Source organism: Sciurus vulgaris (assembly GCF_902686455.1).
Source record: "Sciurus vulgaris genome assembly, chromosome: 1".
In the NCBI taxonomy this organism is placed as follows: Eukaryota; Metazoa; Chordata; class Mammalia; order Rodentia; family Sciuridae; genus Sciurus; species Sciurus vulgaris.
Genome location: NC_136461.1, coordinates 161,383,856 through 161,455,944, shown reverse-complemented (window position 1 = coordinate 161,455,944; position 72,089 = coordinate 161,383,856).

The following is a 72,089-nucleotide window of genomic DNA, read 5'->3' as shown; positions in this document are numbered from 1 at the left end:
TCAACTTAAGTTTTTATAGGTGTCCCACATCTGGACCAATAGGACCAGAGGTATCAAAGAGTTAAATAAAATTGAAAAACTGTTAAAGAGTCAGGAGGTAATCTTGGGGAATGTATTTTTCAATCTAAAATGAGGGGAATCTTTTTTAAAAAGTACAAAATGCAAATACTGTAAAGAAAAATATTAATGATTGAACTGCATAAATTTCAAAGTTCCGTGCTGTAACAATTTATGGTCAAGAAATAGAGGAGAAAATATTTGTAATACATAAAACAGATGGAGGAGTCATATTTAGAATATACAGCGAATTCTTACAAAGCAATAAGAAAAAAGCAACAACTAAATGGTTCAGTGGGCCTTGGAAAGGATAGGAAAAGGGAAACAGAAATGTGAAAAGTTTATTTTTCAGTCATGAGGAAATGCAAATTAAGACAAATATGAGCTATTCTTTTTATCCCTACTTTAAAAAGCAAAATAGAGATTAATTATTGCGTAAGGACATGGAGAAATGAAGAGTGTGCAAATGCAAGTTGTTCAGAGAAATTTGGCAGTTTTTATTAAAATAATTACCAGTGCTAGAAAAACACTCCCACAGATGTACAAAGTGTTATTTAGAAGAATATTCACTTTAGCATTATTGGGAAAAGTGAAAATTGCTAAGTACCTAAAGGAATTTATGGATAAATTATGGTGTATTCATATGATATCACTATGCAGCAGTTAAAAGAATGAGGAAGATTTATATTTGGAGACGGGAAAATATTTCCAAGACCTAATAACTTAAAAAGTTACTGAACTAAATAAATAGTGTGATCTCATTTTTATAAAAGATAAACTAAATGAAATCTCACAAAACAAAACTATATTTTAAAGTGGGAAACTATTAAGTATGAAAATACATAGAGAATAGCCTGAAAAGATAGAATTGCCAATGGTGGGAATGAACAATGACGTTCCTCATAGAAATAGAGAAAGCAATCATGAGATTCATTTGGAAGAATAAGAGACCCAGAATAGTCAAAGTTATCCTAAGCAGGAAGAGTGAAGCAGGAGGTATCACAATATCAGACCTTACACTATTCTACAGAGCAATAGTAACAAAAAATGGCATGGTATTGGCATCAAAATAGACAGGCATACTAATGGTACAGAATAGAAGACACAGAGACAAACCCACATAAATTCAGTTACCTCATACTAGACAAAGGTGCCAAAAACATACAATGGAGAACAGACAGTCTCTTTAACAAATGGTTCTGGAAAAACAGGAAATCCATATGCAGCAAAATGAAATTAAGCCCCTATTTCTTACCCTGCACAAAACTCAACTCAAAATGGATCAAGGACCTAGGAATTAGACCAGAGACCATGCACCAAATAGAAGAAAATGTAGGCTCAAATCTTCATTATGTCGACTTAGGACCAGACTTCCTTAACAAGATTCCCAGAAGGGCTGGGGTTGTGGCTCTGTGGTAGAGAGCTTGCCTGGAATGTTTGAGGCACTGTGTTTGATCCTCAGCACCACATAAAAATGAATAATAATAAAAAAAAAGATATTATGTCCATCTACAATGAAAACAAACAAAATTTTTTTAAAAAGACCCCCAGAGCACAAATATGAAAGCAGGAATCAATAAATGGGATGGATTAAAACTAAAAAGCTTGGGCTAGGGTTGTGGCTCTGTGGTAGAGCACTTGCCCAGCATGTGTGAGGCACTGGGTTCGAGTATCAGCACCACATAAAAATAAATGAATAAAATAAAGGTCCATCAACAGATAAAATATATATATATATATATATATATCATGTATCTACATTATTATATATGTATATATTATATATTTAAAAACTAAAAAGTTTTTTTCTCAGCAAAGGAAACAATCAACAATGTGAAAAGAGAGCCTACAGATTGGGAGAAAATCTTTACTACACACACTTCACATAGAGCACTAATCTCCAGAATTTATAAAGAACTCAAAAGACTTGACACCAAAAATACAAAAAACCCAACCAACAAATGGGCTAGGGAACTGAGCAGACACTTGACAGAAGAAGATATATAAGTGATCAATAGATAACTGAAAAAAATGTTCAATATCTCTAGTAATAAGAGAAATGCAAATCGAAACTACACTAAGATTTCATCTCACCCCAATCGGAATGGCTATTATCAAGAATATAAGCAACATTAGGTGTTGGTGAGGATGTGAGGAGAAAGGTACACTCATACATTGCTGGTGGGATTGCAAATTTGGTGCAGCTACTCTGGAAAGCAGTATGGAGATTCCTTAGAAAACTTGGAATGGAATCACCATTTGACCCAGTTATCTTACTCCTTGGCTTATACCCAAAGAACTTAAAATCAGCATACTACAGTGGCACAGCTATATCAGTGTTTATAGCAACCCAATTCACAATTGCTAGATTGTGGAACCAACCTGGATGCGCTTCAATAGATGAATGGATAAAGAAATTGTTGTATATATACGCGATGGAATATTACTCAGTCATAAAGAAGAATAAAATTATGGCATTTGCAGGTAAATGGATGGAGTTGGAGAATATCATGCCAAGTGAAATAAGCCAATCCCCAAAGACCAAAGGTCAAATGTTTTCTCTGATAAGTGGATGATGATACATAATAGGGAGGGGATAAGGGAAGAATGGAAGAGGGTCGAATGTGTAGAGGGAAATGAGGGTGGGAAGGGGTGGGGGGTAGGAAAAATAATGGAATGAGACAAACATCATTATCCTATGTATATGTATGATTACACAAAAAGTGTACAATCAGAGAAATGAAAAGTTGTACCCTATTAGTGTACAATGAATCAAAAAAATGAATGAAACTTTTTTTTTTTTTTTAAGGGATTGGACTTAATGAGAGTGACAGACCTGGGTGTACCTGTATTTTTACAGTAAGATTGTTTTCATGCACAGTCTGTGAATTAAACAAATATATTTTTCAAATGTAAGGAAAAAAAAAAGAAAATAAAGAAAAAATAGGTAATTTATTTTACTCTGGATGAGGAGTGTTTGGATACTATCTGACAGAGGAGGTAAGGCATGAACTGAGTCAAAGATGTACAGCGAGGTAATTTTACTTTTCTCTAGTAACTCCAGGGTCTGCTATCTGTTGAAAACCAAAGATTACATCTTGTAGTTTCCTTAGGTTTGATAAAGGGCTTTGTCTATACTATCCAATTTAACAAAGAAGTTGATAGAATCCTTAGATAGGAAGGGTAAACTAGTAAGTCAAATAAAGAGAACCCACGTCTTTGTGAATGGAAAGGGAAGCAAGAGGCTTGAAGACAAAAGAGGAGAAGAATAAAATGGGTAGAAAGTGCAAGAATAAAAAAGCAAGGTAATTAAGATGGTGGCCTCCCGGGTGGGAGCATGGTGGCTTGGATTTTGGTTTAAGATTCTAGTGCTTGAAGCCCTAGACGTGAAAAGTAACCTTACCATAGGTATTCTGTCCAGTGAGAACATGCCTCTTAAAATTAGAATGGACCAGTTCCAGAACAGTGGAAATAACGTGTGTTTGTTTGTTGATATCATCTTGGCCTAAAATGTCAGTTCAACGTTAAATATTTGTCCTCTGTTTTTGTAACTGTGGCTTTGGGGGAAGGGCCTGAAATTGTATCTGCTGTGGTAACAGCAGGAGTGTTTCGTTTCAGGTGATGGGAATGAGTTCTCAGTTCTCACGTGATTTTGGCCATCAGAGTTTCTTTGTCTCCTAAACAGAGTTGTTTCTATCCTTGAAAGAAGAGCGTTAGACTGGGCTAAACTAGGTCATGAATTCCATGTAGGAAGCTTATGGGGAAAAGTAGAACTACATAAGGAGTATAGGAGGCCTGGGATCCCAGTCATGTCTCCCTTTTTCTCTATCTCATAGAGATTCTAGTAAACAAGAACACAATTTGTGCTTCAAAGACCTTCGGGGTCTCTTTCTTCACATGTAGGATCTAAGCCAACTCATCCACACTTTTTATCTGAGATCCATCTGGATTAATTAGTTAATACTGCTAGGAACCAATTTGAATTTAACAGCTGGCTGAGAACAGATCCATGGAGAAAATTATGATGACTGATAAGTTTAAGAAGACAAAGGTCCACACGGACAGCTTCATGGTATATTCAGGGAGACTTCTCCAGAAATCCTGTTTATCAGCACCTCCTAATTAAAAGGACTCTGTAGAGTCAGTTTTGTTTAGTGAAGCTATTCTCAACAATGCAATAATAGTTCTAGAATCTGATTTGACTATTTCTCCAGAAATTCTTTCAGATTAAATATTGCCTAATAGCCAAGTTTGGCATCAGAAAGACAGTGTGACTCAATCTCAACTGTGGTCTCCTTAGGAACATCTCTAAGCTTATATTTCTTCATTCTAAAGAAGAGGAAAATAGTGTCTATGCTTCAAAAGTTTTTGAGAATCACATAGGTTAAATGAGAATTAAAAACAGTCGGGCACAGTGGCACACACCTGAAATCCCAGCAGCTTGGGAGACTGAGGCAGGAGGATCAGGAGTTCAAAGTCAGCCTCAGCAATTTAGCAAGGGGTTAAGCAACTCAGTGAGACCCTGTCTCTACATAAAATACAAAAAAGGGGTGGGGATGTGACTCAGTGGTTAAGTGCCCATGAGTTCAATCCCTGGTACCAATAAATACATACATACATACATACATACACACATACAAATAAGTGAACCTATTATAAGCTCAGCAAAATGCCTGACCCTTAACCAATTTTCAAAATAAAAATACTATTATCTTTAAAAACAAAGAAGAAGAAGAAGAAGAAGAAGAAGAAGAAGAAGAAGAAGAAGAGGATAAAACTATGTTACAAACCACTCCTTGAGAGCAGAGCCAGTGGCCAGAGCAGCTTTTGTTACAGAGTAAGCATTAAATAAGTGCATGAATGAATAAGTGAGTGTGTGAACAAAGAGTTCTGAGGTTCAAAGTATGGTTTTGGTGATCCATGAAATATTTCAGGGTAGAAGACAATATTGACTTCTGGAGATTCTGGAAAAGTGAGGAACAGGTTATTCGGAGGTCTTGACTGATCCTGCTTAAGAAACTTTCCCTCCTCATACTTTTCTGTTTTTCCTCTGCTGCCATGGAAATGCTTTCCAGGACCAGAGGGAGGCTTTTCAGTTTTTGCTCTGCATCTAATTAATGAAGGCTTGGTATGCTTGCAAGAACTCATCATGATAGTTCTTCTCCTCCCTTTGTCCTGTGAAGTTGGTCTAGGAGAAAAAGAAAACTGGCTTAAAATTATTTCAGTATAAGCAGCAGAGATGTTTGAATATTTAAGATCAAAGAAAAGGGTTAAAGCAAGGATCTATTTTTATTTCTGTTTAAGTCTTTCAAACACCATTAGTAGTGTTAAGCATTGCCTCTTGTTAGATCATCTAGGATGCAAAGCACTTGACATGTTGTCAAATCATTAACAGTGATGGACATGCTCTGGAAGATGAGATATCATAATAAGGGGGTACAGAAGAAGATCTGGAAAGTTGGGGTACTAAATTCCAAGGGTGGCATTTGAGAGGATGCAGTGAGGATAGAAAAGCAGTTGGGTGACTTGTAGGTATAGGGACAGAAAGAAGAAAAGTCTGAAAAACAGACATAGGGCTTAAGTATCCATTTGATCAATGGATCGAAAAGGAGGTAGTTGAGTAAGAAGTTAGGAAAGGTAGACCTGAGAAAGGAGAGCTAGTTGATAAAGAAAATAAGGAAAGAATCAGATGAGGAGCCTTCCACAAACACTAGCCGTGACATTATCACCTGCTCTACCGGGTCAGTGGTAGGGTTCTTACCTCTCACCCAGGTTTGATATATATATATATATATATATATTTTTTTTTTTTTTTTTTTTTTAGGTATTAGGGATTGAACCCAGAGGCACGCTACCTCTGTGCTACATTCCCAGCACTCTTCATTTTTTATTTTGAAACAGGGTCTTTCTAAATTTCCCAGACTGGCCTTGAGCTTGTAATATCTTTCCTCAGCCTTCCCTGTAGCTGCGTATACAGGTGTGCCCCAAACTGCCCAGCCTAGATTTTAATCTTAACAGCATATTTTATCTTATTCACTCATTGACTACTTTGACCACCTCAGTGGAGACAATTTTGTCATTTTCATTTCTTTCTTTCTTTCTTTTTTTTTTTTGCATGTGTATGTGTGTATGAATTCTCAACATTCTGATTGGTTCAGGGACATATATCCATATACACATTTCTTTTTTTTCATTTTTAGCAGTTTTTAATGTAATTATTTTTCCTTTGTCTTTTAAGGGTTAGGGTTTTCTTGATTCGTATATTTTGTGTGTTTTTTTTTTTTTTTAATGTTGTTTTCATTTGTTTGTTTCTTTTTCTTTATTTTCTTTTTTTGCTAATAGCCAAATTCTATCATTTTGTCTTTCTCTCTCCCTTTACTTTGTTTCTCCTATTTTTAATCTCCCTTCCTCATAACTATCACTTGCTACATCTCTTATATATTCTCTGTTCAATTTTTCAAATTGTAAACTCTCACTTTCCTAGTACATTTTCTTTTTTCTTAGTTAACTGTATTTTTGCCATCTATTAGAATTGGTTCACGTAACTCCTGTCCCACTATTAATGCTGATGAAATTATTACTTCTGTGAATGACATAATTGGAACCTGCTATTTTCTCTTTAAAGCCAGATCTGGTCCATGGTTATTGTTTTTACTGCTGGCAATTGCTGAGCTCACCATTCCTGATTTTTGTGGTAATTAATGTTGGAGGTGTCATAGTAGGAACTGAGTACTTATTTTAGTGTTATATATTGTTTGCATTGATTGTTGCTGTTGTTTGTTTTTCTCTATCCTGTGAGGTGCTGGGAAACTACAGGGACACTACAAGTACACAGGGTAGAGAATCTGATGTTCAGCTAAACTCAACCAATGACAGTGTACCTTTCTTCACAAACAATGACACTCAGTCTTCAGCTAGACTTTAATACAAATACTAGAAGAGACAAAAACTCAAACTCATGATCAGGACTCAAATAGAAACAGATAGGTGTGGGCCCCCTGGTCCCACTGATGGATATTCACTGCTACAGCAAAAACAGAATTAACACAAAGGCTGTGGATGCCACACCCTTGAGGGCGGGGTCTCAATCTAGATCACTCTAGGACCCTGTGGCAAGTGAGGACTGCCCCCAAAAGGCCCACCCATTAGAGTGGAAGATAAATCCCTCCCAATACAGAAATACAAAATATATATATATATATATATATATATATATATATATATATAAAAACAACAACAAGGTAACACACATCTCCTAAAGTTCATAATTCACCAGCAGTTGACTCCAAAGATATGGAAGTGAAAGAAATGTAAGATAAAGAAGTCAAAAGGATCATTATAAAAATTATCAATGAATTCCAAGGGAACACAGCAAAACAAGTGAAGGAAAGAAAGAAGTGTGTACAAGATATGAAAAATAAGGAGATAGAAATATTGAAAAAAGAACTAAACATAAATCTTGGAAATGAAGGACACAATAAATCAAATAACATGTTCAGTTGAACATCTCCCTATTGGAGTGCACCATTCTGAAGACAGAATTTCATAGCTGGAAGATCAAGTGACCAGTCTTGAACATTCAGACAGCATTAAACAAAAGAAAAAAATAACCATGATTAGACTATACAAGAACTCTGGGACAACATGAAGAGACCAAATGTAAGAAAAATTGGACTTGAGGAGGGTTGTGAGATGCAGAGCTAATAAATAAATTTGGCAAAGTAGCAGGTTACAAAATCAACATACAAAAAACTCAATAGCATTCCTATATACCAACAACAAATCTGCTAAGAAAGAAATTAGGAAAATAATTCCATTTACAATAGCCACATACCCAAAAAATACCTAAGAATAAATCTAACCAAGGAGTTGAAAGACCTTTATAATGAAAACTATAGGACATTGAAGAAAGAAATTGAAGAACTTAGAAGATGAAAATACTGCCTATATTCATGGATAGGTAGAATTAATATTATTAAAATAGCAATACCATCAAAAGCAATATACAGATTTAATGCAATCCCCTAAAAAATATCAATTATATTCTTCACAGAACTAGAAAAAACAGTCCTAATACTCATTTGGAAGAATGAAAGACCCAGAATAGCAATTGCCACAACAATTCTAAACCAAAAAAGCAATGCTGGAGTCATCATAATATCTGACATCAAATTATACTACAGAGCTATGGGAACAAAAACTGCATGGTACTGACATAAAGACAAACGCATAGACCAATGGTACAGAATAGAAGATGAAGAGACAAACACATACAGATATAGTCATCCAATCTTTGACAAAAGTGCCAAAGACATACACTGGAGAAAAGACAGCTTTTTAAACAAAAAGTGTTGGGGAAACTGGCTATTCATATGTAAAAGAATGAAACTAAATTCTTATCCCTCACTCTGAACAAAAAAATCAACTCAAAATGGATCAAAGACCTAGGAATTAGACCAGAAACTATGCAAATCCTAGAAGAAAATGTAGGGTCAACCCTACAGCATATAGGCATAGGCAACAACTTTCTCAATAGAACCCCTAAAGCTCAGAAAGTAATGGCAAGAGCTAATAAATAGGATGACACCAAATTAAAAAGCTTCTATACCTTTTGGTAAAGGAATGGTAAAGGAAACATTAGGAATGTGAAGAAGGAACCTACAGAATGGGAGAAAAATTTTGCTAGCTAGTCTTCTGACAGAGGATTAATATTTAGAATATATAAGAAACTCAAAAAACTTTACACCAAAAATCAAATAACCCAATTAGTAAATGAGCAAAGGAATTAAACAGACAATTCTCAAAAGAAGAAATACAAATTTTCAACAAATATATGAGAAAATATTCAATATCAGTAGAAATTAGAGAAATGCAAATCGGAACTACAATGGAATTTCATTTCATACCAGTCAGATGGCAGTCACCAAGAATAAAAATGATAATAAATGCTGGAGAAGATGTGGAGAATAAGGAACACTCTTACACTGTTGGTGGGATGGTAAATTAGTACAGCCACTATGGAAATCAGTATGGAGATTCCTCAAAAGGTTAGGCATGGAACCACCACATGACCCAGCTATACCACTGCTCAGAATTTATCCTAAAGAATTAAAATCATTTTACTAAAGTGATACATGCATGCCCATGTTTAAGGCAGCACAATTCACAATAGCCAAACTATGGAACCAGCCTCTCTGTCTACCAAATGATGAAGGGATAAAGAAAATGTGGCATGTATGCACAATAGAGTTTTTTTCAACCAGAAAGAAAAGAAATTATGTCATTTGCAGGAAAATGGATGGAACTACAGCCCATTATGTTAAGCAAAATAAGTCAATTGCAGAAGTTTAATGGTCATATTTTTTTTCTCATATTTAGAAGACAGAAGGAAAAAGGAAAAGAAAGATGGGGTAGATCTCATGAAAATCAAAGGGAGATCAGTAGAGAAAAGGGACCTGGGGTGGGAGGAGGAAATGGAGGGGGGGAGTGCTGGGAAGTGATATTGGCCAATTATATTGTTATATTATGTATTGTGTGCTGGTACAAATAGGTAACAACAAATCCCATCGGTATGCACAACTATAATGCACCAATAAAAATGTGGGGAAAAGTATCATATAATCTATTATTTTCTTTATGTTATAAGAAAATAAATTCTGCAGAAACCAAAGCATGACTATTTTTTTACAAGCAATAAACTTAAATGCATTTTCCTTGTTTCTTGAAATTTGAAATGCAGAGTTTATGCAAAAATAATTTTCATTTGGCTGCTGACTTAGATAATATTTGAAACATAAATGCAAAATATGGATAGATACAAAGGCTTTTTAACACACTCTGCTTACTGTAATCCTTAAATTCTCTGCATTGTCTGACTTCTACTGCTTAATAACAATTCCAAATTCACCCAAAGCATTTATTTAGGTGACTTTGCCTTGAAAGACTTCAGCAAAACTAAATTCATTTGGTTTTTCATAAATTTATTTCAGAAAGAATCCTAATCTAGCTGGGTACATGCCTGCAATCCTAGCTACTTACAAGACTGAGGCAAAAGAATTGCAAGTTTGAAACCAGGCTCAGAAACTTTGCAAGACCTTATCTCAAATTAAAAAAATGCTGTGGCTGTCGCTCTGTGGTAGAGCACCCTGGATTGAATCCCTAGTACCCCCCTCAAAATCATCTAATGTAGAAATGAATAAAGGAAATGTAGCTTAGTATGCAAATTAAGCAATGATTTGAGGACTCAATTGTTCTATTTATACTTTTTTTTTCTTTTTGGATGAAAATGTTAATCTCTTATGTCTTTTGACTATTTTTACATGGAACAATGGAACCAAATAGAAATCAAAAGTTCTTTTGCATTGTCTGTATGAGGTTGTTTATAAGCCTGGAATCAACAGTTATAAACAATAGGTCATACATTTTTTTTTTTTTTTTGTAGATTTCCTAGTTTGTATATTTCTTGCTAATTAAAAAGCACCCTTCTGCATACATTTAGTCAGTTCTGGTCATCCTAGATGCTAAGACAGAATTAAAAGTGTAAGAGATTTATTAGGGGAAGTATTACGAAAAATAGAGGAGAAAGGGGCAAAAAAAAAAAAAAAAAAAAAAAAAAACTCAGGCAGAACCTTTGAAGAGCAACGCAGTTCTGACCTGTGGAAAGAGAGGAGCAAATGAAGGGGATGAGTAAATACCTCAGAGCGCAGCACAGTTCCCAGAAGACCTCGGTCACGTCAGTGGTGGGGTCCTGGCATAGCTATTGCCCATTAGAGGAGTCCTATGTTGGGCAGAAAAGACTTAATACTGGTGCTTCGTCAAAGCAGTCTGGGGCGGGTGTCGCCTCTGTGTGAATGCTTCAGTGGATCCCAGCATGTGGCTACTGGAAGTGCTGGTCAACTATGGTCTCTGCAGCACGCTCCCTCTTGAGGGGGGCTCTGAATGGCACGGCGTTCATAACTACCCACTGGAAAGATCCCACAGACCAGAAAGAGGTACCGATAAGGGATCTTTTGGTTCAGATCTTTTTGCCAGTCTCTTATAATTGTAATAATAACATCTCCTGTGAATTTATTCCATGGTGATAACTAATTTGTTGTCCTTGGGGTATACTATTTCATTGAATGAAAGTACAATTTCCTTTTACGTCTTATTCTCAGTGAAAAGTTGAGTTGAGGAGAGTGGAGAACCTTTCCAACAACTATGCCTGGAACAAGACTTACATGTAGAAAAATAAACCTTTGATTTCACACTCTATACATAGGCTAACTTTAAATGATTTATTGATCTAAATATACATTTAAATCTATGAAATATACATTTAAATCTATGAAAATCTAGGAAAAAATATTTGTGCTCATGGATACACAGATTTTTTTTTTTTTTTAATAATAGGCATGACTTTATAAGAAAGAATAGAAAAACAGAAAAGGGAACACTGTCAAAGGAGAGAGTGGGTCCTCTCAGAGAGGAGAGGGATGGTGTGCTCCTCCTGGACTCCAGTTTTACTGTGGGTTTCAGGCAAGTTTCCAAAGAGTCCCACCCAGATCCACATTTTGACTTTTGCCAGACAGCATAGGGACCACATGGACTACCTGTAAGACAGGGTGGTGTTGTGCCCATAGAGTAGAAGTTTTTAAGGAAATCGAGTTCTCCTGTTCTTGTCTCCTGCACCATTAATCAGTTAATTACCCTTTGAATGACCTTCAGCAAGCTTTAAAAATTTTTTTGACAAGAAATAAAGCCATAAAAAATGAAGGAAAAAGTTGATATTGGTAAATTGGACTTCATCAAATAAGCTAAAAACAAAAAACAAACAAACAAAAAAACCCCCCAAATTTGATTTGTTCTTCTTAAAAGAATACCATTAAGAAAATGGAGACATGCCACAAAATAGAACATTTTTGTGAAACATAAATCTGATAAACAGATTTGTATCTATAATTTTTAAGTACCATTACACATTCATTACAGCTAAAATTTAAAAAGATTGATAAAGATACAAAGTTACTAGAAATCTGGCACATTGCCTCTAAGAAAGTAAAATGATATTAGTAGCTTTAAAAAAATTGTTTGGCAATTTCCTAAGAAATCAAACATGTATCTGCTACATGACCTTGCCATTCCATGCATACATATTTACTGAAGAGAAGAAAAAATATGTTCCTATGTTTACAGCAACATTATTCAGAATAACTGGAATACCATGAGAGGAATATACCTCTCAGCAGTGTAAAAGAAGTAACTACTGATATATACAGCAACATAGATGAATCTTAAAATCATTATGCTGAGTGAAAGAAGCAAGACACAAAACAGTATAATTCAATTATATAAAGTTATGGGAATTTCAAACTAAACTACAGTGACAAAAAAAATTGGAAATACTGAGAGGGAATGGCCTCCCCATTTAAAACAACAAAAAATATTCTAAGGTATATTTATCTAGTTCTTTTTTTGTTTCTGTCAATTTTTATTTTTTTAAGGCTAAGTTATTAATTGCTTACAGATGTAAAATTTTGTGAAATACTGAAACTTTTATCATTATGCTAACTTTATTAATGTTTGTAATGATTTTTAAGGTTCTTAAGTAAAAACATTATAATAGACATTAATATAGATCAATATCTGACTTGCCTATAATAATAGCTGTATTAATGTAGGTATAACTGTCTTTTTTGCAGAAGTTACATAGGAGAGTGTTCTATTCTTTTCTTTAAACTTATCTTTATGTGTAGAGCATATCATTCTCTTTTTGGCAGTACTGGGGATCAATCCCATGAGTAGTCTAAACTCTACCAGCTACATCCCCATCCCTTTTTGTTTTATTTCAAGGAGAAAGAGTCTCATTAAGTTGCCCAGGTTGTGATTCTCTTGCCTCAGCTTCTCAGGTAGCTGGGATTATATACATGCACCACCATGTTTGGTGAGTGCGTGATTCTTTAAGAAACAAGTCTAAGAAGTTCTCATAATTTAAGTATTTAGCCCATTCACATTCTCAAAAGATACTTTTTGTGGTTATATAATTCTAGGTTGGCAATTATTTATTTCTGCACATAGAAATAATCATCCTACTGGCTTATATCTTCTATGGTTGCACTTAAAAGACCAACTCTGTCATTCTACTCTGCCTCTCTTCCTGAGACAGCTTTGAGATAGTTGCATTTTCTTTGGTGTTTTGTAGTTTCAATATGACATATCTAAATGTAGTTTAAGTTATTGAATCTGTTTTCTGTGAGTTTGGGAAAATTATAGCTATTATCACTTTACATTTTCACTGTCTTCATCCCTCTTCTGAGTTTTTCCCCTTGGGTAACTTTGATTGACAGTATATTGGCTCTCTTTATCCTCCACGTGCCTGAATTCTCCTCCATATGTTACAACTTTTGGTCTCTGTGTTACATTCTGGTTAATTTTCTGACCTATCTTCTAATTTTCCAAATCTCCTTCAGTTGCATCTGTTTGTCAGCATCTCAACCCAGTTTTTATATTTGGCTCCCATGATTTTGTTTGTTTCTTTTATACTACTTTTTTTCTTTTTCAAATCTTCTATTTTCATAGTTTCCTGTCCTTGCAGATGTTTTGAAGTTGTCTTCGATATTTTTAAACAAAGTAAATATTATCTTTAAACAAAAAACAAAGTTTCTTTTCTTGTTTGAATAATTTTAATCTTTCAAGTATTTTTTTGATTTGTTTGGATAATTTTATTCGATTTTTCTGATGATTGTTTTTAGTGGTTTCTTCCTAGTTTTTGCATGTACTTTGTTATTTTTTATTATGGATGTATTTTGCATGTATTTTGTTATTTTTTTATTACTCAGTGTACTTGAAAATTTATAATTCTTTGAGGCCTAAGATTTAGGTTGGAAATCCTTGCACCAGGAGAAGGCTGTGGTAACCATGGCTTTTCAAAGATGTTTTAGGTCCTCTTTTCCTTCCCCATTTACTACTCTATGCCATGACAACCTTAGCTTTCCCTATAATGTCCTGATGGGTGTGTGTGCGGGGGCAGGGGATGCCAGTGGAGGACTGATTTTCAGTTTATTTTTACTATAAGCTGTAACCCTGTGGCACACAGCTTAATGTGGGGAAGGTTTCATGGTCAATTTCCCACTTTGAGTGGAGTCTGTGCTTTACCTTCTGTTGCCTGATCCCATAAATCCTAATTGACTGGGTTCAGCAAATGCCTTGGAAGCAGAAGCAGATCCAGCATTCCTCTTATTTCTCTGGATTTACACTTTCCTTTAGGATTTGGCTTGGTTTCTTCTTCTTATTTTGTCAAATAGTTTATTCTTTCAAGAATATTCTAAAAATTGTATACAGTATTTTAATTGTTTTCAGTAGGAATTTGGCCTAATTCCAGCTTGTCACTTACCAGAAACAGAAATCCTTGGTTCTTAGTTCCTATCTAAGAATCACAACCTGAAAATTAACTACTGGAAAGGATTGAAGAACATCTCTGTACAAGGAGGTATAATACAGCACAGAAAAGCATCCATACTATGTTGTAGTACATAAGAAAAACAAATTTGCCTTGGGGCATGAAGGGCTTATTTTCTTTTCTAAGACACAACTTGGCAGCACTAAAACTTTGGCTAGACTGAGTATAATGGTTAATTTAAATTGTCAACTTGATTGAATTAAGAGATGCCGATGATTAAGAGGTTTCTGGGCATGTCTAGGGAAGATTGGAATGTGGGATAGGAACTGAATAATGCATGGGCAGCACGGTCCAATAGGATGGAATAAAAACTGGAAGATGCAGATGCAAGTTCGGCTCTTCTTGAAAGAGTTCTTGATCACTGCTTTGATCATATGAGGGTATCAGACTCTTGTTTCTTCACTCTTCCACAGTGGACTCTGCCAGTGATTCTCCAGGTAGTTTCCAGAAGCCTTGGTCTCAGTCTACAGTAGCACTGTTGATCTTTCTTATTCTGGGGCTTCTGCCTCTTGACCTGAACAGCTGCTGGTTCTTCTAGCTCTCCAGCTACAGACGGCCATTGTGAACTATCCAGCTTCTGGTCATGTAAGCCAATCTAATAAATCCCCTTTTATAATCGTACTTCCTGTTGATTCTGTTCCTCTAGAGAACCCTGACTAATACACTGAGTCACCCAGTACAATTGTCTAACTCTTCAACATCATCCTTAGTAAATTCTTCTGAATCTCAGAGCACTTGAAACTCAAGGACATCTGTAGATAATCACTTATACAATTGAGGGTCAGTGTTGAATGGGGAACTAGAAAGTGGTAACTTAATTCTTTTCACTGAATCACTGATATAGTTAAAATATTATTCCTAAATTTTCACTGTCCAGCATACAGAAGACTGCTACAATAGCAATCAATATGTTCAAGTCAGCCAACTCTTCAGGTTTGTTAGTCTTACTAGAGTTGCAATTGCATTTTTTATTAATCACTCCAAAGTTTCCCATTTATTTTAATTTTTAATATGGCAATGCTTTAGAGCTAAAATTTCAACATGTAAAAGTGGTTCTTCAGATCTGATGGTGGAGTCATTTCTAACTCATTGTAACTTTGAGCCTCCATGATTTGCCACAGGTTTGTCCCCCTTGTTGGTCTGTCAATGATGTGCAAGTTCTCATTGTGACTGTCACGTGGCCTAGTAGACATAGATGGTTAAAAAAAATTAAATAAAACAAAAGGAGTCCTTCAGAATCATCTCTCAAAAATTAATTTGATTGATACTAATATGATAGCAATTAAATAATACATTATTAGTTAAGGTATTTCTTTGGTTAGTTATTATCTATAGTCTTTTCTCCTGCTTGTAAAGGGTTGAAAAGACATGGAATTTTATGAGAAAAAGAGACATATTATGATTTGTTTTGAAACTTACTATCAGATATATTATTCCTGGTACATGGTAAGATTGGAGTAGGCTATGAAACTTTTTGATAACTAATAGAGACTGGAATATAGTCTACAGAGAAATGGGATTGGCTTCCTACTTCCATTTTAGGGTTAATTGAAGTAGAAGCGCCTCACTTACTGAGGTTTGTCAACGAGTGGTAGACATTAAAGGGCCTGAGTTTTTACTTGAAATGAAAGTAAAATAAGCAGGAGAAATGTGTTCACTTTCTCATTATGAATAAGCACTAAAACTTATAAAAATTCTATGTGTAAAGCTTAACATTTGTTTCATGGAAAAGAACATTTAAGTCAATGTTCTTGGTGAGAGGAGAGACAATAAATTATGAAAGTCATCAATTTTAAAGATCTTTCTGCTACTTCCAATATTATATTTTAAAGAAAAACCTCTAAGAATGTTAGTGGACAGAATCTTTCCTGTATTTCAGATGCTTTATTTACTAGCATTTGTAGCTCTGCTAAGATACACAAGTAAACTTGCCCACATGGAATTGCGCAACATGAGGTCTTCAGGATGATGAGAAACTGTGCATCTTCCAAAACCAGCCTTTATATTATTAACCTAAAGAATCCCTTATATATGTTATAATTCTAGCTTTAAAGCATTAAAATGTTACAAAATTAAATGGGAAACTGCAGAGTGATTCATAGACAGGAAATTCAATTATGACTGTCTAGAAGACTGCCAAACGTAAAGAGTTGACTGACTTAAACATATTGCTAATGTAGCAAGCAGCTTCTGTGTGTTGATCAATGAAAATTAGTACTGATACATTTAATCCTATTAGATTTTCTTTTCATAGAGATCCTTAAAAGATTAGGTCATAACTTAGAAAGTCCTTATTCAAGAGCTTATAATGTAAGAATAGGTCATAACTTGGTAAACTCTTGGTTAAATCTAAGATCTGCCAATGGGTTTTCTTGTACTGTGTGAATCTGAAATGCTTGGCTAATTATTTTTACTAATCACTAATTCTTTTTTTTTTTTTTTTTTACTAAGCACATTTAGAAGGACTTTTCTTTTTACATATCCATTAGCCAGTGATAGGGCTTGTTGGGGCATCAGGTAATTCTCCAGAGAAGCTGGAATTTCCTGCTCGAACACTGCCTGTGGTTACAGAGGACTGAAGATTTACTGTCTCAAGAGTATCTGGTCATTGTCATACACATATTTTTATAAGCTGTGCAGTTGTGCGTCTAAAAATAGACTTAATTTTTTTCTCTGCATGTTCTTTCACTTTTCTCATATTTTCTTCCTTTCTTTTCTCCCCCTTTTTCTCTTTCCTGATAGATAGATATGAGTAAGGCTGGATTCTTCAGCTGCCAGCCAACATCCTCTCCCTGACCCAGGTGAGCTCACAGTCACAGTACCAGGTGCTGTCGGATGGAGGAGGCCTGGTGTACAGAGAAATCCATGAATTTGTCAGGCTGCCTGAACTACTGCCCACTCGGTTACCGCGGTTACAGCCCACACATTCCATCTCTTCGTACTCATGAGTGTTCATCAATAAAACAAAATTCATTATTACCAAAAGGAAAAAATTTTTTTCTTCTTTCTGGAAAGGAACAAATTATTCTTGCATTGAACTTGCTGCCTACTCACATCCCATTTCCTTTTATGCCTTCTCCTTCTTCAGCTTTCTTTACTCTCTGTGTTTTGATGTATGTAACTGATTCCTGTGTATGGGGCAGGTAAACCGAGGCCACAAGTCTGCCTTGGGAAGGCAGACCATTTCGTCTGACTCCATCCCAGATGCCGGTTGCTTTGCTCATTTTACAACCTCCACAGACTTGACCTATGTGCCTGAAAAATCATGTATATTTTAAGAGGTTATTGATGTAACAATGAAGGCCTTACTAGCTAAGCCAAATTTCTTCTGGCTAAGAGAAAAATTTGATACTGGTCAAAATAAACTATTTGAAGGATTCTACAAACATCAGTATTTCAAAGGGCCAGAGAAGGATGTCAGTGAGTGAAGGAACCAGGAGGTCTATGAAGAATTAAACCTCTTATGCTACCTAAAGGGGTCACAGTCAATTTGAAAGTGGCCCAAACAATTTTTTTTTAAAGACCACAGATTCTGCTGGGTGCTGTGGTGCATGCCTGTAATCCCAGCGACTCAGGAGCCTGAGGCAGGAGGATCACAAGCTCAAAGCCAGCTTCAGCAAAATTATTGAGGCCTTAAGCAACTCAGGGAGACCCTGTCTCAAAATTAAAAAAAAAAAAAAAAATTAAAAGGTCTGGGGATGTGACTCAGTGGTTAAATGCCCCTGGGTTCAATCCCAGGTAACAAAAAAATAAAATAAAGTCCATATTTCAAAAATTAAAAGACTAGATTCTGCCTATGAGGCCATAACATTTACAAATGAATATTTATGTAAAATATATGCAAGATTAAGCTTTACTAATAATATATGCTGAATATTTATGTGCTTTTATAATGAATTTGGTTAGTTGCCCAGGAAACAATGTTTGCCCTGATGTTAGTGATACCGCTGTTTAATGGTGACGAGTTCTGCTCCTTCTAATGTTGAAGACTGAACACTAGAGAAGCACGCCAAGGCAAGCATTTTTTTTTTAAATTGTAAACAAATGGGATACATGTTGTTCCTCTGTTTGAACATGGAGTAAAGGCATACCATTTGTGTAATCATAAATTTACATAGGGTAATGTTGTTTGATTCATTCTGTTATTTTTTCCCTTCCCCCCACCCCTCCCACCGCTCTTTTCCCTCTATACAGTCCTTCCTTCCTCCATTCTTGCCCCACTTCCCTAACCCTAACACTAACCCCTCCCACCCCCCATTGTGTGTCATCATCCACTTATCAGCGAGATCATTCGTCCTTTGGTTTTTTGAGATTGGCTTATCTCACTTAGCATGATATTCTCCAATTTCATCCATTTGCCTGCAAATGCCATAATTTTATCATTCTTTATAGCTGAGTAATATTCCATTGTATATATATACCACAGTTTCTTTATCCATTCATCAATTGAAGGGCATCTAGGTTGGTTCCACAATCTGACTATTGTGAATTGAGCAGCTATGAACATTGATGTGGCTGAATCTCCAAGGCAAGCATATCAAGCAGGTTTTATTTAAAGGTAATAATACAGACTTCTCCCGGCAGGAAGAAGGGGACCATGGCTGATGTTCTAAAGTCCCAAGAAGTGAGCGCACCTACATCTTTTATAGGCTAAGGTTTCTTTTGTTCTCCAGTTCTCTCCCCCTTATCTCTCCTTCCTGACTACATGACTAGTCCTGGTTTTGCATAAAGTGAGAAGCCATGGGCAGGGGGAGGGCCAAGGTGATTCAGGCAGGTAAGGGCCCAGGGGGCATTAATTAGCAGCTCCATGCTTGCAGTCCTTGATAAAAGCAGGTAAACTTGGTAATCCATGGGCTCTGGAGATCCTTGACATTCCATTCTTCCAGGGGCAGTCTCCAACTTCCAAAGGCAGATGACCTCATGGCTTCATTTCCTTGATTTGACCTAATCCCCTATTTCTACACTAACTATCTGCCCTTAATTCTGGCTTCATTAGCTCTACAGTATCTACATTTAAATTAACTCTGCATAAAGAGGTAAACTCCCCAAGGCCCAAGCTGAATTTCTACCTTGGTGTCCCCTCGTCAATCAAAAAAAGCAGACCGTTTGCATCTATTTTCTGGGAGATCTGCGACTTACACATAGAGGCTGCGGCTTTCCCGTGTGGGCCAGCCTCTTCCCAAGGTGATGATCTCTCAGTGTCTGTAGTAGATGGACGCTAAGAACTCAGAGAGGAGAAAAATCAAGGGCTCAGAAATGGTGCCGGAATGAAGGAGAGAAGAGCTTGTTTTTGTTCTACTTCCTTCAGAAAGCACTCAGTGTTCTCAGTCACTAGGGAAGAGAAACAAGCTTAGCTTTTCAGACCCTTAAATTGGAAAAACAATATCTTTGTTCCAGGCCTGTCTTTTGGATTCTGGATAAAAATGACTCTAGCTGTGATGATGCTACAGGAATGGCAAGTCACATCTTCCAGCCTCGAAGTGGCAGAACAGGCAATGGTTTCAGAAAGGACACCCACGTAAGGTCACAAGGAGCACTTTTGGGACTCCTTGTCCCAAAAGAGTCCTTGGAAATAGAAAACAACAACAACAACAAAAACCAGACACACTCCCAACTTTGAAAAGTAGAAAAAAATAGAAATAGTAGAGAAAAAAATATCTATCCTAAATAATTTTGCTGATTTCTGTGTTGTTCCCCTCTCCTCCCCAAATTCATTCAAGGAACTTGACTGGACATCGAAGAAGCTTACTTTCAGAGAAAGAGAGGGCCTGCTGCACTTGGTTTGCATCTTGTCTGCTCCAGTTTGGGGTGGACTGTAGCAGTGGAGGGCGCTGCTTGTCTCTTTCACTGTTCTGGCCAGATTCTGTGAAGGCCCAGTCATCAGAGCTTTTAGTAGGCTTTCTTCTGTTTTGTCCAGCCCAGGGTGCCCTGATAAGCCACAGGAAGGGATGGCTGCTGGTTTTCTCCTCTACATTTTTTTTTTTAACTTTATTTTTTAAATGTGGTGCTGAGGATGGAACCCAGTGCCTCACATGTGCTAGGTAAGTGCTGTACCACAACCCCAGCCCTCGACTCTTATGTAGTTCTGAGGAAGAGTTGTTTGCTGACCTCAAAAGACTATCTTGCATACCAAAGGTTAAATAAAAATAGTAGGATTTTCTTGTGTTTTCTGTTAAAGAAGGAGAAAGAAAAAAGAAAGAAAGAAAGAAAGAGAGAGAGAGAGAGAGAAAGAGTTAACACATGCAAAGTTGTTTAAAAATAACATTCAATGTGGCCAGTTCTGAACATTTAATAGAATAATGAATCCATATTTATTCCACAAGGGCAACAAATTTAGATGATCTAATATCTATTCTCTTATGTGTCTGACCTTGAGTATTAGCTACTATTTATGGAGCACCTACTCTGTGTCAGCATGAAATATATATTATCTTCTTAAGCCTAAACACAACTCAGTAAGGCAGAAATTATTATTTTCTTCATGATGGGGGTGAGGGAATTAAGGTACAGATAGATGGAACAAATTGACCAAAGTCAAAAGAGCCAGCAAGTGCCCAAACTAGGAATGAAACTGAAGCTTCTAATTTTCCACTTGGACATTCCTTACGCTGATGAATGAGGGAAAAGGCTTTGTCTCCTCAGGAGGCCCCAGACCCTCTTTAGTGCATGCAAAGTGGGAGCACTGACCCCAGTAACTACTGTCACCTGACCTTACTGAGTTCACATGCAAGGCTTTCTGAGTTTCCTTTTAGGGACAAATGAATGTCTCAAGTGAAATAAAACTCATGAAAATTTCCTAAACCAGAAATAGCCTCCCAAAATATCTAGTCTCTGCCTTCTCTTAGGAAAGTAATTCATGACTGATATCTACACAGGTAGGGATTTTTTTTTTTTTTTCTTTAGAAAAGCAAGAGAAAAAAAAAAAAAAAAGAATGAGGACATACTTCTCATTAAGAACATCCATCATGGCTGTGTAACAGCAGAGCTGTCCGTGAGAGACAATGTGGAAGTGTTTGGTTCAGTGCTTGTGGATAATAAGTGCTTGGAATTGGCAAATGCTCTCCTGAATGTGGAATGGCTCTGTTCCAGGGGGACGATGGAGAGTTTCAGAGGCATTCAGGACTTGGGTGGGATTGTTCAAATGCACAGGCTCTTACCCCTTTCTTTCCCCCAGTTCCGGAGGAGTACAATAGTGAAAACTTTGCTCTCGATTCTTATTTAATTTCTCAATCTTTTCTCTTATGTTATTCTCATGCACCAAAATGAATGACTAAATATTCTCATTTTATTCACTCTCTGTGGTCCAGTCTATTTGACTTCTGCTCACCATCTCCCAGAGTCTCCCACAAAACACTAGCACCATTTGAATTACCATCCCACCAACCCAGAAAAATTGGGAAAGCCAGCCAAATGGTCTTTAAGAAAGGACAGCTCGTCTTTATTGACATGAGTAGTCATTAAACCCAAGAATGTTAGTTGGAGAACAAATTTGCCAAGCAGATGCATAGGTTCGGGATTAAAAGATAACACGTAAATAAATGTAATAAATTAGCATAGTTCCTGGCCCAGAGAATAAACAAAACAAGTTATCATTCCTTATAAAGTTCTAATTCACAAAATTTATGAAAACATTAAAAGAAATAATGTGTATTTAAATATTTTCTAAACTTAGGATATAAATACACATTATTATTTTAAAGTTTATCTGTGGCCTCTCGTTGTGGCATTCAACCTCTCAGTCCACTTATCAATCCTCAAGGCTCCTGGTCACTCTCATATCCTGTTCATCTCTTTGTGACCTCAATGGTCACATGGATCATCCCTGATCATTTGGTTCCTTGACTTCATCCTTCTAGTAGTCTTGCCCTTTACCCTTCCTCTGTCACTCACTCCTCAGTCTCAATTATGAGCACTCCACTCTCTGTCATCAACATCCCCTTTCTTTTTCTTTTTCTTTTCTTCTTTTTTAAACTTTTTTGGCACCAGGAATTGAACCCAGGGACACTTAGCCACCGAGCCATATCCCCAGCACTTTTTTATATTTTATTAGAGACAGGGTCTCGCTGAGTTGCTTAGGGCCTCTCTAAGTTGCTGAGGCTGGCTTTGAACTCACACTCCTCCTGCCTCAGCCTACTGAGCCGCTGGGATTACAGGCATTCACCACTGGGCCTGGCTCCAACATCCCCTCTTCCAACTCACTTCTTTAAGTGCCCCTAGTCCTGTGTATTGGCTCACTAGGATCCAATGTCTTTCATCCTCATTTATACCCTCATTTAAACAGTCATGGAGAAAAAGGAAGAGGAAGACCACCTAGGCAGGTGTGAGCCACCTGTGGGTGCCAGCATCACAGGCCATGGTCAGGACCATAGACTTGCCATTCACCATGGGAAATCAGTGAAGTGAGTTGACTGAAGTGGACAGGTCTGGCTGCTGTGTAAAGAAAAGATTTATTAGACTAGGAAATGTAAAAGAGCAATGAGGAGGCAATAATAGGAAACCAGGTGGGAAATGGTCGCTTTTGGATTGGGGCAAAGAAGAATGAAATGGAGAAAATAGCAGGCTTGCCTTCTATTTTAGAGGTAGACATGACAGGACTTTGAGATAGCTCATATGGAGGGAGCACGAGGGAAAGAAAGGAACCAGGGACAATTTCCAGTATTTTTTTGTTTGTGTAGCTGCATGGTGTCATTTACAGAGATATGAAGATCGAGAGACAAGCAAATATTAGGGAGGTAGGCGCCAGATCAAGAATGGGTTTAGACATGTTAGGTTGGACATGTAAGTGGTTGTGTCAGCTGGCAGCGGGATGATGACGCGGGAACTCAGATTGGCTGGGAAACATAAAGTTGGCCATTGCTAGGATGTAGAAGGAACTTCAAGTCACAGGAGAAGAGTAGATGACTTTGCAAGGGAGTTACTGACAGAGCAGCTCAGTGTGTAGGACCAAGCGATGACAAACACCAGCTTTGAAAGCTGAAAGGTGGGAGGAGAAACCAATAATGGACACAGAGAAAGAACAACTGGTGAAGACAGACTGCAGAATCTGCTGGAGTTCCCGTAAATAAGACGTAATGTTCAAAGTTCTGTTTATGAAGAACAAGACACAGGCTTACGCAACCCCTAGCCTTCTTCTCCACTGTCCCCACATTCTTCCACCTTCTCTAGGCTTGATGCCAATAAATTGAGAGACACACTTTTAGGCATTTAGGCTGAGGGGAGGGAAAAAAGGCTGAGATGGTGGGTATTGGGGGTGGGGAATAGCAATCTAAATATTGCCCAAAAGATCAAAAGAGATTACGAACGTTTTCTGTTATCTCTCTGTGCCCTAGTTTCCTATTTCATCTTTTAGAAAAAGATGATTTCTAAATCTCTTCTTAAACTTGATTTAATAAGAGAGAGACAGAGAGAGAGAGAAGGGGAGAAGGAAAGAAAAGAAAAACTCAAGCAAAACAGTGGTCTGTTGATTAGATTAAATATGACTGAAGTATAACTCAGAATCAAATTGAGGGGATTGTCTTTGCTATTGTTATTTATTTATTGAATATTTGTGCAATCTCACTGAGAATCATTTCTGGAATATATGGAACTCTTAGATAAAATTAGGAAAACTACCAGCCCCTGGAAAATGTTTGTAAGTGCTGGAAGAAAAGATCTATCTCAGCCACAGAAACAAACCCAATATAACGAGGAACACTGCTGGTCTCAACAAATAGGCAAGTATCTCCCTGTCCCTTGATACCCTTCTTTCTGTTTTACCCTTCTTGGAGTAATATCTGATAAAATGAGGACCTGGAGATTTCTCTGGTCCTGGGGATTGAGCCAGTAGTTTTCTATTCAAGATTGCCATTGACATAGTGTGGAATCTAAGAATGAAGAGAAAGGTAAGAGAAAGAAAGTGGAGAATCAATGACCTGGTAGCTCCTGCGAATTGTCTAATAGCCACTGTTCTTAGTTTGCTTGTGTGCAGCTTTTGTGGAGCTTCAGTACAGTAATCAAACATAAAGGAGTCAGGGACAGACAACAAGAAAATTTTCTGTGTGCTTTGTTTTTGTTTTTGTTGTTTGTTACAGAACGTTGTTTCCATTCAAGTCTTACAGTGATCCATCATAATCCTCACCTGGTATTCACCCCATTGTGCAGTCCTACCCCACAATACACTGTATTAGGGTTGCTCTGTGTGACCATTAGAATATAGCACAATGTTGGCATGTGACTTCCAAAGTTAGATCACAAAAGGCATTAGACGTCCACCTTGCTCTGTCTTTTGTATTGCTCACTGTTGGCTGCCATGCTGCGAAGGTTCTCAAACAACCCTATCCCAAGATCTATGTGGAGATGGGCAAAGAGCTCCAGGCAGTGACTCCGTGAGTGAGCCCTCTGGGAAGTCCACCCTCCAGTCCCTTCAATCATAGCCGCAGCCACCAACTTAACTTCTCAGAAAGATTCTGAGTCTTACCAGCCTAAGCTTTTCTGGTATTCCTGACCCACAGGAACTACGTGTTAAATGTTTGTTTCTTTTTTAAAGTTGTTAAGTTTTAAGGTATCTTATACCTTACAGGCATTTTCTTCTCTCAAAGCTGGAAAGAGTGTAACATCATTTGGCCTTAGAGGCTTGGCCCTTAAGAAGCATGTAGCAAATGTTGAAAATGTAAGGTGACAATTTCTGGAGTTAAATAGACACGTAGAGATAGACCGACTTTAGATACTAAGAAAAATTTCATCTCAACAGGCAGTTTCAAAAATGGAGAAAATTGAACAATCATAGGTGTTATTTTTGCAGCAGGCAGCAGGGAGGACTGTCAGGGCATTTTGATGTCAGGAGCACCCTGACAGCGGGCTGAGTGACAACCAGGAATCCACCAGATGTAAGCGGACTCTCATCTCCACCCAGGCAGCACTAGCAGAGGCTCAGAAAGTAAAGCAGAGGCTTCAGCTTTTTTGAGAGAAGATGGACACAAGGAAAGACACTGAGGACATTGCCAAGATGAGGTTCAGGTGCAGGAAACAGTACAAGGACCCAGGGATAATAACCAATCTAAAAAAGTAGGGTAAGAACTTGGGGTAGAGCTGTTAGAAAATATCCTGAGCTCAGAGCTAGATTAGTAGAGAAGTTGACTTAAGGCTGAATCTGAATTCCTCAGCAGTTAACTGGAGAGAGATGTGTTGAATCCATTTGTCAAATGGCAGCAGTAGTCACTAAGCCCAAGATGTACAACAGTGGTTCAGATCTGAATGCAAGACCGGGTTAGAGGAACAGAACTTTAGGAAGACCCTATGAATTTGAATTTTTTTTTTTAAATTCACACATATTGGTGACAAGAGTTGAGACTCCTCTCCTATTTTTTCCATAGCACCTAAGAATAGAAGTTTAGATTTGTTGTTTTACCCAAAAGTGGAATTGCTCCCAGCTCATTATTTGCTGGATACATTTATGTATAGTTGTTGTCCTACATATATGGGAGAAATGGAATGGGATCATGAGACCCATGGAAATAAGAAGCACCTTCAAGAAATAAGTCTAATCAATATGAAATGTGTAGCCCACGCTGATTGTAATACCGGCTGATGTATGATACTGTTATGTAATCTACTGATCATCTCTCATGAGCATCTAGTTACCCACTGATACCATTGATATTTTTCCCAGAGGAAATTGAGGACAGTCTCAATAACTTTTACATAGCCTTACTCAAAGTAATACCCATACCAGATTCCATAGCACAATTTATTATATTTTTAGCAGTCTATATAATAAAGTAATACAACAGTTGTTTGCAGAAAATAGAAATTGTTTTCCAGGCTTCATATAATTATCTAGGTTTACATTTTAAAAATTTTTGGTAAGATATACATAACTAAAGTCACTCTTTTAATGAGTCTTAAGTGCACAGGTAAGTGGCATTAGTTTGTTCACATTTTTGCACGATCATCACCCAACATCCATCTCCATACTTTTTCATCATCCCATACTGAAACTCTGTGCCAGTTAATGCCTCATTCTTCCCTCCCAGTAACCCACAGCAACTACTGTTCTGTTTTCATAAGCTTGACTGCTCTAGATACCTTATATAAGTGAAATTGTAGAACATGTGTCCTTTGTGTCTGGCTGATCTTACTTAGTATAATGTTTCTGTGATTCTTACACATTATAACTTGCATTAGGATTTCATTCATTTTGAGGTTCTTTTAAGGTTGAATAATATAACATTGTATGTATATACCCATTTTGTTTGTTCATCTACTGATGAACAGTTTACCTTGTTTCCACCTTTTAAATATTGTAAGTAATGCTCCTATGTACATGAATCCAAAAATATCTGTTCTAGTCTCTGCTTTAAATTCCTTTGGGTATTTATAGAGAAGGGGAGTAGCTGCATCAAATGGTATGTCCATGTTTACTTTTTTAAATTTTATTTTTTATTTGTTCTTTTTAGATATATAAGACAGTAGAGTGTATTTTGATGTGTTATACATACATAGAATATAACTTTCCATTCTTGTGGTTGTGTATGGTGTGGAGTTTCACCAGTAGTATATTCATATATGAACATAAGAAAGTTATGTTCTATTCCTTCTATTGTCTTTCCTATTCCCATCCCCATCCCTTCCCTTTATTCCCTTTTGTGTAATCCAGTGAACTTCTCCCCACCCCTTATTATGGGTTAGCATCCACATATCAGAGAGCACATTCAACCTCTGGTGTTTTGGGATTGTCTTGTTTCACTTAGCATGACAGTCTCCAGTTCCATCCATTTACTGGCAAATTCCATAATTTCATTCTTCTTCAAGGCTGAGTAATATTCCATGGTGTATATATACCATATTTTCTTTATTCATTCATCTGTTGAAGGGCACCTCATTTGGTTTCATAGCTTAGTTATTGTGAATAGAGCTGCTATACCATGTTTAAATTTTTGAGGAGCCACCAAACTGTTTTCCCTGGGGCCTGTGCCGTCTTGTCTTCCCATCAGCAGTATACAAGTGTCCACATTCTTGCCAACACTTTTAATTTTCTAATATTTGTAACATTCATCCTAATGGGGGTAAAGTGGCATTTCACTGTGGTTTTGACTTGCATTTTCCTAATAACTAGCAAAATTCAGCATCTTTTCATGTGCTTATTGGCCATTAGTATATCTTCTATGGAGAAATGTCTTTCAAGTTCTTTGCCCACTTTTTAATTTTTTCTTTGTTGTTGTTGTTGAGTTTTAGGAGTTCTCTGTATATTCTGAATGTTTATCCCTTATGTAATTTGCAAATAGTTTTTCCCTTTCTGTGGCTTGCCTTTTTACTCCTTTGAAAGTGTTCCTCTACACATAAAAGTTAATTTATCTATTGTTTCTTTGTTGCCTGAGCTGTTGGTGTCATATCCAATAAATCAGTGCCCAGTCTAACATTATGAAGCTTCCTGCTTGTTTTCTTCTAAGAGTTTTACAATGTTTACTAATACATTTAGGTCTTTGATCTATTCTGCATTAATTTACACATATGGTATAAGTTAAAGGTGCACCTTCATTCTTTTGCATATGGATATTCAGTTTTCACAGCACCTTTGTTGAGAAGTTGTTTTTCTCTGTTGAATGGTCTTGACATCCTTGTTGAAAATCATTCAATCGAACATTCGAGGGTTTATTTCTATCCCATTGGTCTATGTCTGTCCATATTCCAGCACCATGCTGTTTGGGGTATTGTAGCTTTATAGTAAGTTTGAAAATTGGAATGTGTGAGACCTCTGACTATATTACCTTTTTTTTTCTTTTTTCTTTTTATTCATTTTTATTGTAAACAAATGGGATATATCTTGTTTCTCTGTTTGTACATGAAGTAGAGGCATACTGTTTTTGTAATCATACATTTACCTAGTACATTCCCTTTTAAGACTGTTTTAGTTACTTTGGAGTCCATGAAATTTCATGTGAATTTTAGGATAGATTTTTTTTTTTCCTGCAAAAGAATATCACTAGGATTTTGATAGAGGTAACATTGCAGCTGTAGAACACTTTGGGTAGTACTGACATCTAATTCTTTTGTAACAATTGCAACAAAAAGAAACACTTACCAAGGGTTTATTAGGCACTCTACATGAATTATCTAATTCAATTTTTGTGACATAAGGAGGTAGTAACTATTGTTATTTCTGCCTTATTGATGAAGAATTCAAGGCTTAGCTAGATTCAGACTCCTGAGGTTTCATGTGGTTGTACAGTGCCACTGTGGACTGAGGTGTCTCTTGCCAAAGCCCTTCCTAAGTGACTTACTGCAGATCCTACAACTTATTCAGGGTGACCTGGCACTGGAGTCCAGGCCAGACGCACAGATTCCAACATAACTGCAGAGTTATGACCTAGGCTTCATCAATATGTGCCTGGCCCTGGCCCCTGCAGGTCTCTTCTCATAGCCAAGAGTACTTGCTGTCCATCGGCAGGTACATCTTCACCCTGGGAGGAAAGACTGGCAACCCTGGCACACAAACCTCACTCTTTTGAGAGTTTGCTCTTGAGATCATGGGAAGATTTAAGCACACCTTCCCCTCAGCTCCCACGGCACCATGTGTACCTCTAATATAAACTTGTCCTGTTATGATCTTTTGCCTTATATGTCTTTGCCCTATTGCGTTAAGCACATTGAGTACAAGAATCATTTATTTTTATTTTACTTTTCTACCTCTTGAATTGAGCTTATTGCCTGGACTATGATGGGATCTTAGTAAATATTTAACACATTTTAAGAATAAATACATATATGTATAAACATACACATATATATATATATACATAAATCACATCTATATTGGAAAAAATATATACACACTTACATACATACTCAACTATAATCTCTTACTCTGGGGAAAGAAGAGAATGGCTTCTTCTGTCTCATCTACTCTTGTAGTTATAATTATAGTTATAATTGCCCTCTGTATTATAATTCTGATCACTAGAACCTAGTTTTGATTCCTGTACTTATGACTTATTGTTTGTGTAAATGATCTGTGTTTTGATTCTTATACTTGAGACCTACTGCTTGTGTAAAACCCACTCTCCTCCTCTGCCAAGTCCTGAGTTCTGGTGTCATCTCTTCATGAGGCTCTGAATCCAGGATCAGGTTCTGCTGTCAGTATGGTGGACTTTCCTGATGCTGCTTTTCGTCAGACCTTCCATACATACTGCAGCACCTAATTTCTTTCCCATTGTATCCTCTGGGCTGCTAGGAATCCTGATAGCCTATGTTAAACTTTCTGGACATGTTCTGCAGTTGTGGGCCTATAACCTGCATGTCACATTCACCTGCCAGACTGTGTCTCCTCTCTAGCTGGGGCTGTCCCTTCCATGCCCCAACAGATATACCCTGAGCTATAAGTAGCCTTGTGCCCTGAAATGGAAACCTATTAAGTGCATTGGCTTTTAAAAATTGGGAGGCTCATGAACTCATTTTGAGCAACTAATGAGAACTATAAGCCCTCTCTGAAGGAAGAAAAAAAAAGTGTATGTGACTATAAATTTTAAAAATGCATCTAATTTCAAGCAGTTAATGAACTTCTGCTTCAGAAACAGATCTACTGACGTGGCAGATTTTGAGTGGATCAGGCACAAGGAACAGGTACAGGGCAGCCACTAAAGCCACCACTATGGTTGGCACCAGTTGCCATCAGTTGTTCCCACCAGATGGGAAAAGGATGAAAATTTTGTCAGTTAAAGAGGACTGTGAGTTCTGGGTGGCAATTACTCAGTAGGATATGACTCCCTTTATGTGATTTAAAAAATATGTATAAAAGGCATTTTCAAAAATCACAGTCTCTAAAATAGTTTCATGAATAGCCTACCATGTTGTGATTACTGAACAAGAAAAAGGAATATATTCTATCCGTCAGCAGGGGACAATTGCTACCTTCTGCTTAATGACTTCAGTGTTGAAGAGAAGCGTGGGCAACATGAAAACCCCACAGAATGAGCTTTTAAGTGTTTATCAATCATCATGAGTTAATGGGGAAGGAAAAGGTAGAAATTTGAGTGATCTTGAGGAGAGATTGCTTCAGACTTCTTTAAATATCAATTTTGTAAGTTATTCTGAAGTTTGAACCAGAAGAAAAAGCAAAATCAGAAAGAATATTTAGATTTCATTGCTGTTAAAAGAGAAAAGAAGAATCTTATGGAGGTTTGAACTGAAGTTTTTCACATCGTTCTTTCACATACGGGTGAATTAGTCCTGGATGGAAAAGTCAAAGGTGAATTGGTGAGGGATTTTTGATATTTTGTGGAATAATAATGAAGATTAAGCCCACAGAGGATATGCAATTTGCATGTATGGTATTATGTATTTTCTCATTTTGCAAATCATTGTCTTTATAATGATGTGATACTAGTCAGATTTTGGGAATGGATGGCCAGTTCTTGTGAAACACAGTGTCTGTATCACTGGAGGCTAGGACAATATTCATCGAAGAGTGAATTTCCTCAACACTTTCATAGACTGGAAAAGAATCTGATTAGCCCATGATAAGCAGCTTAATCTTGAGGGAAAAACATATTTTTTTAATATTAAGTGAGAATTAATGGAGAAATTCTGTTTCCTGTTGATAACTAAGGCAAAAGTTTTTTCTTGGGTGAATTTTTGAATAATTACTCTCATTTTGATTTTTAAGATCATTACCCAAGATTATTTTATATACTTTCTCAATTTTTATAAGTAATAAGAATATAGAGTACGAACGCAATTTCATCTTCTTTTAAGTGATAAATTAAATACAACAATAAAGAGATGAACAAATGCCCTATTGCACATTTCTGTTTTTCTTGCTTAAAAATGCTCATCCATCAGTTTTGAGAATAAAATATTCTACTTTTTTCTTTCCCCAAATAATTGTCTTTGCTTGTGTCAGCATAATTAGGAAAAGTTCTTAAAGTAAGCAATTGAAGAATATTGACTATTCATCAATATATGATACCCTTCTATATCCAGGTATATGGGGGCATTATACTATCCAGTACCTTCCCTTGCATTGGGCTGGGGCTATGTGACTGCTTCCAGTCAGTGGGTCCGTTCTGGAGCTAAGCATTTAATTGCTAATTCCAGAGAGTTCTGCTACCACATATGAAGATGGATTGACCTTCAGCATGGGTCCTTGAGGGATAATGGTGAGCAGTGTGCCTTGAGCAGAGTTCCTGTCAACCCACATTGACTATTTGGCATAAGCTAGGAAGAAATCTGTGTTGTTTTAGGCCACTGAAAATTTGGGATTGTTAGCACAATGTAACATACGCTTTTCTAACAAGGAAAGAAAAATTAATAACAATTACTACTAATAATTCTCTTAATCATAATTCTAACACAAACTGATACAGATTTAAGGCATACCGTGTCAGACACTTACCAAAACTACCCTATGAGGTAGTTATTAATATGATTCCCATTTTGTAGATGAAGAAATGGAGGCCTGAGAGATTAAAATAATATAATTACCCAACTAAGAGGCATTAGGACACAAACTTGAAGATTGATTTACTCCCTGTAAACCTATAAAAATATAAATAGATTTAACTGTGAACCAGTCACCTGCTAATACTCTTTAGATGTACTTTTCAAGAGTTTATCAACATGCCTGAGGGACAATGATGTTTTCATAATAACTTTGGTTGCCTATTTTAGTCAATAATTACAGATGAGAAACAGGTAACTGCAATCTAATTTTCTATTTTCCTAATGAAACCATACATAAAGCTTTCCAGGTTGAACAAATATTTAGGAAATATCTACTAGGTCAAATACATCCTACCAGCTGATTTTACCTGTTTTTTACTTATTCCTCTTTGAAACCCTTTCTGTTATGACACTATCACCCCCGTTTTGTAAATAAATGTCTTATTTATCTGTAATGTGCCTCAGGACACTAGTAGCAGTTCGACCTGTTTCGTTTGACTGAAAACCCCATGCTTTTTTATTAGGAGTGAATTCATGCAAATAAACACAGCAAAGGAAGCACAAGTCTGCTAAGTAGATTCTTTTAGGATGGAATGGACCTTGAAGAAAGCTGGCTTAGGGGACTGTGAGAATTTCTGCCAGCTCAAGATGGTTGGCAGACTCCACGTATCTCATTGTGCCTCATCTTGCCAGTTCAAAACCAGCAGCCCAGCAGCACTGCACTGTGAAGTGACTCTCGGGTGATCCTTGAAGGGAATGTTCAGAATGGAGTCCAAATTTGCCTGAAAAGACACTACAGAAGGGGCACATACCACATCTGTCACAGCCTTGAGTTCTCCCAAGCTTTTTTTCTTGAAGGATCTAACATTTCTCCCTAAAGGAAATAACTTAGCATAAGCACTAGAGTTTTGGTCAGTTCCAACTTCCTGACTTTCATAGGACTGATCAGTGTTTCAGCACATGACCTGACTCCATCATCATCGGGTCCTTTAGACCACCTTTTGTCTTTGCGTTTCTAAACCCCAATTTTACAAAAGCATTAGGTGAACATTTTCATACTTTGCCCTTTTTTAATATTACTGACCTGCCTATAAAGTTTACCAATTATCTGCTAAAATTCAAGTTCAATATGTGCACAAGACTGCTGAAGGAGCAGAAGTAAAATAAGGAGGACCAGATCCTGTTACATGAAGACTTAAACACGTTTGATTTGTCAGTGTTGTTCTTCAGCAGGCTGGCGGTGCCTTGCCCCAGATGTGATAACAGTGTTCTTTATCATAATCCAAATAAGTATAAAGCTCTGCCCTTTACTTACTCTAATTTCAGGAACATTTGAGTCCCTGACACCTCTCTGTATGTATAAAGCTCACCTCAGCTTCTTTACACAGTTCTTGTCAAAGGTTAAGACTAATTATAACCTTGACTCTGTTTCTGAAACTAAATCAAATTCAAAAAGTGTTAATGTTTTTAAGATTCCTTCCAGGAGTGGCATTTAGATTATATTTGGGTGCTTTACAGAGCTGAAATGTCTTTCTAGGAGTCTGAGCACTGTGGATGAGATAGATAAATGTCCAACGTCTGTATCTCCTGATTTGAAAGCCAGGTGAAGGACCACTGGATACCTTTTCTTGGTAGACTTTCCAGTGGGAAGGTTTTAGGCCACCATGTCATTTTCTTTTCTAACTGTTTTGTCTCACTAGGTTCAGTGATGTCTTTTACAAATGGAAACGATCAAAGATGATATAGAATATCATACACGAAACAGGAAAAGAGAATGGTATTAGAATTTTACCATCTGCTTCCTCTGTGACCACTTTCCGCCCCCCACCTCCCACTACTACTACCTTGGACAAAAGAGGAAGAAATTACTTAGTTGTAAAATTGGCCGCACTCTCTCCTAACAATAAAATGTATTGTTTTTAGTGTTTCTTTTAAAATTGGCAGCCTATTTTCCCAGTGAAAAAACTTGAGTGCTGAAAAAGATGAAGAAAAGAAAGTCCTAAACCACTGCAACTTTGTCTCAAATTAAAATACAAATGTTATGTTTGATCATCTTGTTCAGTATTTTAATAAGATTGTAAAAAATAATTTTCTCCCTCTCCAATCACTCTTCCCCCAAACACACACACACACACACACACACACACACACACACACACACACACACACAGAGTTTTATGGTAAATAAGTTCAGGACACTTCCATCTCCTCCCTTTGGTTGTTTGTGATGTGTGCATGCACATAGAAGCTTCTGTGAAGTTCTGAGTTTTGACTTTGACATTGTTTATCAGAGCATCATTCTCTCCAGGAATTCTCATTATATTTTGGTAACCACAGTTTCAGAAATATTGGACTAGAGATGTAAGAATTAAGACACCTAAGTGCCTACTAAATTGGGACCTTGTGTGGGCAGCACATAATTGTTGCAGAGGTGGTGCAGAGCTAGGTGGTCAGCACGTCAGCCTGGTTGTCAGAAGAGTTCAGTTTGGATCCTGCTCAGCCTCCTCATACCTGTGATCATGAGCAGATTATCTCATTTCTCTGCAGCCCCAAATCCTGGCTTATAAAATCTGCACACATAGGTGGGTGGGTGTGGTGGCCCACACCTATAATTCCAATGACTTAGGAGCTGAGGCAGAAGTATCTCAAGTTCAAGGCCAGTCTGGGCAACTTACTGAGATCCTGTCTTAAATTAAGAAGAAAAAGAAGAAGAAGGAGGAGGAGCAGGAGGAAGGGCAGGAAAGATGAAGAAGAAGAAAAGGTGGGGATATGGTCAGTGGTACAGCATCCCTAGGTTCAATCCTGGATAAAAAATAAAATAAAATAAAAAAACTGCATGTTTATTTTTTATCTCATAATGTTATTGGGAGGAGCTGGCATATTTTAAGGGCCTAAAATAACCCTCAAAATAGAAATTCTCCAGGAACATTATTGGACATTTAGAAGTCTCATGGAATAGCATTGTTTTCAAAGATTCCATGAGTGACTGTAGAAATCATTTCCTCCCTATTTGCTAGTAATCCTAGGTTCATAGAGTCTCTTTCTTTTAGATAAAAGCAGGTAGCTTTCATGGGTAATACTGGCATTATTTCATGGCTCGATGCAAATGTAAAGAAGCAATGAGTCAGCTTTTCTCAGTCTGTGAGGAGAATTCGCAACACACAAATCCAGTTCTGAAGGCAGCAGAAGGTGTTTCTTTGTTAAGTCTTCATTGATTTTTGTATGAATGTGGACTGTGATATTTACCAGCTGTCTTTCTTTGCTGCCTCTATGCCTCCCAGATTCATATCACTTATTATTAACAGGAAGAAAACAAAAACGTGATTTTTCCTTTTCGTATATGTTCTTTTCTTTTTTATGTATAAGCGTGCTGATGCCTAGATGCACATCATCAAGAGCGGCCCAGGAAGGAAGACGAATTGTTGGAAAAAATAAAAAGTCTATAAAGTGACAGCTGCTTGGAGGAGACAGAGAATATCATGCTGGTGACTGTCGTTGAAACGAATTGGGGTCCTTGTTCCTGAGTGAGCTGCCAAGCGTTTGATGGTGTGAGGTACAAGGGAAAGGCAGGCTTGGCATGGATGACAGGACAGAGTTTGATCTGGATTTCATTCAGCATTTTTGGTTCCTCAGACTTCTTAGCATTTCTTTGGAATGTTTGTTCAGAATTTCAGGTACTTTAAGAAGTAGCAGGTTTTGAGAGGATAGGAGTTATGTCCTTGGCAATAGTTTTACTACTAAGTAAAACTAATCTGGGGAAATTAATGTGAAGATGTACTGATTGTCTGCCATGCGTATTTTTTTCCCTAAAAATCCCTTCATGGCAGTGGGCCCCCTTTTCCAGTGGCAATAGTCTTGAAACTATGAAATGGTTCTTGCCAAAGTTTTGAAGCTCATGATTAGCCTTACTCCATCCCTAAAACCCACCCCCACCACTACAAAAAACCCAGATATTTATAATTGCATTATTTCTACATATGAGGTTTTATGTTGGACTGAAGTGCTCTATTAAAGAAGGAAGGTATATACACATTCATTCATTCATTCAATAAACATTAATTAATTGTCTACTGTATGCCAGACTCTATTAGGTAATGGGATACTGCACTATACTGAACAAAAAGAAAAATTAATAAGAACAAACAAATCCCTGCTACCATGGAGCTTATAGTCTAGTGGCTTAATTGGGGAGGACAAAGCAGCAGAAGTCAATTGTAGACAAATCAGATAGCAATCAGATAGCAAATCAGAAGTATATGCTAAGGAGAAGACACAAAGCAGGGGAACCGAGGGTAGGAGAAGGGAGTAGAAATTGTAGATCATGAGGCCAGGAAAGGCCTTGCTGAGAAGATGACTTTTGAGAAAAGTCTCAAGGAAGCCAGGAGCAAGCCCTGAGGGTATCTGGGGGGAAAGCATTGACCATTGCAGGCAGAGGAAATAGTTAGTGCAAGGGTCCTGAGAGGAAAGTACCTGGAGATCTGGGAGACCAAATGTCTTGGGACAAGGTAGGTGAGGGTGGGGAAGGTGGAAATGAGATTCTAAGGTAATGGAGAGCCAGTTCATGCAGGATCTTGTCCGTCTTGTAAATACTCAGGATTCCACTGTGAGGTAGGAAGTCCCACCTGCTCAGTTTTTCTGCTTTCCTTCCTTTCTTTCTTTATTGTAGATGAAAGACCTATATGACTTCCATCTTAACACCATCACCTTGGCAGCTAGGTAGTGACTGAAGAGAAAGAAGAAAGTAAAAACAAGGAGACCATTTAGGAAGTTTTTGTGATGATCCAGATGAGAGATGAATAAAGTGGGGGAGGCTCAGAAGTGAACACACTTGGGGTATATTTTAAAAGTATATCGAGAAGAATCTTCTGCTAGATTAGATATTGACAAGAGAAATGTCAAAGACTGAAGTTTTCAGTCTGAGTTAATGAGGAGATGAAGTAGATAGGCAGATTTGGGTGGGCAGTAAAGATCAGAAATTTGGCCTCAGTGCTGTGAAGCTTGAGATGTTTATTACACGGACAAGTGGCCAGGTCAAGAAAGCGACTGAATATAGGATCCTGGAGTTAAGGGGAGAGGTCCAGATTGGAGATATAAAATTAGAAGTTGTAGCATGGAGTTGATATTTAAAGCAATGAAGCTAGATGGAATAATCTCTCGAGAAAGTTTTCATGCAAAGTAGAAGAGATCCAAGGGATGAGCCCTGGATCTCTTCCAAAGCTAGAAATCTGAGAAACTGGAGCAAAGGTGAGTGAGAAGGAGTGATTTGTGAGGCAGTAGAAGAATCAAGACAAGGATGAAGCCAAGTACAGAGAGAGAGACAGAGAGAGAGAGAGAGAGAGAGAGAGAGAGAGAGAGAGAGAGAGAGAGAAACACTGTTCTGTAAACCTTACCTTGTCAAACTCAGACAGTAGATGAAGAAGATTAGAACTTACAGTTGCTTGCTACCCTTAGCAACATGGAGGTCACTAGTGACCTCAGAAACACACATAAGAAAGAAATACTGGAGCAGAGTTCAAGTGAGAAAGACCTAAAGAACTTTAAAAAGCATACCTTTAAAAAGAATACCTTTTCTTAGAAAATTGGACACTGTAAATCTAGAAGGAGGTTATGAGAACTTAGCCTTGTGAATTTTATGAGTATGTCCAGGGCTGCATTTATTACTGAAACTGCTGCTAAAGGGCCAACCGGAAATAGAATACAGGAAACACAGATGCTACAAAATACAGTGTCTCTTTCATAGTCATTGTGCCTGTGATTATTTGGAATGTTCACATCTATCTTGAAGTTTGTATTCTCTATTCCCCAGGCTGTATAACTGTGGTTATACAGTGAATGTGCTGCTAAAAATTCTTGTATTTTGAAATGTGTACTGAATCCCAAAGGAATGAATATAACTACCAGGGGGAAATCCCCCAGTGATTGCTAAGAGAGCAGTTCCTCTGAAGATTTATTAAGAATAGTTGATGACAGAAACTCTAGCTAAACACTTCTACATGCTCCTAGGAACTCTAAGTTTCATTCCCTTTGTCTTCAAACATCCTCTGGTATCTTCCAACCTTAATGAGAAAAAGTCAGCATGTTCCCAATAACATTTCTAGTCTTTCCAGAAATTACTATATGATTATTGAATCTAATGATTTATTTTCAGTCTGTTCCTTTTGATGACCCCATGGGATTTTACACCATCAATTTCTCCTTTTGGAAATTCTCTTTGAAGATACTGTCATTTCCTTCTGGTTAAATCTTCTAGAACTGCTTCATTGGTACTTTTTTTTCTCCTTCTTCCCCAAAACTGTTGGTATTGCTTGGGGTAATTCTGTGGTATTGCTGATGTTTTTCTTTTTCTAAGCTATTTTCATCCTACCCTGAAGGTTTCCATATTACCTATCCAGGTGACCCTAAATCAGACTCAGGTTTCCTTCTTCTCTCTCTCCGAAATTTTCACTATACTTCAATTGCAGCTTCTTCCAAGCAAAGCTCATCATATCTTTGTCATGACTAGTTCCCATATCTGACTTCCTTGCATTGTTCTGTGAGAAGGCTGACTGATGGACAGTTTGTAATACACCATAGCCTTTCATATACTCATTCTGTTCTCCAAATGCTTAACAGCAATGGCTGCAGAACATTTTCCATCTTGTAATTCTTCTCCAGAAATCCCAAGAGCACAGATCAATTTGTCATCTTATCTTTGAGGTTAGGGCAGTGCAAACCTGGGAAAGCCTCCCTACACAGGGGTCAAGATGTACCCTATAAAGCTTCCAGGATAGAGCTGCTAAGAAGAATGCATGATTCATGTAGGCAGTTGATACCCAAGAGAAAGAGAGAGGATTGGGCTTGCCTTGTTCAGTTTTTCCCCTTCTAAAATTTAACAAATTAAATCAGAGAAACCAAGAGGGTTATGAAAAACGTATTTCATTCACAGAAAAAAATTCCAGAAGAAATGAAAAGTGTATCTCTCTAATAGTCCCACTTTGGGACTATTATCAAATAGTTGGGAACATTATAAATCTATCACATAATAAAACAATAAAATGATATTAATATAGTGCCCACATATGCATATAGGATCCCATCTCATTATCAGATTGTCAGGGAAAATTAAAGATTGAAATCCAAAGTAATTTAAATCTAAAATTAAAGATTAAAATCCAAACCAAAGTAATTTAAATCTAATTCCCAAATCCAAAATCCAAGTTATTCAAGACTAAAACCAAAACTTCTTACCCTGGGGGGACAATTGCCCAGGAAGTTAAAAATTCATCAAGGTCCTTAGATTTCTGTTCTGCGCAGTCCCATCCAGATGTTTCTTGCTGTCTGGGCAGCGTTGTGATGTTTTGCAGCAGCAGCAGCCAAGTCTGCCTCAGGCCAATTATCTCATGCCTCACTTCAAAGTCAGGAAAAATTATGTTAGAACTATTTACTCACCTGCTAAATGTGGAAAGTACACCAATCTCCAGGTCCCTGAGCAAGTTATTTCGGATAAGAACCATACTTCCAGAATCTAGCAGAGCAGACCACTAAACTCAGTGTTGCCAGAGATCTTAGCAGGTACTCACGGCATCATTGATGGAGGACAGATGATGAAGAAATTGTGATGACTGCTTTGCCATGATGCTGGTCACACTGAACCAGTGACCCAAAATCCATGACTGGATTTAAATTCATTTGGGAGGTGATGCTCAGGAAAAGGGTTAGTTTTCACTCTCTGATTTATTGTGTCTTGGGTGTAAATTCAACTGTACATTCTTTATTTCTTCTGGAGATTAACATATTAACCATGGCTACTTTCATGCAAACAAAAAATTTTCATTGGTGGTACCATTGGTCACCAGGTCTTATCGAAAAATATTTTTTTCCCATACAGTTTACCCTCTTGGCTCCCATTTTCCTTTTGAACCTGCTATTCTGATACCCTGCCCCTGATCTGAGGGTTGGATCTATCTAGTGATCTGATAGTACACTCTCTAGAGAGCAGATTTTTCTAGACCTGAACCACAATGAGTTTTTCCACCACTTCTCCTTATGTAATTGCTTCAGTTTTAAAAATCTGCCTCCAAGAATACATGATTCCTTCACATGTGCTGTGGTTTGAATGTGGTTTGTCCCCTCTCAAACTCCTGTTGAAATTGAATTGCACTGTGGTGGTATTGGGAGGTGGGGCCTGTTGGAGGTGGTTAGATGGTTAAGGGGGATTAACGCCTTCCATGCAGGAGTGGGTTTATTCTCACTGAGAATAGACAGTTACAAAGTGAGTCTGCCCCTCATGTTTTGTCTCTTCTGTACATACTCACTTGCCCTTCACTCTTTCTCCATGTTTTGACACAAAATAAGAGCTGAGATTGCATCTACTCAATCTTGGACTTTCAAGGTTCCAGAACCATGAAAGTTTCTGTAAGCTCAGGCTGGCTCGGCGGGCTCAAGGGTGGGACCAAATGTAAGCTCAGCAGGTCTCCCTGGGCAGTCAGCGGCCAAATAAAATGGGACGGAAAGTGGTGGAAGCAAGCTTTATTGGAATTTGGCTCTCGGGCGAAATTCCCAGACCCCCGGGATATAGGGACCCAGAGAAAATCGCAAGTGGCCCTGGCTGCCCAGGGTTTTTATAAACTGGGATGGGGAGAGGGTCCTGTTGAGTGACAGTTGGGTGTGAAGGGTCAGTGGAACTTTCCATCCACCTTGTTGCAAACTTTCTGGTCACCTTTAGTGGGCTGGTCTTTGTTCTGGCTGCTCAGCTTTGCCCCCTACAGTCGCCTAATTACCGACATAACAGTTTCTTTCTTTTATAAATTATTCAGTGTCAGGTATTCTATTATAGCAACAAAAAATTAAGTAAGACAATATGTAATCAACCAATCCAGAGTGAATTTGAAATCTTTTGTGCATGCAGGGTTAAATGCTGAATGACAAAACTTATTAATTCAAGAATAACTCATTTGAAAGAAGTACAAAATGAAATCTGGGGCGGCCAATCTAGTGCATCTAGCTCTATCTAGAACAGGGGTCAGCGAATGGCTCACACCCATTTTTGTAAATAAAGTTTTACTGGAATATAGCCATGCTCATTCATTCACATGTGGTATAGCAATGGCACAGTTGAATATTTACAAACATACCAAATAATCCACAAAGACTAAACTGTTATTATCTGGCCCTTTACAGAAAAAGTTTGTCAGCCTCTGAACTATAGCATCCCTGGTACCTTTGTGCGTGAGAAACTCATTGTCTTGTCTAAGAGTTCAGTTGGACTTGGTACAGATCTACCTCTACAAATAGAGCCACTCACCTGTGGGCAAAGCTGCTGTTAGCTGCAGTGACTCACTATGGTCAAAGTGCCATGGTCTGCATCTAAAACCTACTGCTGTCACACAGGTTGCTATAGTTAAAAGATAACTGCACAGATGCAGAAAGGTGTTCCTTGTCTGAAGATGACAAGTCTTTAAAAACCACCAAGGTCAAAATCCCCTATACTCACATTTAAGTCCAAGGCCCCATATTGCATGCCCTGAACCATCAAAAGACTCATCACCTGTTATTTGGTTTCTCACAGCTCCTGGTGAGGACCTTGTCAAGATGATTATGGAGGGTCCATGAGTACCTCGAATCTGGGTTCAGTTTAGAGAAAATTAAGAGATGAAGAAGGAGTAAAATCCGTGGAGATAAAATGCAACCTTTATTTCTGATAAAACTGACGTGAATGAATATGACCTCTATCTATTGGTAAGTGAATGTCCTAAAACTGGATCCAAGAGTTAAATAGCTATGCTCAACCAGTCATGAGAGCTCTTACTCAGGCAAACCTGGCTTTAAAACTGAGCTAAGAAGGAAGAGAATGATGGGTATTTCCATGTGGAGGGTTATAGAGAAAGGCAAGTGGGGAGGAGAGGGTTGGATTCCAGTCTTTTTCTTTAAAACTCACCATCCTGATTAAGTTCTTTTTCCTTAGGTGAGGAATGAGAAAGCTCAGCTATAGGACAGGGAGATTATGCTGGTGGAAGGAGACATCAGGAGTGAGGAGGAAATAGGCCAGGATATCATTTCGCTCAGGCCAAACCTCTTATGTGAATATTTTCTGTCCCCTGCCATGTATTCACATTTCAGGGAATGTAGTCTTTTTCATGAATAAATTGTGAATGTTGCCTTCACAGCTATAAACCATTTATACACATTCGATCAACATCTTTGTTTCTAGATTCTTTTTCATGCAGAAGTAGTGAGAAGCTTATGTTATATCTGTACACAAGAGAAAATGCCTATTGTTTCAAAACTACAGAAATAATTTTCATGTTGGATACAATATTTATTTGACCATTAGCCTCTCTCTAACTAGTTCACCTCTTGAGGCCATGTTCTAATCCAGAAATAGTTTCTGAAGAGAAATTATTCCTTTGAGTTTTTGAGTTGAAACTTGGTTTCATTATCTGAAATCAGATAATCACAAATGTTTGTGAAGGTTGGTCACCTTTTTTGGTAAGGGATCAAATAGTACATATTTTCAGGTTTCCTAGCCATATTGCCTCTGCTGTGAGTATCACATTGTGTGTGTGTGTGTGTGTGTGTGAAAAAAGAAGCCATATGCAATAGGTAAATGAATCAGTGTGGTTGTGTACCATAGAACTTTATTCACACGTGGGTGATTTGGGCCTTTGGTCATAATTTGCTGTACCCTTTCATGTGGAGTTGTTTGAGGATTCAGTGAGATAGTGACCCTAATAAATTATCTGACAGGAGAGGCATTCCATGCTAGTCTCTCATTCTTCTTTTCTTAAAAGGTACTAGGAATTCTTACAAAGCCTTATAAACATTTTAGCCAACTACATATATGTATTTTTTCTATTCAAGAAACTGCACAACTTAAAGAGAACAATTATCATCAGTTCTAAGGGATTTGAGTTATCATTAAAGTTTATTATTTAATTATTATTGCAGGAAGTTCACAACATTTGCCTATCAGCTACTAAAATTAAAATATATATAGTAAATACAAATAAATTAATTTGTTTAATTAAGTAGATCCTCAATATAAAACAGACTGCTCTAGAAGTTTCTATTTATGACAAAAATCAGTGCAATATCCAGTAGTCTTCCCAGAATGAAACACTTCACCAAGTTTACTATGAAAATAATCTAGCCTTTTGAAACTATTTTTAGCTAAAATTTAATTTCTTTGCTTCCTAAACAGTGATCTTATTTTCTATTAAATTAGTGCTATAAGAATCTACACAAAATTCATCAGAAAAAATTTGTCAAGCTCTTGGTGTATTTAATATGCATATTTATATGTGTGTTTATATATATGTTTCTATACTTACATATACATGTATGTGTTGTTTTATATACATATATGTATCTATATCTATATATATATTCTGCCCCTCTGCAAAATAAGTGGTAGTATTTTGTCTGTTTAAGCTATTGCAATACATTAATTTTTATGTATAGCACTTGTCAACCTAAAATTACTGTTCCATGCATATTTAAAACACCTTGAAACGTGTAAAATCACAAAGTCAGGGCCCCATCTCCAAAGACTCTGATTTTACAAGTCTGGACTAGGTCCATGCACTCATTTTTACAAAGCTCCTCAGCCATTGTTCTGTATTAGCAGTTTCAGTTGCTGGGTCTGACTTTTCATACTGAAGAAAACAGAAAAGTTGATAATTGAGAGACAGCTCCTCTGACACCAGACATTGAATTACTGATTTTTGCAGATTAATCACCAACTGACTGTAAGTGATTTTAAATAATAATTACAAAAGTGTGTTAAGCAAAAATATGAAAATTTGAAAGAAGTTTCTGAGGCAAATGCATCCCAGTTCTTTCATCTTTCTTTGATGTACATTACGACCCATGTCAGCAACCAGGTTTTTGGTAAGCAGAGGAGGAACTATAGGAGTATTCTCTTTGTTCTGAGGGCTTGCTATGGCTTTGGTGTTCCATGTAAGCTGCTTAAACAAATAGGCATATTCTTTTTGGGTGGGGATAGGAGATTGAATACAGGTGAGCTTTACCACTGACTGCATTCTCAGTCCTTTTTATTTTTTTATTTTGAGACAGAGTCTTGCTAAGTTGCTTGGGGCCTTGCTAAGGTGCCAATACTGGCCTCAAACTTGAGATTCTCCTGCTTCAGCCTCCAAGTTGCTAGCATTACAGGTGTGCTCCACAATGCCCAGCAATAGACATATTCTTTAAGTGTGGGAACAGTCATAATTCCTTTGCACTTTAATTTCTGAATACATTGTTACCTGGCTAGCAAGTGGCCTAGCAAACAGGTAGGCTACCTGACATAGAATGAATATAAATAATCACTGGCATCCTATCATACTATTCCTTTCAATTGCTTTTTAATGCATGAATTTTTAAATGATATGAACCTAAGAAATTGGGCCAGATCAGAGGAGAAAAGTAAAAGGAGTACAAAGAACAGTAGCTTGTGCCTAAAATGGCTTCTGGTGTAATTCAGTTTTCTGGCAGCTGGGCCATTCTTGCTCTGGACAAACTCCAAACAACATCAGCTGGAGCTCCTAAGACTTGTCAGCACGATGCCTGAATATTCCACTCTAGGCTGGGGATTTAGCTTCACATAACACTGTCCAGCTGTGGCTGCCTGCACAGCAATTTTAACTTTCTCTGCAGGGGTTCAGGTGGCTCTTTTGATAACATTTCCTTCATCAAATCTTAGCTCATGATCTTAATGCAAATTTGCCTTTCAATTCTAAGTCACACTTCATTGTAAGTTTGAGATTTTGGAAAAGCAAACTTTCATGCTCTGTCCCCATGGTGATACCTAACAGCAATATGTTGGGCTGTCCCCTTGATACTGGCTAGGGAAAATTAGTGTGGTGGCCATTATTTTGCTTTAAAAACTAAGCATCTGTGCTAATTTTGATCCAGTTGAGGAGATTAAAGGATTTTTATACAACCCTTACTGATAACCCTCCCAGCAGCAGCGTGGAATTTGGAGCACACCTACAATACTCTCCTGTACAGATGGATTCCACAGCTGTTCTGCAGTTCTGGCAGTTGACATGGCCTGAAACTGTATCTCACTGGAGAGCTGAAGACCTGCTTCATTATGACATAGAAGACACCATGGTAGGTTAAGACCCAAAATAAAATGTACAATATGTTGGTTAATTTCTCCTGGTTCACTCCTTTGGACTTCCTTATTCCTCATCAATATATAATATAGAGGACTGAGACAGGTTGGGTTTGAATCTTACCCTGTTGCCTGTTGTGTTTATTTTTGTCTTTGAACTTCAGTTTTCTCATCTCAAAATGGAATAACAATGCACCTACTTTATTGGATTAGTAGGAGATTAAGTGAGATATGCTTGTAAGGGAGCACCATGCCTGGCTTGTGCAAGATGCTCAGTATGTGATGATTAAAAGAATGACAAAGGGTAGCTGTTATTATGTTATATTATCCTAAAAAACCGAGGACTTGTTCTCTTATTCATGTGACTACATGCCCAAAAATGAATCATGAAATTCTCATCAAGGACAAGGATTTTGGTTTTCTTTCTTTTTCTAAAAAAAAAAAAAAAAACCATAAGGTTTCAAATGTAGAAGCAAGCAAATGTTCTATAAAGGGGAAGACTAGGTTGCTTTCAGATGTATCAATCTAAAATTTATGAGTCTTGTAGAACAAATGGATTCTTTTTTTATTTTGTATAATATCAACAAAAGGTATTCTATTACCATTTGGTTTTTACCCCTATTTTGTATAGAAAGATTATTAATGATTTATGAATGGGGCATTAAATAACCTTGAATTATCAAGTGAGAAAATTCTTCCATTTCAATTATATTTCATTCCTTCTGATTACATTCATGAAAACCATCTCAGTTCTAAACTAATAAGACTTTATCATCTTCGTTAACAGAGAGGACAGGGACCAGACCACAGACAAGAGAGTATGTCATAGGAATTAAATAATCCTACATTACCTTCATTATACATAGTTTTGTGTATAATTTTTATTTTGGTAAGTTAAAACTGGTTAGCAAAACATCATTTGTTTTTTAAAAATTTCTTTGATTATAAAATTAAGCCATTTGAAGAAAAATATTTACTAAACAATAGTAAAATTGATGTCTGTATATAGAGAGAGTGGGAAGGTGGTAATTTAATAGCTTTAAATTATGAAGACTAGACTAGATGATCTGCTATTTTCCTTCAGACTTCAGGGGTTCTGAATGGTAAAACGAGAATCTGACTCACTCCCTCAGTGCTTGGAGGAGCTGATCTGCAGGGATGACTCAAAGAGTCACTTTGGCATGATTACCCTCCCTTTATCTCCCCCTCTGCCTGCCTTATCCTGTGGGCTACAACGAGTAGAAAAGGAATCAGGAAAGGAAACAGAATGGAAAGAGAATAAAGAAAATTTTCATTCTCAGATTGTATGGACAAGGTATATTTTTTTTCTTTAGAGATATTCCTGTGTAAATGAAAGGTATCTGTAGCCCTGAACACAAGACTCATACCTTTGTAACCTAGCAACCAAAATAACTTAGAGTCAAAGTTATTTCATGGAGTTGCCATTTTTTCCTACCTGATTAAGTTACTATGCTCCAGTATCCACAGGGGATATTTTCTACTTGTGGATTCTATCTATCTATCTATCTATCTATCTATCTATCTATCTATCTATCTATCTATCTATCATCTATCTATCATCTATCTGTCCATCTATCTGTTTATCTATCTAAAATCTAAATCTCTATCTTCATCATCCTCATCATCTAGCTCTTCCTTTGCCATCCTGTACTGTCCTAAGATGTTTTTCTATTGCCCCAATATTTGCCCAGAGAAAATAAAACTAATTACTTCACTGAATTTAAAAAAAAAAAATTTGATGGGTGAAAGATCTGCCAAATGCAAAAGTGTTAATGCAAAAGTGTTAACTAGAACATTTTATTTTGATAAAAATTATTCATAGGTAATCTATAATTGTGAAAGACTTTATATCATCTGGAAGTCCTTTCTTCGTGCTTTTTAAGTGTTGAATACCAGCAATGTCCATTTGATGAACAAGTCTATTATTTCTATTTTATTCTTACTATTTATTCTTTTTTCAAAAAAATAAATAAAGTTCTGCCAGGCTAAGATTTGACATACATTTACTGAAGTGCACATATTGCCTACTTTCTAGGAGCGAAGAAACAGCTTATTGTAAACAGAAGGAATTTCAGGGATGATCTACCTTTTCCCATGCGTTTTTTTGGGCAGGCAGGCTGAGACCTAGAGAGTTAAATGAACTTGGCCAAGGTTATTCCCCTACTGATTGCCCACAGCTAGAGGTGGATCCTGACCCCTGGCTTCACAGATTAGGGCTTCCTGGTGTGGTTCACCTATCAAGACATACAGCTCTAGAAACCATCTGTTTTAATCTTTTGTGACATGTCAGTCTCCACATTCTTCACAGTTTTTTTAAAAAAGATATTTATTTCAAATTAATGCTACAAAATGTTCATTAACCGTTTACTCAACTTATTTAAAAACACTTCGATCTATCCTCCAAAAGCTTGGAATCCTAATTTATCACTGGATGTAAACATGCACCATCTGCTAATTACTTCCATCACTGAGATCAAAGCTGGCATTAAGCCTTCTTTAGAGGTAACTTTATTTCTTTCATTTCCTTTTTCAGGCATTTGAACTTCAGGAAATTGCACCTCGAGCCCTCATTTGCCAGGAATTCATCCATATTCTCTTCAAAGCAACAACTTTCCTTTCATATTTGTTCCTTTGATAAACAGGCCTGCAACATTTATTGCTGAAGGGAAGACAGAAAAAAAAAATCATCTAGGCATATAATTTCTCCCACAGAGAAATAATTCGAGACATATCAAGAAGAATTTTAATATAATGCATTGTTTTGCATGTAGACCTGAACATGATTTTCCAAGATAATTTGTCTGCAACTGATTGGTGAGTGTACTTTTTTAAAATGTATATGTTATGGATATTGTATTATGTTATGTGCCAGTTAACAGTTCAGTCAATGATAGATTGCATTTATAACCATATAACCGTGGTCCATAAGATTATCATGAAGCTGAAAAATTTCTATCATCTCCTGACACTGCAGCCAATGTAACATCATAATGCAAAGTTATTCGTGTGTTTGTGGTGATGCTGGTGTGTGCAAATCTACTGCCCCAACAGTCATATAATAGTATAACACATAGAATGATGTATAATACCTAATACTTGGCAATGATACTAAATAGCTTATTTATGTGTTTACTCTACTTTTAGTCATTATTTTTGAGTGTACTCCTTGTACTTATAAAAAGTTTTTACAGCAGCAGTCTCATATATCTCATTTACTACATCCTCTTGATTGCATCAGAGGGCTGTGTGGAGTGACTGATCTCTATGTATCGTCAAGGTCTGTGTAAGATATTCTCTGCTGTTCGCAGTGTTGAAATCACACAATGATACATTTCTGAGAATATATCCTCATCATTAAACTATGCAGGACTATATCAAATTTATATAGATACATATACAAATATAAGATATATACATTAATATATACATTAATATCACATTGAAGGATATCTCTAAATCATACTCCTCATACTTTCCAGTGTTCCTGGAGTCAATCACATAGATCATAGAATATGGTAGTGAACATGGTAATTACTGTGATTATTTCACAACATATATATGTATCAAAATTATTTTGTACCCCATAAATATATATATAGACAGTAATTTGTCAATTAAAAATAAAATAAAACTGAAAAATAGGCAATCCTCTGCAAGGATTTTAGTAGTATCATTAATATAAGGCTGCACAAATTAATTCATCTACTATAAATGATGTAAGCATCAAATTACCATTTCAATTTCTGACTTTTTTTTAAAAATTTTGAGTAATGTTATGGTTTGGATGTGAGGTGTCCCCCAAAAGTTCACATGTGAGACAATGCAGGAAGGTTCAGAGGAGAAATGATTGGGTTGTAAGAGACTTAATCCAATCAGTGAATTAATCCCTGATGGGATTAGTTGAAGCAGTAGGGTCTGGCTGGAAGAGCTGGGAATTGGGCGAGGCTACGGGGGTATATGTTTTGTATCTGGTAAGTGGAGACTCTTTCTCTGCTTCCTGATGATGCAAGCTGCTTCCCTCTGCCACGCTCTTCTGCCATGATGTTCTGCCTCACCTGGAGCCCTGAGGAATGGAGCCAGCCTTCTATGAGCTAAGACCTTCTGAAACTATGAACCTTCAAATAAACCTTTCCTCCTCTATAATTGTGCTGGTTAGATCTGTAATGTATAAAACTGCTCCCCCACCCATTCCGTTGCAGTCATTTTCCCCGCCTCCCAACCACTTGTCAATCTGTGAACATCCTAGCTAGCTATTGGTTCATCAGTCAGCTTGCAAGTGTCTTTCTCCAATATTGGTCCCCTGTTAGCCCTGTGGAATTCAACCGTCATCTTTCTCTTCTAGCTTTTTTCTCCTACACACTTGCTTTTCCTCCTCCTACCTTTCTACTCTCTTTAGCGCACACCCTTTCTCTTTTCCTCCCATTTTCTCTCTTACCCTGCAGGGAGACACTCTGTTTGCTTAATAAAGTCCCTTATGTGATTTCCCGTGTCCGGCATGGTTTCCGTGGGATTCCTTACAAGATCATTTAGTCACAGCAGCAAAACAGGTGACTAAAAGAAGTAAGAAAAATTCAGAGTGACAGAAAAAAGAGGTCTTTAAATCCAAAATTAATTCAAGGATGGTTTCCATATTAAAGAGCAAAACAAGAATGTCTCCTCTTCAAAATATATACACAAAACCTGGGTACAGAAATGAAAAGAAAAGAAAAAAATAAATAAAAGGACAACCTTTCTTTAAAGAATAGATGAAAGTTGATTCCATTGTGTGCAGTGCTCCCTAGAATGGAAAAGAAAAAATATCTGCTTAGAAATAAAAACCCTTTGGTCAACACCCAAAATATGAATGCCCTGCCCTGCAGGGCTTTGGGTTGCTCTTGTCTTTCCAGCTTTGATGTGGTCCATAGAATTATATCAGTCTGAATATGTGTTTGACAGCTACAAAAGCTATAAGGTGAAGCAAATTCTCTCCTCTGAATATCCTGAAGTTATGTGCAACATTTGGTGAGAATGTATACTAGAGAACATTTTTAAAAATGTGAAGTTGGTTCACGGAGTCTATTAGGTTCTCAAAGGGAATTGTGGCATAGCCAAGGTTAAGAACTACTTGTGGGGCTGGGGATATAGCTCATTTGGTAGAGCCTCGCAAGCAAGCACAAGGCCCTGGGGGTTTAGTCTCCAGTACTGGGGGGGGGAGAACCACTTGCAAGGGATAATGCACTGAAAGTGGAATTTCAAGTACCTAGCCCCACTTGGGGAAAGACTCCAAGCAAGCCTCCCTGCCCTAGTAAAAAGGGTACATCATGTTTGATTTCATTTATATACAGTTCTGGAAAATGCAAACTCAACTGTGCTGACAGAAAACAGATTACTGTTTGCCTTGGAACTGAAAGCAAAGGGCATTGGGAGGAGGGATTTTATGTTTTAAAAAATTTTTTCTCTTAAAATCTTAAACTTTGACATTGAATGAATTCTCATTTTAGGAAGACAAATCATCCCTGATTCCTAGGGATCCCATCTCCTGGGCATAGGTGGAGGGTGGGGGGAGAAAAAGTTTGATGTTCGTTTTATTTGTATCTTCCTGGTGTATGTTATTATCTTTCAGTACAACAGTCTTTTCTTTCCAACAGTTTTAGTCATTATTTCTCAAGGCTGACATCCAAGCCTAGATAGCTGACTGTGCTTCTGGGGCAACTTCCTTTGGGGCAAACTTATTTTTTTTTTTACTTGTTAAGTACATTGCAAACTAACCTTCTCATACAAAGCCAGCTATTAATGTTACATCCAGTTGTCCACAGAGCGTTTTCCAATTACCAGTGAGAACTATGAAAATGAACATCTTAGTGAACTTAAAATAATAAAAATGATGGCAATGACTTTCACTCATTGTATTTTGATTATGAACCAGGGATTGTGCTTTAAAAACAATATCTAAATTAATTGTCACAAAATTCTACAGCAGACATTCTCATGTTATCAGATAAAAAAAACAATGAATGCGTAGTAAAAGTTGAGCAAATAGTCCAAGGTTACATAATTATCAAGCAAGATGGAGGAAATTTAGAACAAGTAGCTCTGATGCCACAGAAAAAGTATTCACTTAGCTCATTTTACTGATTCTTCAAATAATAACCAATACTTGACACTCTTGCTAATTACAGATTTGTTCCCCTCCAAGTTACCTGTTAAGTTGAAACACTGTTTGATTTAAATTTTATCTCATGTTTCCTCCTATGAGATAATCAACTTGTCAAAGACATGAGGAAAGACAACAAAAGCTGGGATAATCCATCACCCTAGACAATATAGAGATGGATTATTTTATTATTAATAACATTCTCTAAGATGAAGACAAGTTAAAAACTAATTCTTCAAGGAACATGATTGCTGTATTTTTCTGCTAGCTGCTGTCGTCTTCCAAACGATTTTATAGATTAATATATACATGTCATTTTCACATCTCCTTTGCTCAGACATATTGTTCAACGGAAAGTGTTACCTGGTGCTGGTGGGTGGAAGAGAGCACATTTCATGAAAACGAGAACATGCAATAGCTCAATTGTTTTAATCACATAATACAATAGTAGAATAATATTCTTTCATCTTGACTTATGCAAAGACTAATGTTTTAATATAGATTTTTTAATACAACCATTTGTACTCTCAATTAGTTTTATAGACTAAAAGAATTTGCTAATGAGATTTCATCTTGTATGATGTTTATCCTCTTGGACTGTGACTATTTAAGGAGGGGCTAATCTGTATTTATTGCCTCCTGAAAGACCCACCCTTGATGTAACCACAGCCCTAAATCTGCCAAGACACCAATGTATGTGCTGCTTGCTGAAGGCCATTGAGCCCTGGCATTGCCAATGAGCTCAGTTCCTCAGCTGTTAGTGAGCTGCCCCTCAGCAACTGTGGTCCCCTGTGCCTTCACACTGAGTTTGGCAAGGTGGCCCTGAAGGCTTTGCAAACTTTCTAGAATAAAATATGCATTTGTTTGTGTGTGTGTGTGTGTTTGTATTTCCAATCAAGCATGATACATTGTTTTTATTTATACATGTGTAGGTACTTTTTGTGGTAAAAAATCAGAAACAAATCTCCCCAACCTCTGCACTCACATTTTCCCCTGTTTTATTTTTATCTCTTGTTCAGTCCAAAACTTCAAACAACAGAGTCATTAACTGTTTATACATATATTCTCCCTGAGTTACACTGGGTTATCCGGTGTTTGGTTTATGATATTCAGAAATTCAAAAGGGTAGAGAAGACTGTCAAAAGCAATTTTTTTAAACCTAGTATCCTTTCCTGTTAGAACAGCACTTAATTTATACATTCTTTTTCCTGTTGTGTTCTTCCTAAGTTTACTTAACAGAACTGTGAAAATTAACTCAGAAGAGAGATAGTCTTGAGAATTTACCTAATTTCAACAGAAAGTCACCAATGGTAACAAATTAAACTTTGATAATTTAAGATAGTTTCTTCCCACAATTATAAAATAACTAATATATTTGGAAGCTGGAATTAAGTATGAAACTGTTTAAGTAAAGTGTTTACTACTTGTTGTTATGGGGCACAACTTAAGAACAGACCGATCACCACTGAGAAGTCCAAATTTGAGAGTCTTTATTAAGCTGGCCGGCTGACTGTCTCACACAATGCCCCAAAAAATGGCTATTAGGAGAACAGCCCCGACCACAGGGTTGTAGGGGTTTTTATATCAAAAATCACATCAATCATAAGTGTCTGTTGCTATGATTCAAAATTACAAACTAACATCATGAGATCATCGACAGAAGGGGAAGTGGGTCAAACTGACCCTTACCTAGGTACAAACTAAAGAATGGTTGCTAATATCCACACAATTACCGTTTACATGGTACATTGGTTACTACACGGGAGTTGCCATTGTATATTATTAAACATGTCACACTAAGTAACTGATGATGGGCACAGAGGTGGGGTGTTTCCATGGGAGAAGCTTATTTCCTATATAACATGGAGTCTCAGAGCAAAATGGAGTCTGTTTAGTCATTTCCCTTAGAGTCTGGCCTATAACATTCTCATGGAGCCAGATCTGTCAGCCCATCACACTTGTTACATCTGTTTTTAGTAGAAGATTATTTTCTTTAACTTCTGCCTGGTATTTTTCACCCAAATGTAGTAAGAAAGAGACTTTGCAGTTATTTCCAGATAGATAGCAATTCAGCTATAATTTTATTGTTATTCACCAAATTTACAATTGTCCTCAATTTGACTGATTAGTTAGTATTATTACCATCTTGTCAGAGTTGCTTAGATATATTCTCCTACTTCAAAAGGATATTTGAGTAAATGGATTTAAAGATTTGATTAAAGCACTAATATTAATCCATCCCTGAAATATTACCTCTTAAATAATACTACGTGCCCACTATGTTATCTCATTGTATTGGAATGACTTTTGTCAATGCTTACGTAGATAGTTTTGGCAGATTTATTAAGGTATAATTGATGTACATCGAGCTACATAGGTTTAAAGTATACAATTTGATAAAGTTTAACCTATTACACCTATGAAACTATTATTTTATCAATGCAGCTGTTCCAATGCATGGATTTTTTTAATCAAAAAAGTTTTTTAAAGGAAAATGTTAAATAAAACCACAACTTAGGTGGTCAACTCACTATCTGGTTCATTTTCTTTACCCCTTTTAATACTTGGGTAACATATTTTAGGTGATGAATGGACTGGAATAAACTGTATAGCAGTTCTCAAATAGCCTATCTTTATTTACTTACTTTTACCTAATATTCTCTTTATGTTATTTCACTGTCTGAACATCTTTGCAGTTCAACTTTAAAAAACCTATTTTTCTAAATTCCATGATCTATTCATTTTATTCTGCACATCCTTGTAGCTACTACTCATTGACCTGGGCACCTTGTATGTAAACTGCAAAACATAACAAGATTATTTGAATAATTTTTTCTCATACTAAAACTATATGACTCCAAGATGTATTTCCTTTTGACATTAGCCTGAGTGCTAGTTAAACATTTCTCAGGAAAAATGTGTATGTCCTTAGAAACACTCTGTGCCAACAGATATAGTTGCTCAGATGTGTCCTGGCCTTCCAATGGTCTGCATGGCCTCAGGCCTGTAAGGACAGCTAACAGTCACATGTTGTCAGCAGGGTGGGGCTGTGATGTGGCCTTACCGTAGTTATTCTTCAAGTAAGGTACATTCTTCTCCTGCATTGGCAATGGTATGAAGGGAAAGCAGACTGCAAATCCTCTAACGCATTTGCCTGAGTTTCAAGTGCATTTATTTTTTCTTGAAATCTTGATGCCAAACACCTGGTTTTTCTGAGCTCAGAAAATTAATCTATTTCTGAGCTGTAAAGATTTGCTTTGTGTCTCAAATGGGTATTGATTTTTTAATATCTTTATTTCTTCTGGCACTAGTTCTTTTAAAGATATCCATGCTATTTTTTTTTTCTTTTTGCCTCTGACATTCAGAAAAGGTAAGGAAGATGAAATACTGTTTTCTATGTCTTCCTCATCATAATCTCAATAAAAACATTTATGCTTGAAAAGAACTCTATGTCATTGCTCACAAACTGTGCTGTTCTCAGGAGATGAATGGGATCTTGCGTCTTATATATCTACAGGAGACTGTAAGTCCCTCAAAAGTAATTCATTTTTGCATCTTCTCTAAGCTGCAGAATATCCACATATAGCCAGTGCTTAACAACTTTTAATAAAATTAATTTCTATTTGGCACAAAAGAGAGTTAAACACAATGCCTCATTATGTCAGGCTAAAGGCAGCAGTAATCATAAGAGAATGCAAATTTCTTGAAAATTAATATCAGGTTCCAAAATTTATTTAATATACATTAAGTATAGATTTTTACAGGTGAGTCATTATTGTCTGGACCCTTAGAACATGAGTGTTTAATGCCATTTCTGCATTGTGAGACTTTGCTTCCCTGAGGGACAGGCAGATTATACAGTCTTAAAAATTCAATGAACATCAATACTTCCACCATCCAGTGGAAGAGACCTTCGTATAAATCTCACCATGAGAAAAAAAAAAAAAAAAAAACTACAAAGTAATACACAGAAAAGTCTATTTTCTGAAAGTTCATCTGTGGACTTGTCCCATCAGTGGCTCACTTGGCCTGCCCTCTGCAGTTTAGCCAGCCCACTGTTCCCACACCCGTCCCTCAGCTTAGTCTCTTCAGTTTAAAAAAAAAAAAAAAAAAAAAGCAGAGTTGCTGCTCTCCTCAGCTCCCAAACTGGAACAACTGTTGGGGCAACAGAAGCTTGGTTTGGGCTAAGCAGAAGAGATAAGATCAAAGTTCCAACTAAAATGGAAGAAGAAATAGCCAGCCCTTTGAGACCTTGGCTGACTGCACACCAACCTTGTGTTTACAGTGTTCAGCACACCACAAAGGAGACTTGGGGACAGCTTTTGGATGAGCTGCCAAGTTCCTCTGTCTTTTAGGTTCAGGAGAAGCCAGTTATATACCGTAGAGTCCTTTTTCTCTCTAGTAGCTCCCTAAATCCAATCTTGTTGAAACTAGGCTGAAATATTCTCTTTGCTTTATAGGGATATGGTCAACTAAATATTTAAAAGTGTAATTATTTAAAAGTTAATAATTTAAAACGTCTATTTCAAAAAAGAGGAATGATCAGAACCACACATACTTTCAAATTTTGTAGACCTGCCATCCTGTTTTGAGGTCAGAGACCAACATTTTAAAAATGATTCTTTCTTATGAACGGTCCCTTCAGCTGAATTCTTAGAGCCATTAATCCTATGCTAGATTTTGTGATTTGAGCTTTTTCTTTCTTTCATTTTTATTAAAGAAAAATATTATAATAAGTGAGTATATTATTGTACAAAAGTTTCTTAAAACAGAATCGTTCATATAAATATTTCATATAAATCATTCATATAAATAAAGCAAACAAAATGTATAATTCAAATACATTAGAACTGGTATATGAGCATTCAATATTGGCCATGTCACTAGGAATCCATGGGACTTTTTATGGACAACTAGTGGAAAGGGTTCAGGTTTAGCATGTAGAAATAGACTTAATGCTATTATACATTAAAAACTTATTTAAGCATTACTCATTTTATTAAGAAAATGGGTAATTTTGAATTTGTAATACAGGGGATACAGGTTTATCCCAGGACCATTACACATCTTTGTAAAGATTTCATGTCTCTTCTCATTCTAAAATAAGTCATTGTCAGGTAAATGGTTAAAAAATTATATTCCATGTTTTGTATAAGTATGTCAAAACGAACCCCAGTATAAATGTGATGCACTAATAAAAAAAAAAAAAAAAGTCGGGTGTAGTCCTTCCCTCTTCCCTAAATATAATCAATCTTATTTTTATCATTAAGTTACTACCCAGTTAACCACAAGTGCTGTGTACTAGCTGCAGGGAGACCTATGGTTATTTTTAGGTTTGGGAAGGGCATCAGTGATGACCCCAAAAGCAGTGCCTTCTTCCTGTGTGTATCATGCTGTGATGTCAATCATTAACTTTCAGGCTTGGGGATTTCTTTGGTCCTGACACCTTTGGAGCAGTGTGGTTGACTGTGTGAACCATGAACTCCTTCCTTGGTAAACCTTGTTCCCTGGAACTGCCATGAGACACTCTACCACACTGACCATGACTCAGAAAAGCTAAAAGTGGTGTAGGAAAAATAAAAAATAGATGAGCTTTAGGGAGTGCTTTGTTCTTGAAATACATTATTGTTTGCTCCAGTTAAATATTAAACGAAGCAGACTTATTTAACTATTAAATCTCTATTTTTATTTTTCTTATTTACTCTAGTATTTCATAGGAATAGCATTCCTGGAACAACACTTTGAAAGAGGCTGCTACAAAAGAAATCAAGAATTAGGATTTCATGATTGTTAATTTCCACAATAAATAATCTTCCACATGTATACAGACAATGCCTGTGGACTAGTTTTACCTCTAATCTTCATTGTAGTGGATCACCACATGTGGTGAACAGCTTTTTCTGAAAGCAGAAGTTTTTGAACAACTTTATTAAAAAATGAGGTTTTGAAAGGAAGAGTTCAACGCTATGGTACAACTTTCCTAATAAATTAAATTCAAAAAGACTTTAACCAAGCCCTGCCAAGCTGGGAATCAGCAAAGATAAAAATAAAGTAATTTTGGTTTTCAAAATCCAAAATTTTGTGAAGGAGTTCACAGATTCCTGTACTTTATATACATTTGTATTAAGTACATAAATTAACTGGTACACCATGATTATGGTCATATTCTGAGAGAGGGGAAATAAGCTACAATGGCAGGGAGCCTTCACAAAAGAAGTGACATTTGGCTAAGGTCTTAAAGACTAGGCAGCATACGTGGGATTGTGTTTCCCCCAACAAAAAACAAGAGCAAAGCAATAGGGTGTCACAATGCACGACTTGCTCAGAGACTGGAGAGCAATTCAGGTGGCTGGAGTGTGGAGGGCATAAGAAACATAGTGAGAGGGAAGGGAAGAGGGTCAACTGTGGACAGAATACCATGGCCTCAAGTGATACATGAGGGCACATAGATTCTCTATTATACACAGAACTATCCAAAGTGGAATGAGCATGGAGACTCCTTATATGCAGGATGGATGTATTAGGGACCCTTTATAGTTCACATTTTATATCTTCTTATTAAATATCTATTTTTAAAAGTTTTTTTTTTTTTTTTTCAATTTACCTAGTAGTAGAATAGTGCATGGATATCTTATGCCAATTAATGTACAACTACTGGGAATCTCTGCTTGATTTTTTTTCCCCTGATGAATACAGTCAAAAGCTTGGGGGCTGCTGCAAAGGATACAAAATCTCAGACAGGAGAAAGAAGTTCCAGTGACTGTAGTTAATAACAATGTATTATTCACTTGAAAATCATAAAATAATAGATCTTAAATAGTGTCACCACAAAAATATATGATACTGGCTATTAATTAGCTTGATTTATCCATTCCACAATATATAATATGTCAAAAAGTCATATTGTACACCATAAAGAGATAAAATGTTAGTCAATGAAAAAGTTAATAAAAATAAAATAAAATTACTGTAAAAAACAGCACAAGATCACTGCTACAAATGACTACCTTTTATCCAGTCTGAAAAGAAAATGGAAAAAGATTCTTTTCTGAATTAGATGATTTTTTTTAAAAGTCATCCTTTGTGTCACTGTGACCAAAATACCCTACAAGAACAATTTAGAAGAGGAAAAGTTTACTTGGGGCTCATGGTTTCAGAGGTCTCTGTCCAAAGATGGCCTACTTCATTATTTTGGGCTAAAAGTAAGGCAGAACATCATGGGGGAAGCTCAGCAAAGGAAAGCTGCTCAGCTCAGGATGAGGTCAGGAAGCAGACAGAGAGAGGAAGGGGTCACAGGGATGATGAACTCTTCTAGGGGTCAGGCCCCTTGGTGACCATCTCCTCCATCCACACCCTCTGCCTAGACTTACCACTCAATTTGTCCATTCAAAATAGGATGAATAGACTAATCACTTTACCTCTGAATATTTCTGTATTCACAGGAATTTGGGGGAATCATAACAATGATGGAGGTTTATTAGATCTAGAAGGATCTTGGAGATAGAATTTAACTTGCTCTTTCTACAAGTGAACGCAAGTCCAGTGAATTTAAATGAATCAAAGTTCATAGAGTGTGTTTATGGAAGAGTCAAGTTTGGATAATTCATCTGCATTGCTGTCATGAAACCTACAAGTTTTTTCCTAACTGATGACATTCTCATCATTTTAATAGTATTCTATCAGCAAATGGAGCACATGTTCTGTGTTATGGCACTAAAGATAGAACCCAGGTAGCATTAGCTGAAGCAGGAGGAAAAGAAGATACATAAAAGTGTAGCTAAAATACTAGAGGAGGCACTATTATAGAAAAAAAAACCATAATTGTTAAAAAAAAAAAAAAAAAAAACAGTTAAGGTGAAAGATTATCTGGAAAACTGTCATACAGTCTAAATCTTTACTCTCCAAACTACCAGATGACAAGGTGCTCCCACTCTATGATAAAAGGGAAGAAACTGGGCAGAAGGGACATCTGAGGCACAGGGCCCTTTCCAAACCTCACATGTTGGACAGGAAGCTGAGATTCTTACAACACAACATTGCAGTGTTTTGAAATTTCCCTTCTCCACCCTTTTGAAAACTTTTAGGAAGAAATCATATCCAGGCATGAGAACATAGACTCTGCCTTGGGGTGAGGTGGTTTTATTTATTTTTTTTTTTGTGGGTGGTGTTTGTTTGTTTTTAAACTATTTTCCTCACTATTTCAGGGAAGTCAAGTCATATTTTAAGTTTGAGGCCACAAACTGGATGGGCATGGGTAGAATTTGACTTACAGACTATTTTTGTTTGTGTTTTCCCACATAATTTATCATTTAAGCATTTTGAAATATTTTTGAAAATTTGAGCCAAGATCATTTATGTATGTCTTACTCACTAATTTTTACATATTTTGCCAGATTTGTTTTGTAGTTTTCTCTCTTATACACATATACCCAACAGTTTTTTAAAGCTATTTGACAATAGATTGCATATATCCTTTGTCTTTGTCCTTCGTATTTCAATGTGTATTTTTAAAGAACACTCAGAACCCCATAACCACAGTATGATAACCAGTTAGAAAATTTAACATTGACACATTTGTCTTATTTACTGTCATATTCCACTTCCATCAGCTCATTCTAGTAGAGTGGCTTAAAGCAATTTCCTCCAGACAGAATCTGGTCCAGGATCACACCTCACATTTAGTTGCTATGACTGTTTAGTTTCTTCAGTTTGGGACAATCTTTTTGTCTTACCTTGTTTTTTGTTTGAAAGGTGTCTCCAAAGTATGTGAAGCATTCAGGCCAGTTATTTTATAGAATATTGCTCAGTTTGGGTTTTTCAATGTTTCCCCATGATTAGACTTAGAGTATGCATTTTGGGTGGGAATATTATACAACCAATGTGTGTCTTTCTCAGGGAACCATATCTGAGCACATATGATGCTTATCCAGCCCTCTTTGGTGATATTAATTTTAATCTCTTGGTCAAGGTTTTGTCAATTTTCTCCACTGAACTGTTACTTTTTTTTCCTTTTGTAATTAATAGGGAATTTGCAAAAGATGCTTTGAGACTACGAAAATATTCTATTCCTTATTCATTTCCTAAGGATTAATGATTCTTGCCTAAATCATTGTTTTCTCATGAAAGTTGTAAAAGGATTGTTCGTTCTTTATATTAGTTAGAACTATTTGGTCAGAAGGAAATCGTCTGCCTTTTCCCCTCCCTTCCTTCTTTCCTTTTTTCCTCCTACTTCCTCTCTCTTTCTTATCACTATACTATAAACTCATGACATGGTTTTATTCAATGGGTTGTGTTTTGTTTTAATTTTCTCCATCTTTTATTGTGGTACAATGCACAACATAAGACTTACCATCTTGAACATTTATCAGTGTATGGTCCATTAGTGTTAAATATATTTATAATGTCAGGCAACCATCACTGTCTGTCTCCATAACACTTCTCACCTTGCAAAACAGAAACTTTATATCACTAAACAGTGAATTCCCATTCCATCTACTCCAAGCTTCTAGCAACCATGTTTCTACTTTCTCTGAGTCTGACTATTCCAAGTGCCCCACTTAAATCATACAGTATTTGCTTTTTTTGTGATTGGCTTATTTCACTTAGCATAATGTTTTCAAGAGTCATCCATGTTGTAACATATGTCCTTCCCTTTAAAGGCTGGATAATATTCCATTGTGTGTATATGCCACATTCTGCTTATTCATTAATTTTTTAATAGACAATTGAGTTGTTTCTACATTTTAACTATCATGAATAAGGTTGCTGTGAACATAGGTATATGAATAACTCTTTGAAATCTCACTTTCAATATTCTTTTGGATATGGGTTCAGAAGTGAAATTGATGAAGTTGTAGTAATTCTATTTTTAGGTTTTTGTAGAACCACCATATTGTTTTCCATAGGGACTGCGCTGTCTGGAGCAGCCAATGAATTATGGGTCTTTGCACGGCCCAAAGTTAGAGGCAACACCTCTCTTGGGAATTTCTCAGTGCAAAGGCTCCCAGAAGATCACCCAATTTATATGGTGACACCTTGTTCCAAGGGGGATTCTGTGCCAGCCATGGAATTTAATAGTTCATGGCCTTGGGTTCAAACACCTGCTGCCCGGGGGTAGAGAGTTTACCCTCAGCTCCAACTCTGTTTATCTTGAAGAAGCTTTCTCACAAAAAAATTCTTTTGATGTTTAAACCCGTATAATAAACATGCTGAGCTTACTCGTGGTTGGTGTTTCTCCACCAAAGTATGGCTGATCCACCAGGTCCCGACTTTTTTCTCTACTTGTACATCTGTCCGTTTTTCTTAATGGCCCTCATTGCCAGGTTTGTGTAACCCTGAATAAAATTGTCATGCAGGACTCAAAGCTGCACTACTTTACATTTCCACCAACAGTGCCCAAGGATTCCATTTTCTCCACATTCCTGCCCAAACTCATTTTTCTTTCCTTCCTTCCTTCTTTCCTTTTTTTTTCTTGCTTGTTTTGAAAGTACCCATCCTAACTGATGTGACAAAGTACCTCATTGTGGCTTGGATTTGTGTTTCTCTATTAATTAGTGACGAGCAATTTTCATATGCTTATTGACTATTTACATATCTTCTATGAAGAAATATTTATTCAAGTCCTTTGCTCACTTTTGAATTGAGTTTTTTGTTTTTTTCTTATTGAGTTTTAGGGGTTCTCTGCATCTTCGGGACATTAATCCCTTATGAGATATATAATTTATAATTATTTTTTCCCATTTCTGTGACTTGAATTTTACTTTGTCACTAGCATTTTTCTAAAGCACAAAAATTTTAAATTTTTATGAAGTTCTATTTGTCTATTTTTTCTTTGTTGCTAATGCTTTTGGTGTCAGATCAAGAATTTGCCCAACTGAATTTCCTGAGTATTTTCCCCTGTGTTTTCTTCTAAGAGTTTTATAGTTTTGGCTCTTACATTTAGGTCTTGGATCAACTTTGAGTTAATTTTTGTGTATAATGTCAGGTAAGGGTACAACTTTATATTTTTTCATGTAGATATTCAGTTTTCCCAGCATTATTTGCTACAAAGGCTGTCCTTTCCCCATTGAATGGTCTTGGCACTCTTGTTGAAAATCCTGTAACCATATTTGTGAAAGTTTATATCTGGGCTCTATGTTCTGTTCTATTGGTCTATATGTCTGTCTTTATCCAGTATCATACTATTTTGATTATCACAGTCTTCTACTATGTTCTGGGACTCAGGAAGTATTAATCTTTCTACTTTTTTTTTATTACTTTTTTGAGATTGGTTTGATTCTTCAGGGTCCTTTGAGATTTCATATAAATTTTAGAATGGCTTTTTCTATTTCTACAAAAAATGGCACTGGCATTTTGATAGTGATTTCATTGAATATGTACATCACTTTTGGAATTATTGATATCCTAATAATATTAGATCTTCCAATCCATGAGCATGGAAGTATATTTTAATTTGTGTATTCTTGATTTATTTCAGCAATAGTTTGTAGTTCTCATTGTACAACAATTTTCCTTGTTTATATCTCCCATCCACTCAGTTACTCAATCTATCAACAACTTTAAAAATAGTTTTATGATTACTATACACATACCACTACAAAAACCAAACCCACTGAGAAGAGACCAAGGTTTGTTTGCAGTACTTATTTTTGTAATAAGTTATAATTGAAATCACCATAGAACTTTATCTTTTTATTGTTAATAATTTTATCTCTGTTACTGTTATTATATGTAGGGTTTCACATTTCACGATACTGTTGAACTTGTATTTATGTCATATATATATATTTTTTTTTAACAGAATGATGATGAGTGCTTTTTTGTTGGAAACACACTAGTTCAGAGTTTTTGCCAGTACTCATTATCTTACATCTAGTCTGTTATTTGACTAGTCTCTAAAGGCACTAAGATTTTTCAACACCCCGAAAACAAAAGTCAAATTATTTTAAAATCAATATATATGTATATATTTGTTATGTAAATAAAATCTCACCCCATTGTAAGTGTTTTAAAAATTTCATTTTATATGTAGTTTTTAACAAGCACATAATTCATAATTAATTCATTTTTGTCTAAGGTACAGTTTTCCACCTGGGACTGTCCCCAAATAAAGTGATAGGGCTTTACTTATAATTTGACAGATTCTCTCAGCTAGAGTAATAATAAATATATATATTACACATATATAAAATACTATTGTAAGGCCCCCAAAAAGGAAACCCCAACTCTGTCCCATGGATGGACGGCAACCCCAATCAGCCGCAGGAGGCGTCACTTGATGCAAACCGCAAGAGGTGTTTATTCCAGCGCGCTGGGACCCAACTTGAGGAGTCGAGTCCCTAGCAGAAAATCTTGTAGGTTTATAAAGGCAGAAACCACACATCGGGAGGGGTCACACATGAAAGGGGGAAAAGGGGGAACAAAGCTGCCAGGAAGTTTCAAAGGGGGACTGGGTTTGCTGACAAAATGTTTCACAATGTTTTACAACAGGCTGTAGATTCTGGTCAATAGTTTCTGGTAATCCTACTGTTTGAGCACTATCTGGCTATCAGGCTCAATTTACTCTTTTACTCTCTGTTTGGGGCTGTTTCCTGGAACAGCTTTAAGGGCTTTGTTCCCATTACTGGGAGGGAAACCTTAGGGAGTTGAGATAAAACAGACAGCTTAAAAAAATGTCCATTCTTTCACTATTATGATAAACTTCACATAAAATGTCTTCATATAGCTTGACATTTATAAATCCAGTGACGTATAAGAAAGATTATTTCAGAATTTCTACCAGTTCACTTTTAAGTCATTTTAAAAGAAAAAATTATTCCTGGAATATAAAATTGAATACTTTATTAGTAACCAAGGGCATAATTATTACAGGTAGTCATTTAATCATCTGTTAATTTTGCAGCATATGGTATTTTCTAACACCAACCAACACTCCACTTCTCCAACACCAAGTTTGTGTCTACCAATTCAATTCAATTCAACCCTGACCTTTTCACCTGGAGTTAGTGTCAGATCCCACAGGTGAAAGGGCTCAGTCCCACAAGATGCTTCCACTTCAGGCATGAGTCTCAGGTTTCAGGACATCTGCATATATATTAGTTGAAGCTTGAATGTATATTAAGCTTGTTCCCAGATCAGTAGAAAAATCAATGTTACACCTCAAAGAATAATCTCCACAACAATATCAGCAACAGTAGCTACCATGAACGGTGTCAGACACTGTGTCTCTTCTGTAAGTGTTTTTATTTCCTGTTTCCCCACTCTTAATGGATAGAGCCATAGAATCTATGTGCAGATAGAGGTTTCCTCTTATAGTTGCCATCCCATTTTACAAAACTGCAGAAGAATTTATCTCATTTTCGGCATTTGCAAATCCAGACTTCAAGAACGGCTCTCAACTCAATAATTTTTTTTCAGAGATTACAGGCATGTGCCACTGTGCCTGACTTGAATAATTTTTTTTTTAATTAATGGAGATGTTTTGCCTAGAAATTCAGATCAACTAGATTGGATTCTTTACTGCTTTACTCATCAAAATTTTTAAGGAAGGACGGGCTGTGGCTCAGTGGCAGAGTGCTTGCCTGGCATGTGTGGGGCACTGGGTTCAATCCTTAGCACTGCCTAAAAATAAAAATAAATAAAATGAAGGCATACTGTTCATCTACAACTACAAAAACTTTTTTTTAATTTTTAAGGAAAAGATACAGGACAGATAAAACTTTGATTACAATATTAGGAAGAGTAGAAAAGTATGCACATAGAGAACTCTTGAAAGTGAAGACAAATAGATTTGGAAGCAGTATTTGAAAGAGGGTAGAGTCAAAAAGCACAAAGGGGAGGCTGGGGATCTAGTTCAGCAGTAGAGTGCTTGCCTGGCATCTATGAGGCCCTTAGTTTGATCACCAGTATCATAAAAGAAAAAAAAAAGTAAAGAAAAGAAAAACAGATTCAAGGCATATTTTGCCTACATAAAATAAAGAAATCAGGAGGGGGATTATTGAAGTAGTTAAAAAAGAAGAAAAAAATTTGATTTTTTAGGCCTGATAATTAAAATCACAAGAAAATAATCAAAGGCCTTATTCAAGTTCTCTCTGGCTTTAGAAAATATCTTAAAGGAAAATTATTTGATCTTACCCTGCATGTATCAAAGCCTCCATTTTCATCACCTGCACAAAATGAGGTGTCAGGAATTACTCCCCCATAACTCCGCTCAGAATTACAGATTGCTCGAGAAATATAATGTACTTCTGCTTCCTGTAAAGTACTTGTACCGTTACCTATTAATGAAAAAAAAAAAGACAGTAAATTATTTTGGAGGGCAGGTACTTTTATAATGATTTAAATGTTGTTGTTTAATAGATGTTCTTTCCAAAGTGACTTTAAAAAAATTATGGAAAATTTTACTCTATCATATCATCATTGTCCATTTCCATAATCCTCCCAGCTACTGAACTACAAACCTATTTTCTGTCTCTATTATTTGCACATTTGGGACATTTCATATATGAAATTGAATACATGAAATTGAATTCATTGACTAAAATAATAATAATAATAATAATTTTTTTTCTAAAAGGCTTACATCTTCACACCAAATACTCTACATTTTTCTGTTTTTCTGTCTTTTTTATGGTTAAAGTTTGCCAAACATTCCTGTAGGGCTGTCTTCCTAAAAATGCCCATGTTCATCCGACAATCTTCTAGCATGTATGTAAATAGAGTGAAGGGAGAAAAAGTAAGTTTGGTTGTTCAGGACTCTAAATGTTATGTGTGTAGTTAGCTGCATCAATTACTCACCCAACCTTATGATATTATTCATACTCCCTGTTACCGAGTTTTGATGGCAACTATAAAATCAAATAGTTTCCCAAGAAAACTACCGAACCATATCTACGTGAATCTGTGATTACTGATATTTTTGTATTTGTTAAATTTTATTTATGATTTGCCATGTTTTTATTTATATATAATTTTATTCATACATAACATTTGAATGTTATATATGTATTATATAATCATATTGTATAAAATGCAGAAATACATTTTGTATTTTGCTTACATAATTGTTTATATATTTATTTCTTTATAAATATTTATCATCAGATTCTAACTTGTTAGATCTGCTTATTCCTTAAAGTCAATTTTCCTAACATACTTTCTTCTGTCTTCATGTTGTCACAATAACTATGGTTCAATAAATTTGCCATAGTATTTTTTGTCACTAAGGTTATTCACCAAAAGCTTTTATACTCACACATATATACAGACAGTGCCTTGGAGAAAACACCAGCACTCTACTATTATAATAGCTCACTTAAATTTAGTTTTGGTCATTGAACAGGCTTTCGTTTGTATTTTCATGTTTGAGACAGGATAACTTTGTCAGATAGATACCTTGCTAAGACCTTCATCAAAAATGGAAGAAAAACTCTTTCCTAGTTAATTCCTTGTTAAAATTAATGATGCTTAGCTCTCTAAGTATTGTAAACATAATATTTGCTCAAGAGTTTTGTGAGAGACTGATGTCAAAATCACCAGTCTATGGTTTAAGTATTTACCTCCTCCTTATTCAGATTTGGAACAATGGTAACCTTTCTCCTATTTCCGCATAACTTTGATGAGATCAACATTTCCTTAAAGATCTGGGCAATGGGCCCGGTCATTCAGCTGCAATTTCTCACTGATCCTGGGAGAGACTTCATTTAGGAAACCTAAGCTAATTTAGAATAAAAAATTTGCTCTTTCACAATTTTCTCCCCATTTTTCTGCTATGCATTGCATTATTACATTTTTGTCTTACCAATATGATAAAATCATCCCTTTGACAGAATAGATAAGATTGGGATGTTTTTACCTTATTATTTATTAACATGATGCAATTTACCCAAATAATCAGAACTATTCTTTGTTTTCCTGAAAATGCACTTGTCTCAAAAATATTTATTTTTTGTTTGTTCCCAGTATGTTCCCAGGTCTTGGTTCTTTCTTGGCTTTAACCCTTAGTATCCTGTTCTTATAGTAGGTCAGTTTCACCTTTAGTATTCACCTCAACTATGCATTATGTGTTAAGCTAATATTTATTAAGCATTTAATATATATTATCTTATTTGATATAATATCCTAAAAGATAGGTTTTATTAACCCATTTTACAGGTAAGAAATTAAGTAACTTGACAAAGTTAAGCATTTAAGATGTGATAGAACCAAACTAACAGAAGCAGTCTTTAGACTTTTTACTCTCAACCACTTTCATATATTGATTCTTGCTTCCATATTTTCTACAGACCTTTTGAAATCTATAAAGCTCCTTTCATAATCATATCAATGAGCCCTTTCTTTTTGTTCAAAGGTGTTAAGTACAAAACAACTTCTTGGAATCTCTCTCTGTCCTGTTGAATAATTTGTCCTACTTAAAGTAGACCTATGTCTGACTCTCTTTGAACTCCTTGGTGTTTAACTCTCTGAATTCTAGAAAGCATGGCTGACTGTGACTAGGATTCCCCTCTTTGGATGTTCCAAAATTAATGAACACATTTTACCAATTTCTTCTACTCAAACTCACTCAGCAGATTTGTTCTTGAAACTAGGGATGAAAGAAACTTAGTTTCTTTCACTTTCAGAGACTATCAACAAGGTAAATAAAGGCTTGTCAAATATACTTTCTACAGCCAAAAGATAAAGCAAGATTGTAATACAATAAAGCAAAAACATAGTTGGTGGCCAGTTTGGAGCCCTGAATGGACATAGAGATTTGGGTGATTCAATTGAGATATGGGCTTTCCTGTTAGCCATGACAGGAAGAGGTATAGAAAGAAGAAGTGATAGAGATGTTGATAGCCATCAGAAAATGCAGCCACATCAATGTTTATAGCTGCTCAATTCACAATAGTAGATTGTAGAACCAACCTAGATGTCCTTCAACAGATGAATGGATAAAGAAACTCTGATATATATATACACAATGGAATATTATTCAGTCATAAAGAAGAATAATATTATGGCATTTGCAGATAAATGGATGGCATTGGAGAATATTATGCTAAGGGAAATAAGTCAATCCCTAAAAACCAAAGGCCAAATGTTTTCCCTGATAAATGGATGATGATATATAATGGGAGTTAAATGGATGATGATATATAATGGGAGTTAGGGGGTGGGGGTGAGAGAAGAATGGAGGAACTTTAGATTATGTAGAGGAAAATGAGAGGGAAGGAAGTATGAAAGATGGTGGAATAAGACAAACATCATTACCCTATGTACATGTATGATTACACGAATGATATGAATCTAAATCGCGTACAACCATAGAAACAAAAAGATGTACCCATTTGCATACAATGAATCAAAATGCAGTCTGTAAAAATTTTTAAAAATTAAATAAAATTTAAAAATTTTAGAAATAAAAACTTCTAAAGAAGATTGAAAACTTCAAAGAAATCTATGAAATTGAACAAATACAAAATTAAGAAAAAGATGGAAAAAAGATGAAATATACATATAAGAAAAAGACAACAGTACCCATCCAAGAGAATTTACATACACCCACACACCCACACACACACACACACTCATTCACTCCAGAGGGAAGAGGAAGTTTGGTTGAACAAATGACAAAAAAATAACATACTTTTTTTTGTTGTGAAATTTTATTTTATTTTTTTTTATTTTATTATTTTTTTTCTGTTCTTTTGAAATTCTTTTTTTTTTTTATTGTAAACAAATGGGATACATGTTGTTTCTCTGTTTGTACATGGCGTAAAGGCATACCATTTGTGTAATCATAAATTTACATAGAGTAATGTTGTTTGATTCATTCGGTTATTTTTTCCCTTCCCCCCACCCCTCCCACCCCTCTTTACCCTCTATACAGTAGTTCCTTCCTCCATACTTGCCCCCCTCCCTAACCCTAACTCTAACCCTAACACTAACCCTTCCCTCCCCCCCATTATGTGTCATCCTCCACTTATTAGTGATATCATTCGTCCTTTCGCTTTTTGAGATTGGCTTATCTCACTTAGCATGATATTCTCCAATTTCATCCATTTGCCTGCAAATGCCATAATTTTATCATTCTTTATGGCTGAGTAATATTCCATTGTATATATATACCACAGTTTCTTTATCCACTCATCAATTGAAGGGCATCTAGGTTGGTTCCACAGTCTGGCTATTGTGAATTGAGCAGCTATGAACATTGATGTGGCTGTATCTCTGTAGTATGCAGATTTTAAGTCCTTTGGGTATAGGCCAAGGAGTGGGATAGCTGGGTCAAATGGAGGGTCCATTCCAAGTTTTCTAAGGAATCTCCACACTGCTTTCCAGAGTGGCTGCACTAATTTGCAGCCCCACCAGCAGTGTATGAGTGTACCTTTCTCCCCACATCCTCGCCAACAACTGTTGTTGTTCGTATTCTTGATAATCGCCATTCTAATTGGGGTGAGATGGAATCTTAGGGTGGTTTTGATTTGCATTTCTCTTATTACTAGAGATGTTGAACATTTTTCCATATGTTTGTTGATTGCTTGTAGATCTTCTTCTGTGAAGTGTCTATTCATTTCCTTAGCCCATTTGTCGACTGGATTATTTGAATTCTTGGAGTAGAGTTTTTTGAGTTCTTTATAGATTCTGGAGATTAGTGCTCTATCTGAAGTATGATTGGCAAAGATATTCTCCCACTCTGTAGGCTCTTTCTTCACATTGCTGATAGTTTTCTTTGCTGAGAGAAAGCTTTTTAGTTTGAATCTATCCCAGTGGTTGATTCTAGCTTTTATTTCTTGTGCTATGGGAGTCCTGTTAAGGAAGTCTGGTCCTAGACCAACAAGGTGAAGATTTGGACCTACTTTTTCTTCTATAATCTGCAGGGTCTCTGGTCTGATTCCGAGGTCCTTAATCCATTTTGAGTTTAGTTTCGTGCATGGTGAGAGATATGGGTTTAGTTTCATTCTGTTGCATATGGATTTCCAATTCTCCCAGCACCATTTGTTGAAGAGGCTATCTTTTCTCCATTGCATATTTTTGGCCCCTTTGTCTAGTATGAGAAAATGGTATTTATTTGGGTTTGTGTCCATGTCCTCTATTCTGTACCATTGATCTACCTTTCTATTTTGGTACCAATACCATGCCGTTTTTGTTACTATTGCTTTGTAGTAGAGTTGAAGATCTGGTATTGCAATACCCCCTGTTTCACTCTTCCTGCTAAGGATTGCTTTAGCTATTCTGGGTTTCTTATTCTTCCAGATGAATTTCACAATTGCTTGCTCTATTTCTGTAAGGTACGTCATTGGGATTTTAATTGGAATTGCATTGAATTTGTATAGCACTTTAGGTAGTATGGCCATTTTGACAATATTAATTCTTCCTATCCAAGAACATGGAAGATCTTTCCATCTTCTAAGGTGTTCTTTAATTTCTTTCTTTAGTGTTGTATAGTTCTCATTGTAGAGGTCTTTCACCTCTTTTGTGAGATTGATTCCCAAGTATTTTATTTTTTTCGAGGCTATTGTGAATGGGGTAGTTTTCCTAATTTCTCTTTCTGAAGATTCATCACTTATGTATAAAAATGCGTTGGATTTATGGGCATTGATCTTGTAACCTGCTACTTTACTGAATTCACTTATGAGTTCTAAGAGTTTTCTGGTGGAATTTCCAGGTTCCTCTAAATATATAACCATGTCATCAGCGAACAGGGATAGTTTGAGTTCTTCTTTTCCAATTCGTATCCCTTTACTTTCTTTGGTTTGTCTAATTGCTCTGGCCAGAGTCTCATGGATGATGTTGAATAGAAATGGTGAAAGAGGGCATCCCTGCCTTGTTCCAGTTTTTAGGGAGAATGCTTTCAGTTTTTCACCATTTAGAATGATATTAGCCGTGGGCTTAGCATAAATGGCCTTTACAATGTTAAGGAATGTTCCCACTATCCCTATTTTTTCTAGTGTTTTGAGCATGAAGGGGTGCTGTATTTTATCAAATGCTTTTTCTGCATCTATTGAAATAATCATGTGATTCTTGACTTTAAGTCTATTAATATGGTGAATTACGTTTATTGATTTCCTGATGTTGAACCAACCTTGCATCCCTGGGATGAAACCCACTTGATCATGGTGCACTATCTTTTTAATATGTTTTTGTATGCGATTTGCTAAAATTTTGTTGAGAATTTTTGCGTCCATGTTCATTAAGGATATTGGTCTGAAATTTTCTTTCCTTGATGAGTCTCTGTTGTGAAATTTTAGAAAATAATTTTCTAAAATCTTTCTGAAAGGAAAAAAAGAAGGTGTACATTGTCTACAAAGGCAAGGAATCAGACAAACAACATTTTCTCATCAGTTCAGTACATGATTTTTAAAAAGCCATAGAAGATGAGGCACAGTGCTTTCGAGTTTTTGGAGGGATGTTTTTGATTCACAATTCCATACCCAGCCAAACTGCCAATTAAATTGCAAGGGAAGAACTAAAATGTTTTAAGAACACAGGAAACAAAGTTTAGTCCCCTAGGGACCCTCTTCTTCTAGAAAGAAAATCATGAGCTTCCACAATTCTCTATCTTTATGGGATGAAAGTTTTAAGCAATAAATTTCAGAAATTAATTAGAGTTAAAAGCGTTCTTCAAAATAGATTCTATTCCTTGTCCTAGAAATGTTCTTTTAGCAAGGGCTGTGGCACATCCCTGCAATTCCAGCCACTTGGGAGATTGAGATAGAAGGATCACAAGTTCAAGGCCAGCCTCAGCAACTTAGGGAAACCCTGTCTCAAAATTAAAAAAAAAAAAAAAAAATAGAGGGGCTGGAGATGTGACTCAGTGATGGAGCACCCATGGATTTAATCTATAGTACCAAAAAAATGTTCTTTTAAAGTTTGAAATTTACTTGCTATTTAGACTGTAGCATTTGGAACAATATGTAGCATTCAATGTTTAATGAAAGGAGACACAA